At 39.9% G+C, this 51,684-nt stretch overlaps 1 pseudogene; it reads right to left on the reverse strand.

Annotated features, from left to right (window-relative positions):
• Positions 1–1,299: 1,299 nt before the first annotated feature.
• Positions 1,300–35,326, reverse strand: LOC138931193 (dedicator of cytokinesis protein 11-like; annotated as a pseudogene).
• Positions 35,327–51,684: the final 16,358 nt, after the last annotated feature.

Genomic DNA, 51,684 nt, shown 5'->3' on the forward strand with positions numbered 1-51,684 from the left:
TACATATACACTTTTCTGAGAGGAACCATTATGTGGCTAAGGACTAGAAAGAAAGCATTGTCACTGGAACAAGATGAACAAAGCACTCTTACTGGCCACTTCCCAGGACAGGGGAATAGGCCTGTGGTACAGACCCAGCCCCACCCCTAATCGTCTTTTACTCTACTCCTCTCCGTGTTTTGATAGCTGAAGTAGTGTACTGTTAGTAGAAGACTGAAGGTAGCCCACCATTTTGTGTAAGAGAAGCCTGAAATATGTATCTCATTATTAAGGTTTTCAAGAGTTAGGGAATTCCTAAGATTTCAACACATTGCTCAGGTTCTGCATTACAGATAAACTAGTATTTATAATCAAAGGATTAGGTTTTTATGATGCTGACCTATTTAGTTTGTTAATTAACCAGTGAGTCATCTCTAGTTCTACGATATCTTGGTCACGGTTCCAAGGCTGTTGCTACTACTGCTGCTTTTTGTTTCATTTTAAAAAGATGTTTCAGTATCATGCATCGAAACTGGACTGGCAATTCGTTTCATATATGATATTATACATGTGGTGGGTTCATGTTGATGTATGGCAAAACCAATATAATACTGTAAAGTAATTAACCTCCAATTAAAATAAATAAATTTATATTAAAATATTGTAAAGTAATTAAACTCCAATTAAAATAAATACATTTCTATTAAAAAAAAAGATGTTTCAGTTCAGTTCAGTCGCTCAGTTGTGTCCGACTCTTTGCGACCCCATAGACGGCAGCCCACCAGGCTCCCCCATCCCTGGAATTCTCCAGGCAAGAACACTGGAGTGGGTTGCCATTTCCTTCTCCAATGCATGAAAGTGAAAAGTGAAAGTGAAGTCGCTCAGTCGAGTCCGACTCTTAGCGACCCCATGGGCTGCAGCCCACCAGGCTCCTCCATCCACAGGATTTTCCAGGCAAGAGTACTGGAGTGGGGTGCCATCACCTTCTCCTAGAAATTTCCATAAAAAGATACTTACAGTATTTATATATGCAGTCAACTCATATAAATATGGTAACAATAACAATAACATCTATGGACATGATGCCATTGGTGCATTGGTTACTCATAAAATCTGCATGGAATTGCTTACTTTCTCTATGGGTTCTCATTGTCGTGATAAACTAATACTACTAATGGTGACTTTATTCACATTTTACATGCTGTTCAAAGACTATCAAAACAGTAGTTTCCAGGGAAACCTGGAGTCAAGCTTAATTGCAAAAATAATCAGTATAGCAGAAATGTATTCTTTGATATGAATTCCTCTGTAGAGGCCAAATCAATTCATGAAATCTTTATTTTTTTTTAATTTATTTATTTTAGTTGGAGGCTAACTACTTTACAATATTGTAGTGGTTTTTGCCATACATTGATATGAATCAGCCATGGGTTTACATGTGTTCCCCACCCTAAACCCTCCTCCCACCTCCCTCCCCATCCCATCCATCTGGGTCATCCCAGTGCACCAGCCATGAAATCTTTAAACTATATAAACAGTAATAGCTAACATACACAGTGTTTCAAGGCCAACTTAGCTGGCTTTCTCTAGTCTAACCCACCTTGTTCTATATACCTTTCTGCCCTCAGTTTGGAAGCTGGTGAAAAAATCCTAGGGAAATTGTGCCATGACCTGGAGGCCTGTGGCCACAGGACACAAAATTATCTTTACTTTTTCCTTTTCTCTCCTTGGCCATCAATGAATCATGTCCAATCTTTCCACATAGTATCTCTTACACTTGTCCTTTCTTCTCCATTCTTGTTCACATCTATGGGCTTATGGACTCATAATTAGATTAGTACAACTATCTAACTGGTTTTCATATATCCAGCTACTTGGACTCAAAAGCTTCTGGCAGCCATATAAAAGATTACATTCATAAAAGTAATGTTTAGTCAAGTCATATTTCCATTCACAAACCTTGACTGGTTTCCTTCTGTTTATTGAGTAAAGTCCAAACGCTATTATCCCGGTATTAAAGGCCTTCCAAAATCTAGGTGTGAATTTTCTTTCTAGATTCAGAATCCATTACTCTCTTGAACAAAACTGGCCTCTTCACCATCCCCTGAACTTTTACAAATTATTTCTGCACCTTTGCTTGTGACAGTCCTCCTGCCTAGAATAGCTTCTCATCTTTGTAAGCCTGTTCAAGGCTTTCTTTTCTCCATAAAGTCATCCCTGAACATTAACACTCACAGCAGCTTCTCATCCCTTGAATGTGATATGAGTTATGGACAGCATCATTCATTTGGCAGTCCTCAGAGCCAACTTATCTTGTCTTATATTGTTAATTCTTGTATTACTTATTTTTGTGTCTACCTTGCCTCCTCAACTAGACTGCAACTTCCTTGAGGGCAGGGGTCATTTGTTCTACTTTTTAAAATGACCCACAGGGCACAATGCCATGCCGGGGGACAAGATAGGGACTGGTCATTGACAAAAGAGCACTCACGTTTCCCTAAGATGCCTCATTTTCAGAAGGCAGCACTCTCTCTGGGTGATGATTTTTTACACGTATGTGTCAAATATAATAGTTTTAAAGGTGAAACTAACTTTTCATGTTACTCCAAGATATTAAGGAATTACAGACTGCTTCTGGAATTTCTGAATCCCTTATTAAAATACAAAATTAACCTTTCATAAGTAATTTAATGTTCCCCTGAAAGGTTAAAAATGACATGTAAAGAAAAATGGCCAAGTCAGGTGCATAAGGAGCTCTAAGATTTACTTAATCACAGAGTATTTAAAAAGCCAAAGCTCCATGCAATCCACTTATATTTCAGTATCTGTTTTTTCCTTTTTTGTCTATAAAATAGGTTAAACTACATATGAAAAATAAATCTAGGACTTAATGTTTACAAGAAAGGCAGCCAAAATTTTATGGATAGTTCAAGGTAAAAATGTCCTTCACATCTTGGTTTCTCCTGAATTATTTAGTTAATCTGAGGTTTCTTTATAGTTAGAGATGTAATCCTTAGCCAGCAGCTTGTAAATACGTGGTGGTTCTGTATACTGAGCCAAGAAATCCTGTGATCATCAAGTTCTATCAAAATCTTTATTAACCTTGTAAACTGAAGAAAATCATCATTACAAAATCCCTACCCTCAGATTCTGCTGCTAAAACTTTGAAGTAACTGCAAATCTCAGAGATGTTTGTTCAGCTTTATGGATAGCTTCAGCTGATGAAGCTTAGGCAACAAAGGCTGCTTGCTAGGCAAACAGAGGCCAGAAAGGAATCCCTTGCCTAGTATGTTAGAGAGACCACTGACTGGAATACCTAGCATAACTGGATCAAAACTTGAAGGACTGGTAAGCCTGGTATTTCTATATATACCCTTTCTTTGTGAAAATTTCCTTGTTTACATAATGCTTTTGTTTCCTTTAGCTCAGTCTAGACCATTGGTAGGCAAGGTTTCAAATGATCTGCTCAGTTGGAAGTATCCATGTTTCATGAAAAAATTATCATTTTTTTTTCTCCAAGGAGTAGTATAATAATGAATTTAGCTTCCTGTCAAGAAAAATGCTAAGTTCAAAGTATTATTTCCTTCACTTCTAATTACAAAGAAGTTTTACCTTTTACTAAGTGCCGTTATACCATTTTACACAGTACCATTAATATTTTAAGTAACAATTAAGCAAATCAAATGAAAGTTTTTGAGCTCTACTTCTCAGTATATAGATTTGCCTTAAAAAGTACAAACTAAGCACAGTGGTGCAATTTTCCAGGCACTTTCAAGTTGCTTACATATATATGAAAGCATGAAAGTTTTGGTGTCAGGAAGAAACACTCTGTGTATAACAAATCTTTAAATTCCTAACATTTGCACAGCTCCAAATATTTCTGAGAAGTTCAGTCTTATTGTCACTTGACATCTGCATGTCCTCATATTTCATCAGTGTATCTTGGGGAACCATAACTTCGGTCCCTTGACGTACCACTAATTGCACAAAATACATGTAATGTGTTGCTCATCCAGGGAGAATGCATTGGGTCTTCTTGTATTATCTAAAATGAAAGAGATGGCATGTTTATCACAAAGCAAAATAGCCATGGCCAAAAAAAGTATGTGTATACAAAATTACAGGCATATTCCAACTTATCACTGTCATTTAGCTATTTAAAATGATGTAAACCAGAAAGAGCAAAGAACAACATTACCAACTCAAGTCTTCAAAGCTGTATTACAAAGGCAGTGTATCAAAAGAGCAGAAAAGATCTGGTTACTCATTAAGAAAAATGAAAGGTTGTAAAATGCAAAATTCAACAGAAAGTGAGAGGTAATAAAATGTTTTAAAAAAAATTTTTAATAGATGGTCAGAAAAGAGCCTCAACAGTGAACTTTTTGATATGAGTTTATAGATCATCTTCTAAGAGTGGTTCTCAACTTCACTTGGGGGCTATTCAACATGCAGATACCCATGGCCTTTTCCTGGAGACTTGGGAAATGATTTTAAGTGAAGAGAAAATAAGTCAATATTTCCAAATATACACCATAATTATGTAAACTAATTGATGCAAAAAATTTTTAATGAAGAACTTCACAAATGTATTAATAATTTTATAACCTATAAGCATAGAAACATATATATATTCATAATCATATAGACATTTTAAATATTATCCATTTTGTGTGATCAAAGGTAACAGATATCTCACGCATGGATTAGATGAAAGAATAGCATACCAACCTCTTTACTGAACAATCCCAAAATCCCTTTAGCTTTTGAGCTTTCAAGACTAGGTTCTCAAGTTAGCTTTGAAACTTCAGTAGGAAGCCTGCAAATGGCTCCTGGTGACAGTAATGGGTCATATCATTTGTATTGCTACAAATCACGTCTTTATTATAAAGTCCACAATAGAAGATTTTCCTCTTATAAAAGCTTGATGTTTTAAAAGGACTTCATATTTTGATATAGTGTAACAGATTACACTGAAAAGGGCCAAGGAATATCCAAGGCCATATCTTTTTGTCGAGTCATCATTTATGGAGCTAAACAGATAATTGAGATTTCAATGCACAGCTATATTTTATCTTATTTTATATTATTATATTTACCTTTGGGATATAATAAATCTCAAATTTTGTGACTGAAAATAGTTATTTTATAAGGGACTGTATTTGGAAATATTGATTTATAAAACTTCACTAAAACTCAACATTTGCCTAAACTAAAGTACACCTAAATATGATACATCATGACTGTACAGCTTTCATAAATATAAACCAATAGGAAGCAAGATTTTCTTGGTTAGCTATAAATATATTATATATAATATATAAGATAGAAGAATGCATAACATATAATATATAATATCAAGGGTCTAAAATTTGGTCTCTAGAACGAAATATAATAGTCACGGTTTATAGCAATAAAATGAGAAGGACAGGTGCAGATTCATAAAACCTAAGTTTGGGGTGTTAAAAAAGAGACAAGGAACTTCCCTGGTGGTCCAGAGGATGGGACTCTATGCTCAGGGGAGTAGTGGGATCAGCCCCTGCTCGGGGAGCTGGATCCACATGCCACAGCTAAGACATGGTGCAGCCAAATACATTTTTAAAAAGAGAGAGAGAGAGAGAGAGACAAGAGGTCCAAAATGGAGTCACTTGTGCTAAACCCACATCACCTGAGTTATAAATATATTAATTGTAGTTTTGGCCTTTTCCAGGTAGGTAATCTTAACTAGTCAGAAAAGTACATATATCACTTTCAAGTCTGGAGTTTCCTGGTCAGCACTAGTGAGGTAATCCAACTGACAGACACTTGCTGTGCTCCAGAGGAAGGTGACCTTGCCTGAAACAATCAGGTCTCTTTTAGAATAACTTCCTTGACCTGATATATCACTTTCAAGTCTGGAGTTTCCTGGTCAGCACTAGTGAGGTAATCCAACTGACAGACACTTGCTGTGCTCCAGAGGAAGGTGACCTTGCCTGAAACAATCAGGTCTCTTTTAGAATAACTTCCTTGACCTGACTCCTACTTGTAAAAGGCTTCCATTTTCTATGGCTCTTCAGAGCTCCTTTCAGTCTGCTACATGGGATCCTGCTGGACTCGTGAATCACTGAATAAAGCCAAAAGCTTTAAAACTGACTCACCTGACTCTGAATAAAAAGCAGAGACATTACTTTGCTGACAAAGGTCCATATAGTCAAAGCTATGGTTTTTCCGGCGTTGGACCAAAAAGAAGGCTAAGTGCCCAAGAATCGACACTTTCAAACTGTGGTGTTCGAGAAGACTCTTGAGAATCTCTCGGACTGCAAGGAGATCCAACCAGTCCATCCTAAAGGAAATCAGTCCTGAATATTCACTGGAAGGACTGATTCTGAAGCTGACACTCCAATACTTTGGCTATCTGATGCAAAGAACTGACTCACTGGAAAAAGCCCTGATGCTGGGAACGATTGAAGGCAGGAGAAGGGGGTGACAGAGGATGAAATGGTTGGATAGCATCACTGAATATGTGGACATGTGTTTGAGCAAACTCCAGGAGGTGGTGAACGACAGGGAAGCCTGGTGTGTTGCAGTCCATGGGGTTGCAAAGAGTTGGACATGACTGAGCAACTGAACAACCACAGTTGAATTTTGTTTTTTAACAAGGAAAAAAGAACTGTATAGAAAGCTCTAAATAACTTGATCATCATAATAGCAGTAAATTGAGTAATTTGCTTTCAATATGAATAATTTAGAGTTCACGGCTAGGTCATACAGTTGCATGCAAATTCTATAACTGTAATATATATTGGTTTAAAATGCTATAATTGTTTCATATTTTTGTAAAGGAGGAGTTTTGCTGTTTTTTCCTATGGACAATGGAGAACAGAACCCTGTAAACTGGACAGTTTCTAGGAAGAAATTATGTAGCCTATTTGATTAAAGTATTCCCCAGATGGCTCAGATAGTAAGGAATTCACCTACAATGCAGGAGACCTGAGTTTGATCCCTGGGTTCAGAAGACCCCCTGTAGAAGGAAATGGCAACCCACTCCAGTATTCTTGCCTGGAGAATTCCACAGACAAAAGAGCCTGGTGAGCTACAGTCCATGGGGTCACGAAGGGTAGGACATGACTGAGTGAGTAACACTTCAACATACCGCAGAAGAGTGAGGGTGAAGAGAGGCATGTCCCCACTGTACTCAGGGGCTGAACCTGAGCTACAGACAATAAAGGAAGCAGAATGATTCCCTGCCTGCCTAGTCCTGATCCCTGGACTTCTTTGGCAAGGAGACAAAAAAGGACCTCGGAAAACTGAGCTGCAAAGGTATGCCTTGGACGGTTTACACTCACGCCTAAGTGGGCTAACAGAAGTCAAGATGACAAAAAGAGGAAACAGATCATGGATCCAGACTCCTGAGGCTGGCGAGAGTCCCTGTCACGAAACAGGAGAGGAGACTGGGATGACTCACTCACTGAAAGATGGGATGAGGAAAGGCTAGCTGCCTGGCTTCTCCATGCTGAGAAGATGACCATGGTCAGAGAATGGGACTCCTGGTCACGCAGTGCAACTTTGGACTAACTGTAATAGATTTCCCATAGTCCTTTCTAACAGAAAACATACAAGATACCACGAGAAAGAGAGCTTGGAGTCAACTAGCTCTTGTTTTCCTTGAAATCTCTTCTGCCCCACCCACCACTACACTGCAGTCCTTTGGCACTAACCATGGTCAGTCTATTTGTAAGGACACCCTCCATGTGATGGTCTCACCCAGGGGAGTGTCTTCAGGCAAGCAGTGAAATGCTCATACCAGGACAGAGGAGGTTCTCCTTTCTGGAACTAGCAATAAGAATGTGTAAGCAGTGAAATGCTCATACCAGGACAGAGGAGGTTCTCCTTTCTGGAACCAGCAATAAGAATGTGTTCTCTAAAGGGCTGTAGTGATCCTTGTTTCTTTTAAGGGGTCTGAATTTCATAAAAAATTGAGAGTCTGAACAGTTTCTGAAGCAAATATTGATCTTATTGGATGTTTTCCTTTTTAAGGAAAGCAAAGAGACATTAGGTAAGCTCCACAGGGCTCAGGCACTGAGGGAACAGACCATCAGGCCATGACTTTTACATCTGTGGTGAAGATGTTAAAATAGTCGAGTGACAATCCATGTACAGAGTGGTTGTAAACACAGATTTCAGGAGCCTAATATAGGAATGACATTTACCAGGATAATTTAGGAGTACTCTGGTTTTAAAGTAAGTATGATGATGATGAAGTTGCTCAGTCATGTCCGACTCTTTGCAACCCCATGGACTGTAGCCCACCAGGCTCCTTGGTCCATGGGATTTTCCAGGCATGAACACTGGAGTGGGTTGCCATTTCCTTCTCCAGGGGATCTTCCCAACCTAGGGATCGAACTCAGGTCTCCCACATTGTAGGCAGACGCTTTACCATCTGTGCTACCAGGGAACTTAAGGTAAGAAGATCTATAAAAGTCTTAACTATTAATTATGACATAATTTGTCTGTCAGTGGTGAGCAGATCTTTGCTTCTATATGTTTCGCATTGTGGACTATATAACTAAGTTAGTTATAACTGACATTAACAGTCAAACATTAGAATGCCAAGTATTATGAAACAAGAGTTTTGCAGGCTGGATGGGTATTAAGACAATTCCTGAGTTTTGGAATCTGCTCTGAATCTCTCCTAAATGATCATACAGTTGTCCCTCAGTATCCCCAGAGGATTAGTTCCAGGACCACTGTGCCCCTTCCCCCATGGATATTAAACTCTGAAGATGCTCAAGTTCCTTATATAAAATCACACAGTATTTGCATATAACTTTTGCATATCCTCCCCTGTACTTTAAAATCATCTCTAGCTAATGTATAATAGCTAATACAATGTAAATGTTATGTAAATAGCTGCCTACATGCAGGAAATACAAGTTTTGCTTTTTTGGAACTTTCTGGAAATTTTTTTCAAATATTTTCAATCTGCAGTTGGTTGAATCCCTGGATGTGGAAGCTGCAAATATGGAAGGGCAACTGTAACTAGTTTCTTACAGCTAAAACAGGGATATTCATTGAGGGATCTGGCTACTGAGCCAATCATTTCACTTCTCTAGGACTCTTCTTGAGAGACTCTCAGCCATGCTCACAGTAGATGAACTCAGACTTGCACAGCTACTGACTTCTAATGGCACGGTGGTGCAAAGATCAAAATAGTTTACTACCTGAACAACTGCTAAAGCAACTGTCAGTAATTGCTTCAAACCTGATTTGCGGTGTAGAACAAGTTGGCAGAGGAGTAGGTGGACGTGGAGTACATCTCTCTCCATGGATACATCAGGACTACCCATTCAGACACAGAAGTGCTTGCCGAACACCAGCTGAGAGCAGACGGGAGCACCCGACCACTGGAAAAGAGTATATAGAACCATGCAAACACTCGGTAGGACAAAGGAACTAGGGGGAAAAGCAGGAGTGTTACTAGGACTACACCTGCCCTCGGTGGGTGCTGGAACTGAAGCAGGGGTCCAATCCCCACACTGGGGCAATCGTCTGGGTCAGAGGAGAAACATTTGAGGCTGAGAGTGAAACAGCTGATCTGTGGCAGCCTAAATGGAGCGAGAATGTGTCAGCCCTTGCCACAGCCATACATACCCCGGACAGGAAAGCAGGTCCCCTGCAAGGTACAGCAGCTGGAAGCTGGAACACCGGATTGTGGAGCAATTCCAGGGTGAGGGCTGCTGTTGACTGTGGCAAGAACGACCTAGGAGATGTGAGGGAGGTAATTGTGTTGGAAAGTGCCTGTGGCAGAAAGCCAGGCAGCCATGGAAGCAAGATGATACTGCTGGAGCCATCACCATAGCCTCTCTCTCCCCACAGGCCAGCACTGGCAGCTGAACAGTAGAGAGGCTGACCCATCAAACCCCTGACTGCACTGAACTACAGAGCAGGACCCCATCCAGGGTGTTCCTCTAAGTGACTGATGCGCTGAACTACAGAGTAGGACCGCCAGCTAGTGGAGCCTCTCTATGTGCCTGACACGCTGAACAACAGTGAAGGATCCCAGGCAAGGGAGATCACTAAGTGCCTGAATGTGTGGAGCTACAGAGAAACACTAGCCAAAGAGATCTTCTGATCGCCAGCTACCAGAGGCTCAAAAAAGATTCTGATAGGGCAGTAACTCCTACAGTGGAGGCAGTCCGTATCCCTGAACACTTGGTGCCGCCATGGTTCCTGTGACCCAAGCAGCTGCACCACCTTCATGCTCAACCCTCACTGGGGCAGAGCTGCCACAGGCAAAAAAAAAAAAAAAATCTTGCATCTATTGACATGGCGTTGCTTCGGTTGTGTCCCACTCTGCGACCCTGTGGACTGGATTGCCAGGCATCTCTGTCAGGGGGGTTCTCCAGGCAAGAATATTGGAGTGTATTGGCCAATATTGGTTACCATACCCTTCTGAAGGTGAAGTCGCTCAGTCGTGTCCCACTCTTTGCAACTCTTCCCAACTCTTTGGACTGTATCCTTCCAGGCTCCTCCGCCCATGGGATTTTCCAGGCAAGATAACTGGAGTGAGTTGCCATTCCCTTCTCCAGGAGATCTTCCTTACCCAGGGATTGAACCCCGGTCTCCCGCACTGTAGGCAGACGATACAGGGTGTAGGCAGATGCTATACCCTTCTAGAGCACTGTATTTATTGCTGCCCTAGCTTCCAATTATTCTGAGCCCTCAGTGCTGCCAGAAACCCTGTGACCCAAGCAGCTGCACGACCTCCGCTGGGGCAGAACCAAGACCTCTAGGGCAGCCTCAGGAACAAATCCAAGTGGACGATCCATATACAAAGGTGGAAATAAACCACAATTGAAACCCAGGGGCAGTGTGGCTAAGAAAGAAGACCCAAAACCTTCCCACCAGCTGTACAAGCTGCAGATTAAATCCACACGATCAACTAGGCAGACTCTGTGTCTATGGGAGATATAAAAGGACACTGAGAGCGCCCACAAAAGAAAATGCACTATTTCCTATAGCTGTGTACATTGGAGGCAAGAACACACAGGAGTAGGACCAGATTAGAGTCTGAGTTGCCCCCACAGCAGGCCCAGAGACCAGCACAGTGTTGGAAGGCACCCCAGGAGGGCGAGGTGGACTGTGACTCCCAGCGATGGAAAGGACAGTGACAGCAGTGACTCAGGAAAAATATTTACGCTTCTTATATTTTGCCTTGTTCTGCGGTTTCTTTTGGAATTTTTCTTTTTCTTTTTTTTCCTCTATATTGTAGTTGTCGATTTTATTAGCACTATGAAATACAATTAAGCTTTTGATGGTTTTCTTCTCAGTCACACTTTTTATTGTTGCTATAAATCTCTGCCTCTACATTGGCCTTTTGCAGTTTTGTGGAGTTTTCCATTCTTTTTTTTTTAATCCCTTTTTAAAATTTTAATTAAAAAAGTTTAAACATTATTATATTTTTCCACATTTCTTAATTTGCTTGCGTTTCCTACTTTTCTTTTCCTCTTGCAGTTAATCTTTAATGAATATAAACTTTCCTTATCTACCTTTATTTAACTTTGCATATCTATTCTTTCTTTTCTTTATTTCCTTTCCTCTCAACATGTTTATTTGTTTTGTTTTCATTGCTTTACTCCCCACATGGCACATTGCTTTAGTTTTGTTTTTAGTTTGTGCTTTAGTTAGTTTGATCTTAACTGGCAGATATCATTTTCAGTTCCTTTTGTTCACTAGGTCAATCTATTGTACTTTATTTTTGTTGGACTGTTTTGATTTTGTTTATAGGTGTATATGTGTATGTGTCTGCGCTTCCTCTGCCCACAATGCGGGAAATCTGGGTTCAGTCCCTGGGTCGGGAAGATCCCCTGGAGGAGGAAATGGCAACCCAACCCAGTATTCTTGCCTGGAGAATCCCATGGATGGAAGAGCCTGGTGCGCTACAGTCCATGGGGTCGCAAACACTCGGAGAAGACTGAGCAACTTCACTTCTTCTTCTTCTATGTGTATGTGTATATTCCATTAGTTTAATTATTATTTGTCTGATTTTGTAACTGCCATTTGTCTGGGGTTCATCTTTGGTTTCTCCTGTTTGGGTATTTATTTTAATCTCACTTAATGCCATAACAAACCACTTGTGGAATCTTTGTTCCTGGCCAGAGATCAAGCCCTGAGCCTTTGGAATGGGAGCACTGACTCCAAGACCCTAGATTATCAGAGAATTCCTAACACTAGAGAGTATCAAATAGAGAGAACTCTCACAAAAGAAACCACTTGAATACAAGACCCAGCATCACCCAACCACCAGTAGTACCCGGTGCAAGATGCCTCATCCAAACAACAAAGACAAAAATACAAACCCAGTCATCAACAGACAAGATTACCACCTCACTAGCCCTGCCCAACAGAGGAAAAAAAAACTCAGCATAAGTCTCACCCTATAGGAAGCTTACACAATCCACTGGACCAACCTTAGGAGGGCAGAAACCAAAAGGAAGAAAGAGTTCAACCTTGAAGCCTGGGAAAAGGAGACCTCAAACACAATAACTTTTAAAAAATAATGAGAAGGCAGAGAAATACTACACAAATGAAGGAACAAACTAGAAACAACAGAAGTCCAAATAAATGAAGAAGAAATAGGCAAACTACCTGAAAAAGAATTCAGAATGATGATAGTAAAGATGATCAAAAACCTTGAAAACAGAATGGAGAAAACACAAGAATCAATTAACAAAGACCTAGAAGAATTAAAGAATAAATATACAGAGACAAACAATACAATTACTGAAATTAAAAATACTCTAGAAGGAATCAATAGCAGGATATCTGAAGCAGAAGAATGGATGAGTGAGCTGGAAGATAAAATGGTGTTAATAACTGCTGAAAGCACAATAAAGTAAAAAGAATAAAAAGAACTGAGGAAAGTCTCAGAGACCTCTGGGACAATATTAAACACACCAATATTCGAATTATAGGGGCCCTAGAAGAAGAAGAGAAAAAGAAAGGGTATGAGATCACACATTTCCTCACTACCTAAAATACCATTAGAAGGTAACTTAAACGTTATAAAGGGAACCAATAATTTTTTAGAGGGACATTATTTGGTGAATATTTTGGTTTCACTTAAGAAGACAATGGAGTTAAAAAAAAAATAGTGGTCTGAACTGAAAACTACAAAGCACTTACCTAAACATGTCTTTCAACTCATTTACTTTTTTCGGTGGATACTTGCTAGTTTGACTGTCATTTAACACAGCCCTGGCATATGCTAATGGACCTGCATTTACCTAAATTACAAAAGGAGAAAAATGAGAGTTGTCAGAATGTAATTAAAAAGCAATTTTTGCATTTCTCTTTTTAAAAAGAATACTATATTAAAGATCCATACCTGAGAAACATATTTTCTATCTTAATATAAATTTATTTGAAAAAGATTAACTAAAGCAAATCATCTGCAAAATTTATACTCTAACAAGGTAGTTAACACTTTCTGCTATCTAAATATAGGACTTGGCTCTAGTCGGAGGAATTTACGTTAAAGCTCTCTGACATAACACAAAATTTATAGAAACTGAACATAATGTCTTTATTAGATTAATAAAAAAATGTAGAGGTTTTTGCACCCAGTCAGAGTATAAGACAATTACAATTAGTGCTTGTTCTGTGCCCTTATGAAAGCAAGAGGAACAACAAGAAACATTTAATACACGGTTAGCAACCAACATACCTGCACTCAAACACAGCCCTGAAATTTAAGTAGGAGCTGAATCATGTCCACGTCAGCAGAAGAGCAAAGCTTTTGCAGCTCTGCAGCTTTATTTTATCCGTGGCAACATCAATTGGCTTTAAATGAATCTGCTGTTCATAGTTTATAGAAATCCTCTTCTTCACATATGGAAATGAGTTTGAAGCTATGAAAGATTAAGATTGACAGATGAGTTTGTAAGAGTAAATCAAACAGCCAAATTAAAAAAAAATCTATTGTGCTTAATTCTCCTCATATTTTCTCTGGAAAATCCCTTCGAGACCAAATAGGTCCCTTATTACTTCAGGACTGAAGGAGAAATTCTCTCTGAGACGACTCAGACTAAGCATGAATTACATAATTACATATGGCAAAGGAATGGTTTATAACTTAGCATGTTTGCATAAGTGAGTGACTGAACAGTGGGACAATAAACGATTAAAATTTCAATTACATTTTCCTGCTGACCAGCTGCTGCTTATATGTGTCAAAAAAGATCATGTCAAACAAAGAAGTTATGCCAAGTCCTACTTACTAGTCAAGATTGTACGGCCTTTGCACTGTTCCTCCATACAACTTTGCTTTTGGCCTGACAATGTATAAGGAGCCTCAAAAACAAATCTATTGATATTATGGTTTCTTTCAAACTCAGTTTTTCTTTCTGTGAGTTCTTTATCATCAAAGTAGGGCTTCACATAAGTGACTTGGATATGAGCATATTTGGGGTCAAACTCTTTGACATTTACCTAGAAAGTAAGAAAGTTTTGTTTTTTATTCAACAGAAGGGAAAATGGGGAACAGGTAAGCTACTAACACCTCTGAGATCAACTGAGGAACAGTCATTGAATACACTGTGAGATAAATACACACTTGGAAGAGGTCTTTGCTCTTTCTTCATGGATTATTTCCTTCTGATTATTAAGAAGTTACAGAAGCCTATTTGGAGATTATAGAAATGTAGACAGAAAAAACTGCAATGCTACCACTCAGCAATGACCATCATTTACATTCTCATATATTTCCTTGTAATCTTTTTTTCTATGCATACATATTTATTTACAAACCGGAGATCATGCTGAGCATTGCTTTATCACTTGCTTTTTTAAAAATTTTACTTTTATTTGCTTTTATGTTACATTCAATTTCTTTTTTAAATCTTTATGTATTTTTATTTTTAAAAATTTTTAAATATCAATTTATTTATTTTAATTGGAGGTTAATTTCTTTACAATACTGTACTGGTTTTGCCATGCACTGACTTGAATCCACCACGGTTGTACATGTGTTCCCCATATATTAAAATGGCTAACTGAACATTTGAATTCCACCTCAAAAAATACCTATTACAGAGAGGATTCTCAGAAGATGGCAGAGCATCAGACATCTATCTCCTTATATAGACAATAGTTACACCATCATTACCTATCTGATGGAACAATTTTGGGACTCTGGAGTCTGTTGAAGACTTGCAACTTCCAGGGGAAGATTTGGACAGAAAATTACCTTAATTTTCAGTTTGTTCAGTTTTAACTCTGGGCACAATGGCAGCAACCCGTACCTCATCCCTGAGGTACTACGGCAGATAGCTGTGTGCATATTCCTAGAACAGCTTGTAGGAGCCAGGATGAACAAAGACCCTGTCTTCCAAATATTGTGAATCTGTGCTATGACTGCTGACTGCTGCTTCTGATCACAGGGGGACAGTCAAGGAGGCTGTGGCCATTTTTATACCACCTCTTCCCTTTGTTGCAATGCCCTCCCCCTCTGCCTAAAGTGATTTTCAGGGGACTTAACAAACCAGCACTTTTCCTCTCCTCTCCTCTTCATCTTCCTCTCCATCACCTCTTAGGAGCTGGACATCCAATACTAGACTGTTCAAAGGTAACTGCATAAATGAGGGTGACTAGAAAGTCACTGTGCATGCTCAGGGGAAGGCACAGGCTCAGAAAAGACTAGAGAAGACCCCAAATTTACACCTCAGGCTGATTCTTGGGACAGACACAGCTTACAACAATTAAAAACAAAAACAAAACCCAGGAAAATCTGGGACAGGGACAGAATCTGATTTCCAGAAAGATCACAATATTAAATTCAATGTCCAGTTTTCAACAACAAAAAAATTGCAAGGCATACAAAGAAATAGGAAAGCATGGCCCATTCAAAACAGAAAAATAAACCAATAGACATTATCACAGAAAAAAGTGATAGCAGATCCCCTAGAAAAAGAGATTAAAACAACAGTATTCATGATCAAACAACTAAAAGTAGTTGTGGGAAAAGTCAAGGAAATTATGTATCAACAAAATGCTGATATCTATAAAAAGCTAGAAAATCTAAAAGGAAACCCAGACCTTTTTTTTCAGAGCTGAAAAATACAATAACTGAAATGAAACATCACCAGAGGGATTCAAAGACACATTTCAGTGGGTGTAGCCAATGTGAAGATAAGATAATGTCAATGATGGATCAGAGGAACACAAAGGAAAAAATTGAAGAGGACAGAGGCTATGGAACCTGAGGAATATCATCCAGCAGGTGAACATGCACACTATGGGAGTCTTTGAAGGAGAAAAGAGAGAGAAAGGGGCAGGGAGACTATCTGAAGAAATAATGGGTGAAAACTCAAATCTTATGAAAGACACAAAAGTCAACAAACTCCAAGCAGGGTAACTAAAACAGATCCATGCTGAGACTTATGAAAATCAAATGTCAAAAGTCAAAGCCAAAGAGAGAATTTTTTTCTTTTTTAAAAAATTAATGTTTTTTAATTGAAGGCTAATTACTTTACTATGGCAAAGAGAGAATTTTGCAAGAAGTGAGAGACAAAGACTTGTCACATACAAGGGATCCTGAGTAAAAGGGTTGGATTTCTCATCAAAACTTTGGAGGTCAGGAGGCAGTGGACTTTAAAGAAAAAAACAAATCTATTAACCAAGAATTCTATATCTGGCAAAGCTGTCCTTAATAGTGAGGGAGAAATTAAGACATTCCCAGATAAAGAAAAGCTGAAGGAGTTCATTAACACTCAGTTCACTTCAGTTACTCAGTCGTGTCCTAACCTTTGCGACCCCATGGAATGCACCATGCCAGGCCCCCTGTTCCTCACCAACTCCCGGAGCTTGCTCAAACTTATGTCCACTGAGTCGGTGATGCCATCCAACCATCTCATCCTTTGTCATCCCCTTCTCCTCCCGCCTTCAATCTTTCCCAGCATCAGGACCTTTGCCAATGAGTCAGTTCTTCGCATCAGGTGGCCAAAGTATTGCAGTTTCGGCTTCAGCATCCGTCCTTCCAATGAATATTCAGGGTTGATTTCCTTTAGGATGGACTGGTTGGATCTCCTTGCAGTCCAAGGGACTCTCAAGAGTCTTCTCCAGCACCACAGTTCAAAAGCATCAATTGTTCTATGCTCAGCTTTCTTTATAGTCCAACTCTCAAATCCATACACGACTACTGGAAAAACCATAGCTTTGACTAGATGGACCTTTGTCAGCAAAGTAATGTCTCTGCTTTTTAATATGCTGTCTAGGTTGGTCATAGATTTTCTTCCAGTGAGGAAGCATCTTTTAATTTCATGGCTGCAGTCACCATCTGCAGTGATTTTGGAGCCCAGGAAAATGAAGCCTGTCACTGTTTCCATTGTTTTCCCATCAATTTGCCATGAAGTAGTGAGACGGGATGCCATGATCTTCATTCTTTGAATGCTGAGTTTTAAGCCAGCTTTTACACCACTAGGCTTGCCCCATATGAAACACCAAAGGGAGTCCTGCTGATCACAATGAAAGAACATCAGACAGTAATTCAAACCTGTATGAAGGTCTTGCTAAAGGTAAATCCATGGGTAATTATAAAATCTAGTATTATCATAACAATAGCAACATATTTCTCTTTTTTGATTGCCACATGATTTAAGAGACTTTACATTAAAATATTGTTGGTCTACAGAACTTTCCTGGTGGTCCAGTTGTTAAGAATCCTCCATCCATTGCAGGGGACATGGGTTCAATCACTGGTAGGGGAACTAAGATCTTGCTGCAGGACGACTAAGCCAGGGCACCACAACTAAAAAAGCCCCTGTACCACAAGTACTGAACCCATGTACTCTAGAGCCCACACTCTACAACAAAAGCAGCAATACACTGCATTAACAGAATGAAGGAAAAAGAAACAAACCACGATCATCTCTATCAATGCAGAAAATGCATTTGACAAAATTAACACCTTTTCATAATGAAAACACTCAACAGACTGGGAATACAAGGAAATGACTACAATCTGACCAAGGGCCACTGTGGAAAACCCATAGCAAACACTGTTTTCAATCCTGTGACAAGGGATAGAAATTTTCTTAGCAGCTTTTAAAACTTCTCCAAAAAGCTTATATTCAAAAATTCTTTCTTTTCTTTCCCATTAAATATATAGATTTCTCCAGAGAAACCTAAGGAAATAGTTGAAGATAATTATCTGCCTAAGAGAAAACATAGAAAAGAAATGAAAAAGAGGTCAAGACTGATTTTAACCTTATAAAAATAAAGTATATGGTAAAACATTCAAGAAGTACATGAGGGTACACTTGAAAAATAAATGTTTTTCTTCTCCCTAAGACTCTAGTCTATCTCCTTAGGGATAACTATTAACACTTTTGTATCATTCCATCTATGGCTGATTCATACTGAGGTATAGAAAAAAAAAACCTCACAATATTGTAAAGTAATTATCCTCCTATTAAAATAAGTAAATTAAAAAACAACTTTGTATCATTCCAGAAATTTCCTAAGCAGACACAAGTGAGTGTATGTAAATATCAGTTTTCACAAATGTAATCATCCTGCCCATAATGTCTGCATCTCACCTTTTTCTCTCAAGAATGTATCTTGGTTGGTTCGTATCAATCCTTATAAAATTTTTAAGTAGTTTACCTATATCCATTGTGAGGGTAGTACCATTTCCTTAACAGTATGGACACAGATTTTTTCCAGGTTTTTGTTATATAAACCTTATAGCAATAAACATCTTAAATGTACATCTTTGTGTACATTTACAAGATAAAATCTTAAATGCAAAAGTATTGGGTCCAACAAAACATACGTTTAAAATACTGGAAAATATTGCCCACTGTTCTTTAACCTGTTTGTGCCCTTAAGCAGATTTTGTTCTTTGGCAAGTAAAAGAGTGTTTTAAATTTTAACTTCACATATTAACAAAGAAGAAGGATTTTAAAAGTAGCAACTGCTTCTTTTCTCTGTTGCCTATGAAGAGTGACTGAAATATTGTATTTACAAAGAGGGTCAGGAGTCCAGCTGCCTGATGGTGGTTTTCATTAGTGCCTGTTGGCCAGGTTTTCAGAGGCAGCATAATGTAGAAAACTGCATGTTTTTCTGCAAGCCTGGCTTTCTAATAACTTTCCATTTGTAGTATCAGTAGTATGGTAGCAAGCCTAAAACTTGCTGGCTACAAAAGAGAAATTTCTCTATGGTCTTAATTCAATAAAACAACACAGAAGGCGGAAACTGATAAGAAGCAGAGAGGTTTTGCCAAATATTCATGAATTCTGGGCCTGTCAGTATACCTACTTTTAAATGTCCAAGGCATATGTTCAAGGTAAAATCATCTCCATAAGTTGTAGCTAAATTTACAAAGTGAAGAGATCATTTTCATGGTAGAAAATGAAGTGTCTTTACCATCGCCAAGGGCTTTTCACTCTGGCAATGCTGCAAGTGTTTTGCAGAGCACCATGCACATCACAGTCACTCGGTACGTATTTCTGGGGCCGGCAGATCTTGCACTGTATTAAAGGTCTTTCCTACCTTAAAAATCAGCTCTCATCCTGAACATGCCCATGGTGACTAAGGACAATCAGTCATTCCCATTGTGCTCTTCCGCAATTCTATCTGGAACTATGCGTTTCTAAGAAACGGCCTCTTTTGCTGGAACCTTTCTCATCCTTGCCTTGGCAGGGTCTAGTGGGATGGATCATCTTTAGATCAAGGCATCTCTCCTAAACCTACATCACTGCAAATGTAACTACTGAACTAAGGCTATCTTAAGAGTGAATGGTGTGTCATAAGATGATTTTTCTTTTAAAATCACATTTATTTATTATTATTTTTGGCTGCATTTGATCTTCTTTGCTGCGGTGTGTGGGCTTTCTCTAGTTGTCGTGAGCTGGGAGTACTCTCTAGTTGTGGTGTCCAGGATCCAGAGTGCAGGCACAGTAGCTTGGTGCACAGGTTTAGGTTCCCCACAGCATGTGGAATCCTCCTGGACCAGGGATCAAACCTGTGTCTCCATAATTGGCAGGCAAACTCTTGCCCACTAGACCACCAGAGAAGTCCCACCTGAGATGTTTTTAATCATAAAGTATGAAATTGACACTCATGCGGCACAACATTAACAATAATGGCTAACTTCTATTGAGCATGCTAGTTTCTATGTTATTATCAAATGCCTTCCTATATATCAGGAACTCTAATCACTTTCCATACACTGAATAATTTAATCCCTACAACTATCAAGGATGTACATTGTCACCCTCCTTATTTAACTTATATGCAGAGTACATCATGCAAAATGTCAGACTGGATGAAGCACAAGCTGGAATGAAGATTGCCAGGAGAAATATCAGTAACCTCAGGTATGCAGAGGACACCACCCTTATGACAGACAGTGAAGAGGAACTAAAGAGCTCTTGATGAAAGCGAAAGAGGAAAGTGATAAAGTTGGCTTAAAACTCAATATTCAAAAAATGAAGATCATGGCATCCTGTCCCACTACTTCATGGCAAATTGATGGGAAACAATGGAAACAGTGACAGGCTTTATTTTCTTGGGGTCCAAAATCACTGCAGATGGTGACTGCAGCCATGAAATTAAAAGATGCTTGCTCCACTGGAAGAAAAGCTATGACCAACCTAGACAGCATATTAAAAAGCAGAGACATTACTTTGCTGACAAAGGTCCATTTGGTCAAAGCTATGGTTTTTCCAGTAGTCATGTATAGATATGAGAGTTGGACTATAAAGAAAGCTGAGCACAGAACAGTTGATGCTTTTGAACTGTGGTGCTGGAGAAGACTCTTGAGAGTCCCTTGGACTGCGAGGAGATCCAATAAGTCCATCCTAAAGGAAATCAACCCTGAATATTCATTGGAAGGACTGATGCTGAAGCTGAAACTCCAAATCTTTGGCCACCTGATGCGAAGAACTGACTCACTGGCAAAGGCCGTGATGCTGGGAAAGATTGAAGGCAGGAGGAGAAGGGGATAACAATGGATGAGAATCTTGAATGGCAGCACCAACTCAATGGACATGAGTTTGAGCAAGCTCCGGGAGTTGATGAGGAACAAGGAAGCCTGGCGTGGTGCACTCCATGGGGTCGCAAAGAGTAGGTTACGACTGAGCTGAACTGAATTCATGCAACAACTCTATGAGGAAGGCACTATTATTAAGTTAATTTTACTAACGAGAACAATGAGGCCCAGAGAGGTTAAGTATATTCCCCATGGTCACACAGCTAGTAAAGTGGCAGAGAATGGAGATCTGAATCCTTCTCTCCGATTCCAAAGCCCCTGTCCTTTCTTTTAGGATCTGGAAAGACTCTATTTCCCATGCCTCTCCTCCACCAGTTAAAAAAGGAAAAAATCAGAAGCAATGTGCCACATCTGAAACTAATAAATACTGATTTCAAAATGCAGGGCAAGTTACTTCGTCTGAATCCTGAATTATTTTGACATTCTCTGTACCAAATTTTTCACCATAAAGTTTAACAAGTCTCAGGGACACCTCTGAGAGGCCAGTAAGCTCTTTATAGATGTACTCCTTTCCATCCCCTTCTTCAAAAAAAGACTATTATAAAGTTAAACATACAGTACATTACAAGCATTATAAGCAAATGCAGCATTTAGAGAACATCTACTAAGTAATCAGAAATAATGTAGTTGAAATAGATTTTAAACAATAGTTCTAGAAGCCACATGCATATATTGTAGCTGAAATAAATGAGAACTTTCAAACTAACCGTCATATGAGCATATCATTGGCCTAAAGGTTTTCACACTTCAGTTTTCATCACTTGCATACTTACCTGATTTTTATTTGAAAACTTTCAGTACTGGATATTAAATAAACACATAAGAAGCCTGACTGAAAATGAAACTGAAGGAAACGTTCAAATCTTATATGCTGTGCTCTGCCCTCTTGGACTAAATATAGAAACCAAAGTGAACATTACATGAGAAAAGGGTCACACCTGCTGTTGGGACAGGTGCTTTACCCAGACAGAATCCTAGAACCAGTAGCTGCTGCTATGGTAACCTAATAATTCAAGGTGAATGTTTAAAAAGGAAAGCAACTTGATGAACTACAGTATACTTACTGGGCCATAAAAGGCAACTCTGAAGAAGGTGCCTGAAAGTCTTTTCTTTGCGTGCATAACCTCCAAAATTTTTGTGTAAGTTCCATGAAGAGTTCTATAAACTTAAGTTTCTGAAAATATGAGAATTAACAAATTAGCTTTATTTTTTGGTTAGTTATGAAATGTCTACAATAAATGCATAAGGGGAAAAAAGCAATACCGTTTCCTTTTCAAAATGGTCTTGGTGGGTCACTCACACTCCCTTTGCCCATGGTCACAGAAAAAATGCCTTAACAACTTTAGGTGAGAGGGTAGAGCTTAAAATGGTCAAATAACACTGTAATTCTAAATATCATGCTTCATGTCATTCATATATCAATGGCAGCATATACATTAAAACTACTGCGTTATTGACTACTTTTTTCTTATGTCTGAATTGTTGTAACTGAAAAGGAAGCAAAATGCTTTGCTTGAGCCCTAAGGTGGAAAGATGGGAATAAATGATCATGCAAACTTTAAGTGAGGAAAGTAAAATGCAGACACAAAAATAACGGCAAAAGCCTGAGTGGGGAATGCTTTTATAACAAGCTCACAGACACTTCCAAAAAATATATTCTTCTACACGCTCAGAAAAGGGAATGTACTATGCAAAGAACATTATCTCAAATGTGAAAAGACACCATACAGAACAGGATAAAATATTTGCAAATCACATATCTGATGTTTTCTTATCCAAAAAAATATAAGGAACTCTCATAGTTCAACAACAAAATGACAAACAACCCAATTTAAAAGTGAGCAAAGGACTTGAATAGACATCTCTCCAGAGACTATATGAAAACCGCCAACAAAGACATGAAAAGCTATTCAAAATCGTGATTCATTAAGGAAATAGAAAGCAAAACCACAATGTGACACCATTTCACATTCACTAGGATGCCACATTACTAGGTTCTAAGAAGAAGCCCCAAACACAAGTGCCAATCAGAGGTGCTGGTGGGAAGGTAAAGGGGACGACAATTTGGTGGTTTCTCAAAGTTAACAGAATTACTCTGTGACTCAGCAATTCCCCTCTTAGGTATTTATCCAAGGTAAACAAAACCATGCCCATACCGAAACTTACTCATAACTGTTTACAACAGCTCTGTTTATAATAGCCAAAATGTGGAAACAACCCAAACATACAAATTTTGGCATAGCCATACCATGGAATATCATTCAGCCATGAAAAAGGAATGAAGTTCTGATCTAAGTTACAACTTGAATGAACCTCTAAATATTATGCTAAGTAAAAGAAGCCAGACACAAAAGGTCACATCTTGCATTCATCTTTTTTATGACACATCCAGAAGAGGCAAATCCATAGACGGAAAGCAGATTAGTGGTCACCAGCGGGGTGAGGGATGGGGTGAAGAGTGATTCCTGGGAGGAGACGGAGATTTTTCTGGGAAGATAAAAATGTTTTGAAACTAGAGACAGGTGGTTGGAGCGTAATATTAAGACTGCACTAAATGCTACTGAACTGCAAACTACAAAATGGTTCATTGTACGCTGGTGAATTTCATTTCAATGCTAAAAGGGCAGACCAGAAGCAGATGTTCTTTCTTTCACATTCTTTCCATACTATCTTCTGCAGTTGAAGCCAATCTGAGGGAAGTGTTCCTCCCTTTATGGCTACTGTGGTTGACACTTTTCAGCTCATCCCATAAAGAACACTGAAGAATTACTTCATCCCATGCAGGATGCTTCAGAATCTATTCAGATGCTTGCCTCTCTACAAGGAAATAGGAGTAGTTCCCCAATAGAAACTATTGTTTCCTTTAATATGTAGGGAATATATATTTTTCTTTTTTCCCTATTAGTCAAGTGAGTAGCAGAATATTCTCTGGGTTTCTAATAACCTGGTCTTCAACTTGAGAGTAAGAGAGCAGGTACTTTGGCACTTTTACAAAGGTTCCTAGGAGGCAATGCTTTGACGGAAAGAGCAATGCCAATTCTTGTCTTGTCTCATAAGCTATTGTTTGTCATCAGCAGGACATAGATTTAATTACTTAACTCATTTTTAATATAATCACTTGAAATCCACTATGATTTTTCAGGCATGTCCCCATATACAGCAAAAGCAGGGCAAAGAGTAGGAAGACCCAGAATCCAGGAAGAAACAGTGAGTTTGATAAGAGCCAATTTTGAAAAGAGATTAGAACGCTACACAGATGACATTAAATGTATTTTTTTACTCTGGGACCCTTCAACAATGAAAGGCTACTTGCTACATATATTTAAGGATAAACTGATTTGTTTTTAAAAATGGCTTGAGTCTTAAATCACCGCTTTCCAGCATAGCAGGGGTAGAAAATTATGATATAGACTCAGATTCTTGAATATAATAAGTCCTGTTGAGTGCTGGTGGCAACAGCTATACTACTGTTCTTTAGTAATTCCCCTCGATCAAAGATTTATGTGGCAGACAAAACTGGAAAAGCTCCTCATAAAAGGGTAATTCCTAGGAACTTATTATCTCCACTACTGTCATCTGTTAGCACCTTAGTCTCACCATCAAATTGCACAGCATAGAATTACACCTATATCTCTTCCCAGACATCATGGAAATCCAGTAACTTTTTGTTTTTAGTGAGGACAACATGGATTATTCTTTGCCATGAGTGGAGAAGGGGAGATTGCTAGTAAAAATGCTGTAGGAACAACTGGCATAATGTTAATTCCAATATATATTTTAAACATTGCATCCTTAATTTCATTTGGTTTTTCCAGTGGTCATGTATGGATGTGAGAGTTGGACTGTGAAGAAAGCTGAGTGCTGAAGAATTGATGCTTTTGAACTGTGGTGTTGGAGAAGACTCTTGAGAGTCCCTTGGACTGAAAGGAGATCCAACCAGTCCATTCTGAAGGAGATCAGCCCTGGGATTTCTTTGGAAGGACTGATGCTAAGCTGAAACTCCAGTACTTTGGCCACCTCATACAAAGTGTTGACTCATTGGAAAAGACTCTGATGCTGGGAGGGATTGAGGGCAGGAGGAGAAGGGGACGACCGAGGATGAGATGGCTGGATGGCATCACTGACTCGATGGACGTGAGTCTGAGTGAACTCTGGGTGTTGGTGATGGACAGGGAGGCCTGGTGTGCTGCGATTCATGGGGTCACAAAGAGTCGGACACGACTGAGCGACTGAACTGAACTGAACTGAAGGAAGGACTGTAATTTTAGGACATTTCAGCGTTTTTTAAAGATAGCAACTTAAGACCAAAATAAAATATATAGGTGCATGGTGCAAACATATCAGGTACATACCTCAAACTCTCGACGATTCTCATAAATTGTAATGATCAACTTGGAAATTTCAGAAATTACTTTGTAACGCTCTGCTTTCCATAAGCCATCCACACAATGTTCCAGCAACTCCAGCAAAACTTCCTGCATTGAGAAAAAAATGTAATGAGGAATTAGAGATAATTTTAGAGCTCTGGGCAAATGTAGCTTGAACTATTTCAAATGAATAAAAAACAGAATGTACTACATTTAAGGAAATGTACAGAAGGAGTATTGTTGTGTGACTATATTTTCTAAATGACATACTTGAAATATTTGGTATTGAAACCACATTCTTAAAAGTATGAAATGAATATTGACAATAGTAAACTACTATTTACTTTGTTTTGCACATAATCAAGATGTAATCCATAGTTACAAATGGTTAACATGTTGAGAAGTATTTTCCAAACTGAGGATATTAAATTTCTAGCACAGTAAATACCACTAAGCCTATAAAGGTCCATGATTTTTGATTTCTACTAAAATTATATTTACACACAGTTAATAGAGTCTTAAGGGAATTTCACAATTTTCAAGCTGCTACATCAGTGACATCAGTGTTCATTAAATGATGTGATTTTGGTCTCATTCCTAACTGTTGGTTCTAAAACTAGTGAGAATGATAATATAATACCTCAAGATAGAGATCTTTTTGCCATAATAACAGCTTCTATAAAACAACCATCATCTCATGTTCTCAACAATGAAAGGATGATGCCAATTACTCATACTATCCATAAGTCTGAACAGTTTGTTTCTATCTTAAAGAGATGAATTTCAGACCTATAGAAGTGACTGCTACAATGGCTCTTAAAGTATGTCTGTAGTCAATTCTGAATTCATCTTTTTTCTAAACTAGCTCTTTCCCTTGCATTTCCTACCTAACCAGGGGTCATATCCTATAGACTCTGAACTAGAAAACTAAAAGCAATTTTGACTTTACTCTTTGTTGTAAGTTGAACTGTGTCCCTCACAAGGATACGCTGAAGCCCTAACTTCCACTGCCTCCAAATGTAACCTTATTTGGAAATAGGGTCACTGGTGATAACAATGAGTGAAGTTGATGTCATACTTGAGTGACTTATTTGCAGCAGTGATTTACTGGGTGAGCCTTACTCCAAAAGGACAGAGACAAACAGGGAGAGCACCATGTGACTACAGAGGCAGTGACTGGAGTAATGTCACTACGAGCCAAGGAAATCCAAGACCAACAGCCACCATCAGAGCTAGGAGGAGGCAAGGAAGGCTGCTACCCAGAGTCTCAGAGGGAACAGGGCCCTGCTGACACCTTGATTTCCAACCTCTGGACTCTAGAACTGTGAGACAATAAAGTTCTATTATTTTAAATCACCCAGTTTGTGTACGTTGTTATGGCAACTCTAGGAAACTAATACACTCTCAGTCTTGACTCATCCTCTAATCAGTTCATCGTCAAGTTCTGCCACTTTCACTTCCTAAATATTTCTCAAATCTGACCCTTCCTCTCCATTTCTATACTCGTTTCTAAGGTTCAAGATGTCATTATTGTTTTCTAACAGATCTTCCTGCCTCCAGCCTTGGCACTTTCAAATCTATCCTCCACAAATCTGCCAGAGGGTTTTGATTAAAATACAAACCAGACTACATCCCTCTTCCCTTGTAATCTCATGGCTCCCCATCATTTGCAGAACTAAGGACAAATTCCTTCATTTGGCACATAAGGTTTGCAGCGATCTGGCTGATAGTTTATAAAATCATCACTCCTCAAGCTAGCCTTGTACTTTATGTCCAGCACTGATGAACTACTATTAGTTTCTCGGAAGCACCATGGTGTTGTCTTAACTTTGTGCCTTTGTCCACTCTGTACCCTCGTGTCCTTTAATCCCTTTCACTTAGTTAACCCTGTAAGAAAAGTTAGATTTCACCTCTTCCAGGATCCTTCGCCTGAATAACACAGAGTAGCGACACAAGAGGCCTATTTTTCTTACTATGATACTACATTGGGTGGATGTTTATCACTATATTTGCCCGTTATATAAGTATCTGACTTTACAAGTAGGCTGTGACTCTTTAAGTGTAGGGACAACATATTTATTATACTGTATTTTTCAGTCACTAGCAGGGTGGTAGTAAATAGATGTTCATTAAATATTGCTACTTGAATAATCTATATATTAACATTTAATAGTTAAATTTTCTATCAACAGTAGAAAGTAGGAACACTGGGGAAAAAAAAATCTATTAAAAACTAGTAATGTTTGTCCCAGGAATGTAAAGTTGGTTTACAATTAGCAAAAATCCAATGTAAACAGAAAGAGCCATGTAAACAGAAAAAGAATTTGCAAAAATTCAGTATCCCTTCACAGTGTTAAAAAAGAATCCACCCAGAATAGGGAATCGAAGAGATTGTTCTCAATCCGATAAAGAGCATTTATTAAAAACCTGCAGCCTGAACACTCTTCTCCTCAATTTGGGAACAAGTCAAACTGTCTTCTCTTATCATTTCTATTCACATTGTGCTGAAGGTGCTAGCCAGTGTAAGAAGGCAAGAGAGAAAGAAAGAGAGAAGGGAAAGAGATCAGGAAATGTGAAACTATCTTTCTGTGCAGACGACATGATGGTGTATGTAGAAAATCCTAAGGAATATACAAACTACTAAAACAAGTAGGAGGATTTAGCAAGGTTGCAGATCATAAGATCACCATACAGAAACACTGTATTTATGTACACTGCTGCTGCTGCTGCTGCTGCTAAGTCGCTTCAGTCATGTCTGACTCTGTGTGACCCCACAGTCAGCAGCCCAACAGGCTCCTCTGTCCCTGGGATTCTCCAGGCAAAAATACTGGAGTGGGTGGCCATTTCCTTCTCCAATGCATGAAAGTGAAAAGTAAAAGTGAAGTCGCTCAGTCGTGTCCAACTCTCAGTGACCCCATGGACCACAGCCTACCAGGCTTCTCCATCCATGGGATTCTCCAGGCAAGAATACTGGAGTGGGCTGCCATTGCCTGTTCCAATTTATGTATACTAGCAACAACAAATTGAAAAATAAGATTAAAAAACCAAACAATACTATTTCCAGTAGCATCAGAACATCCATTATCTAACAAAATATCCAGGAAAGGACTTCTACTCTGAAAAAGCACAAAATATTGCTGGGTGAAATTAAAAACCTAAACAAGACTTGATTGAAAGACTCAGTATTGTTCAAGCTATCCATTCTCCACGTAGTGATATATAAATGTAGCAAAAGCTCGACAAAGCTTCCAGCAGGCTATTTTGAGGAAAGAGAAAAGATGATCTGAAATTCTATATGGAAATCAAAGGATACAGAATAGCCAAAGTGACTTTGAAAAAGAACACTTGAAGGACTAACACTATATTATTCCATAACTGACAAACTTGCAGCAATCAAGAGTGTGATATTGGTATCAACATGGTCAAATAGATCAGTGGCACAAAACAGAGTCTAGAAATAGATCACAAACATATAAAGAACTGAAATTTAACTAAGGTGCCAAAGAAATTCAGCAGGGGTAAAAGAAGATTTATTTCTCCCCAAATGGTGTGGACAATGTAAAATACCTGTCTACAAAGAATGAATCTTGACTTCTATCTCATTATATGCTCAAAAATGAATTCTAAAGAGACTATAGACCCAAACATAAAACTCAGGAACAAAGTTCATAGCAGAACATGTCAGGCAATATCTTCACAGTCTCGAGGTAAGGAAGGATTTTTTAGACCAAATATACACCCCCACCCACACACACACAAATAAACCATAAAAGAGTAAATTGGACTTTATCAAAATCAAAACTTTCTGCTCAATAAAAGACTTACTGAAGAAAACACATAAACGAATCCAACACTGGTAAATAATCTGCAGCACATATATCTGACGATGGGCTTATATCCAGAATATACAAATAACTCCCATAAATCAACAACAACAAAAAGAATAATGCAATTTCTAAAACGGGCAAAAGAATTGAACAAACATTCCACAAAAGATAAATGAAACACAAAGACGCGTGATACCACTTCCTGTCTACTAGGATGGCAAAAATATGAAAAGATTAGCAACAGCTAATGGTGGTGAGGAAGTGAAGCAGCTGGAACTCTCATCCATTGTTGCTGGGATATAAAATGGTCAAACTACTTTTAAAAACTGACAATTTCATATAAAGTTACATAGAAAACTTCCCGAGGAACCAGCAGGGTATTTACTCAAGAACAATTAAAGCATATGTCCATAAAAGGTCACAGATAAGAATGTTTAAAGCAGCCTTATTCATAACAGTCCCAAATTGGAAGCAATCCAAAATCCTTCCACTGGAGAATGGGTTTTAAAATGTTATATCGAGAGAACAGAATATTTAGCCAGGAAGAAGAACTTATGATTTACTCCACAACATGGATGTATCTCAAAAAATTTCTGCCAACCAAAAGAGGCAGATACAAAAGGTAGATACTGAATGATTTCATTTTTATGACACCAAATACTGTTAAAAACTAATCTACATCAGATATTGGGGCCGGGCAGACTGACGGGAAATGGGCGCAATGGAACTTTCTGGGCTAATGCACATGTTCTACTTTTTGGTTTCTCGTGACAATGTGTTACCATGGTGTTATATGGGTGTAGACAACTGTCAAAATCCATCAAGTTGTGTGCATTTTACGGTATGTTAATTTATCTTTAAAACTATTTCAACTCAAAAGTCAGAAATGCAGTCGTAAAAACAAATTAAGTCATTAATGGGTTAATTCACCTACTTAAAGAAGCCACTAAATGAACAATAGTTTGTATCTTTCATTTCAATAAAACTTGTAAATCAGTGAGAGTTATTTTCCATTGGCTAGGGCACGAGGAGGGAGAAGGCAATGGCACCCCACTCCAGTACTCTTACCTGGAAAATCCCATGGGCAGAGGAGCCTGGTGGGCTGCAGTCCATGGGGTCGCTAGGAGTCGGACACGACTGAGCGACTTCACTTTCACTTTTCACTTTCATGCATTGGAGAAGGAAATGGCAACCCACTCCAGTGTTCCTGCCTGGAGAATCCCAGGGATGGGGGAGCCTGGTGGGCTGCCATCTCTGGGGTCGCACAGAGTCGGACACGACTGAAGCGACTTCGCAGCAGCAGCAGCAGCAGCGCACGAGGAAGAAGCCCTATTATATAAACCGAAACATAAAATGGCACTATGGAGAATATCATTCTATCTGTATACCTGAAATGAAAAGCACATATAAATTATTACTGTAGAACACAAAAGAGTTCCAACAAATGTGTTTACATAGGAAACTGATTATACTTCTTGAGTAATAAGAAATATTACTACTTTCCATTAGAGCACAAAAAAGGGTCAGGCTTAAGGCCACTTCTATGACTAAGCTGAAGCTGCTGTTTGGAAAAAAGGACATAACTGCAGTTGTGCTAATCCATTTATCTCCCATGAACTCCCTGGAATCTTCCTGCTCTGAGCCCACACAAACTGGACATCTTACATGAAAATCATCTAAGTCTAACTAAAACCCCCAAAATGAATTAATTTACCCCAGGCTTCACAGTCAAGCAATGAACTGGGATTAAAATTCAAGGATCTGATTCTCTGTTATGATTAATTGATCCAGCAAACACATTTTAAACATCAAGTTTTCTAAGTTCTGGGAGTAAAAGCCAAGTTTACTATCTAGTTGGTCAGTGATAAAGCCTGACATTTATGTAGCACCTAATCACTTATAAAGAACCTTCATGCTTATTGTGAAGTGATAAGGATAGTATTATTATCTTTATTTTATTATTTTTCACTTAAGAAATATCTATTGATTTCATACTATGTGCTAATCATTTGGGACTTCCCTGGTGGTGCAGATGCTGAAGAATCTGCCTGTAATGCAGGAGACCCAGGTTTGATCCCTGGGTCGGGAAGAGACCCTGGAGAAGGAAATGACAACCCACTCCAGCATTTTTGAGGCTAGACAGGCTCCTACTGTTATGAATCTTTTTTTTTTTATTTAATTGGAGGATAATCACTTTACAATGTAGTGTTCATTTCTGTCACACAACATGAGTCAGTCATTAAGAGTGTGTGTGTGTGTGTGTGTGTGTGTGTGTGTGTATACCCTCTCTCTTGAGCCTGCCTCCCACCCCCAGCTCCTAGCCCTCTAGGTCATCACGGAGCACCGGGTTGAGCTCCCTGTGTATACAGCAACTTCAAACTAGCTGTCTGTTTTACATATGCTCAAGTATACGTTTTAATGGTACTCTCTCAATTCATCCCACCCTCTCTTTTCCCCGACTGTGTCCACAAGTCCGCTCTCTACATCCGTGCCTCTAGTTATACTGCTGAGGAGACAGTCATAGAGAAGTAGTAGGCAAAAAACAAGAGGTAGGCGGTAAAGCTTCTAGGCACAGATCATTTTAGTGAAATGAACCAAAGCTAGCTTGAAATTGCTTATATTTAAAAAATACAGTTCATAGAGTGCAAAGTGTGTCTCTATCACTTTAAGCTGCTGCTTTTTATGTTTCTTAATACTACCTTAAAAAATTCATTTCTGTGGGCCTGCAAGCACTTCAGTCGCCTCCTTTTGTTGTTTCTTTGCTTGGTCTTCACATTCCTTAAATGTGAACGTCACTGTGATTCAGTTCTTGGTTCTCTGGTCTTCACTTGCTATATTATCTCCCATTATCAGTGTGCTTTGCTTCTCACACAGCTATGACTTCCAGATGTAGCTCCGCAACCCTGATCTCTCTCTTTAGATTCAGTTCTTAATGTCTAATGACCTGATGTTGTTTCCATTTCAATAACCTTCTACTGATACTTCAGATTGAACACTCATCAAAACATGGAATTCAACACCTTCCCTGTAAAATCATCCATCCATCTTTTCTCTATAAATATCCAAACCTGAAATCTCAGTGCTACTTTTGACTCTTCTCCTATATAGCCAGCAAGTCTTCCTCTTTTCCTCAGTGGTCCCTGAACCTGTCACAAGCTGGGTTTAGGCCTGGCTGCTTCACAACTGGACACTTAGGGCAGGCCACATTCCAGCCTCTGCCCCCAGCCACCATCCATCAACCTCCAATACATTTCCTTTGCTTTTCGCGTCTCTTCTTTTCACAGCTATTTGTAAGGCCTCCCCAGACAGCCATTTTGCTTTTTTGCATTTCTTTTCCATGGGGATGGTCTTGATCCCTGTCTCCTGTACAATGTCACGAACCTCATTCCATAGTTCATCAGGCACTCTATCTATCAGATCTAGACCCTTAAATCTATTTCTCACTTCCACTATATAATCATAAGGGATTTGATTTAGGTCATACCTGAATGGTCTAGCGGTTTTCCCTACTTTCTTCAATTTCAGTCTGAATTTGTCAATAAGGAGTTCATGATCTGAGCCACAGTCAGCTCCCGGTCTTGTTTTTGTTGACTGTATAGAGCTTCTCCATCTTTGGCTGTAAAGAATATAATCAATCTGATGTCGGTGTTGACCATCTGGTGATGTCCATGTGTAGGGTCTTCTCTTGTGTTGTTGGAAGAGGGTGTTTGCTATGACCAGTGCATTTTCTTGGCAAAACTCTATTAGACTTTGCCCTGCTTCATTCCACATTCCAAGGCCAAATTTGCCTGTTACTCCAGGTGTTTCTTGACTTCCTACTTTTGCATTCCAGTCCCCTATAATGAAAAGGACATCTTTTTTGGGTGTTAGTTCTAAAAGATCTTGTAGGTCTTCATAAAACTGTTCAACTTCAGTTTCTTCAGCGTTACTGGTTGGGGCATAGACTTGGATAACTGTCATATTGAATGGTTTGCCTTGGAGACGAACAGAGATCATTCTGTCATTTTTGAGATTGCATCCAAGTACTGCATTTTGGACTCTTCTGTTGACCATGATGGCTACTCCATTTCTTCTGAGGGATTCCTGCCCACAGTAGTAGATATAATGGTCATCTGAGTTAAATTCACCCATTCCAGTCCATTTTAGTTTGCAGATTCCTAGAATGTCAATGTTCACCCTTGCCATCTCTTGTTTGACCACTTCCAATTTGCCTTGATTCATGGACCTGACATTCCAGGTTCCTATGCAATATTGCTCTTTACAGCATCGGACCTTGCTTCTATCACCAGTCACATCCACAACTGGGTATTGTTTTTGCTTTGGCTCTATCCATTCATTCTTTCTGGAGTTATTTCTCCACTGATCTCCAGGAGCATATTGGGTACCTAATGACCTGGGGAGTTCCTCTTTTGGTATCCTATCATTTTGCCTTTTCATACTGTTAATGGGGTTCTCAAGGCAAGAATACTGTAGTGGCTTGCCATTCCCTTCTCCAGTGGACCACATTTTGTCAGGCCTCTCCACTATGACCCGCCTGTCTTGGGTTGCCCCGCAGGCATGGCTTGGTTTCATTGAGTTAGACAAGGCTGTGGTCCTAGTGTGATAAGATTGACTAGTTTTCTGTGAGTATGGTTTCAGTGTGTCTGCCCTCTGATGCCCTCTTGCAACACTTACCATCTTACTTGGGTTTCTCTTACCTTGGCCTGGGGTATTTCTTCACGGCTGCTCCAGCAAAGCACAGCTGCTGTTCCTTACCTTGGATGAGGGGTATCTCCTTACAGCCACCATTCCTGACCTTCAACGTGGGATAGCTCCTCTAGACCCTCCTGTGCGTGGGCAGCCACCACTCCTGGGTTGCTCCTCCCGGCCGCTGGCCCTGTCCTCGGGCGTGGGTGGCTCCTCCCAGCTGCCTCCCCTGGCCTCCGGCTCGGGGTGGCTCCTTAAGGTCACCGCCCCTGGCCTCGGGCGTGAGGTGGCTTCTCCTGGCCGCCCCTGATCTCGGATGCGGGGTGTCTCCTCCCGGCTGCCACTGGCCTCGGACATGGGGTAGCTCCTCCTGGCCGCCGCCCTTACCTCGGACACGGGATGTCTCCTCCCGGCCGCCACTGACCTCGGACGAGGGGTAGCTACTCCCGGCCGCCGCCCCTGACCTCAGATGCGGGGTAGTTCCTCCCAGCTGCTGCCCCTGACCTCGGATGCAGGGTAGCTCCTCTCGGCCGCTGCCCCTGACCTCGGATGCAGGGTAGCTCCTCTCGGCTGCTGCCCCTGACCTCGGATGCAGGGCAGCTCCTCTCGGCCGTCCCTGCGCCGTCACAGCCCGGCACTCTAGGCCGCTGCCCCCGACCTCGGACGTGGGGTAGCTCCTCTCGGCTGTGCTTAGTGAGCCAGCTCGCAGCCGCCTGCGCTTAGTGTTCCCCCAAAGTTATCGCTTACCTTTGATTCTGCAGGGAACACACTGTCTGTATCTTTCAAATGGCACTGTCTGTCTTCTCTCTATTTTGTGTAGGTGGGTAGTCTCTTTAGGTAGACATTGGACGCCAGGGAATCAGCATATCTAATTACTTTATAGCTCTTCTATCACCAAGTCCAAAGCGTTGCTCATAAGTCAGTGCTCAACAAATATTTATTGACTGAGTGACAACTGCAGCAGTTTACTATCCATCTGAAACTCAGAGCAGAAATTCTTCATCTTTAAAAGAGGAGAAGATGCCTCCTCTCCTTAGCTGTTACATTGTTAACTCTATTTTTTATGGAGATGTCTCACTGCGGTCTGGTTCTAGGAAGGTGATTGGACGATGATATATGGTATATTTTTAAAACTAGACAGTAAGAACTGTTGCAGAGATAGGGCTCCACATTCCAAAAAGGGACATCTGTTCCCCCAGTAGTTTTAATCCTTATAGTTCATCAACCCTTAGTTACCTTTCAAATTAAGTTAGCTGTAATAATTTCTTAATTTTAAATATATTTAAAGCAGTTACATTCATCTAACTGGCAATGTAGACCCTGGAGTCTTACTTCACTATAATGGACATCCAACATTCCAGCATCCTCTTTCATTGCTCCTTCTTCATCAGTGTTGGGAGTAATATTCTTGAAGGCTGAACATCCATTAGGGAATAATTCTGTGTGAATAAAACGCAGTGAAATAAATTTACTTTTTAAAATCTTTTGAAAATGAAAGACTTGTATTCATTAGTTATCCTTTAAAATATATACATATTTTTGGTAAGGAACATAGCCGTAAGTGTAATTTTCAGTTACAAACCACCCCCCACCCCGCAATTTTAACAATTCTCTCTCTCTGCTCTACCTCCTACCAGTCTTTTCCCCAAACATTGAGCTCAAGGTACTTACAAATAAGTGTCATTCTCTGACTATGCCTCATCTGCAATGCCTACTATAGTAAATGTTTTCCTAATGTGATCTAAAAATTGTTAGTAACACTTTGATCCTGTGTATGTTTATCATCTATTGCCTAAACAAAAAGGGCATGTACTTTTCAGGTAAACAGTGATGAGCTTTTGTAATCATCTCTAGTTCCTTGTTTTACTGAATAATTGGAAAAATGGCCTAGGACTTGTAAAGAGAGGCAGGAAATAGAATTGATGCCAGGGATGAAGCATCCTTGGATGGGGTACTGGAAGAACTAGAGTTTTTGGCATTAGATAGACCCAGTTCTATCATTAACTGTGTGATTTTAAATATGTTTATCTCTCTAGGACTGTATCTGTAAAACAGATGGCAACTTCTTATAAGAATTCAATGAAATGTAAAGAATTCAATGAAATGAACAGTACCTAACATACAACAAGTATTCAATGAATTAGTTTTACCAAAGCTTCCAACAAGGAAACTAGGTGTCTTAAGATAAAATTAAATAATTGCTAGCAGTTGGTATAGTAAGTGACTGCAGTTGGACTGCTGGGAGGGAAGAAGTGAGCTCAAACTGAGAACAGCTGCTGTGGACCAAACTGTTACCATCAAACAAGAGTCTGGGGATAGAAGGCCACATGGTTGCCCTACAGATTTTGCACTTAGGAACATGTCCCAACACTCTTGCTGTGGTTGCATTTACCCCTATATAAGTGGGTTGTCACTTTCAAGGAAAATTCAGTCTCCTTATAACAGAAGCTGCTAGTCAGTAGAAAATCACTGGTCGCAAAGGGGACAAACAGCTTTTGCCATCTACTGTTCTACAATCCAATAGTGATGCTTAGAAATGATGACATACTCACAACTAAATATTTGGTAAGCTTCCTGGTGTTAGAGGCTGGAGAAGGAAGAAGGAAGCTTTAAGAAAGCCAAACCTCATACGGAGATTTCTCAGCATTGTGATCATGCATCATGTCTTGGTCTATGGGACACTCATTGAGTAGTAGTGCACTGAGAGAACTTTTTGAAATTTAGAAGAAAATATCCCACTTGATTACCTTTATAAAGTGAAGAGGTAGGCAGTTAAGGATAAGGGCCCAAAACTTGAGTGAACACATAAAGAATATAGTCCTTAACAAAGAAAGGAGTCAACCTACTGGGGCCTCAGGCAGCTACATCCATGACTGGGGGAAAAATTCTGTCTACTCTGAGGATAGTTTATTCTAAAAGATTCCCACATCCAAGGGTTCTTGAAAAGCCTGGGATTTAGGAGAGGACAAAATGGGGCCAAAGCATCTTGGGAAAGAGTCTTTTGGTGTGTATCTCAAGCAGAGGGAGGGTAAATTATGGTTCCTCTCAGAAACAAACAGGTTAAGAGTTACTGCAATCCATTCTTCTTGCTAAGGGCATTATCTTGATTCCTATGCCTGATGATGTATCTCCAATTAGAGATCATCTCCTGTGTGTACATATATACATATATATATATATATACACACACACACATATATACACATACTTCCCTTGTGGCTCAGCTGGTAAAGAATCTGCCTGTTATGCAGGAGACCTGGGTTCGATCCCAACACACATGCACGCACGCGCGCACACACACACACACACACACACACACACACATATATATGAATATATATATATATATGAATAGATATATTACACTCACCAAACTATCCAATGATAAGAGGACTCTTTTTTGTGGGTCTTCAAAATGCTTGGGGAAAACTTTGATTCCCTTTAGTCTTGTTTCAGATGAAACAAGTTACTAAATCTAGGCCAGTGTAAATGTGTGTGAGGGCTCTTCTGTAGCCCTATGTAGCATTATGTCACATGGTCTTGAAGAGTCTGCTTTAAATCTTTCTGGAATGTGACCTGGATTCCTGTTTCTGCCCTTCAGAGCTGTGGCTTCTGTTTTCCTGATGTTATCCTAGGGCAAGCAAGATGCAAACTGTCCTACTAGACCACTACCTTGAGCATGAATGGTCTCGTGAACAAAGTGGAGGAGAGTTTGAAGGGTGGGAAAGCTACCCTTGCTAAAATAAGACTGCTAGTTAGAAGAGGATTAGCACATAAGAGCCTCAAGTGGAGGGCTAAAGGGGAAAGGCTGTGACTGGGAAGGAACTGAGGAAAGGAAACGCTACGCAGAACGGAAGCTGTCAGATCCTGGGTATAGAGACTTGGGAAAGGGACCAACATTACCCTATAAGGCATGACAAGAAACAGACTCTATGGGAAAGGAGATTCCTTTTCCTGGGGTGATGGAGGAGCTCTACAGGCCTGAAGCTTTGCTGAATCTCGGAGGCTCTGTGGTGGTGGAAGAATGCATACTTGATTCTTATCTACCATGGGGGAAACAGCTGTGCACTGTCTCAGGAAGACAAGAGGAAGAGGTACAGGAGTCTAGTCTCCAGAGAATGACACCTTGAACATGTTGAGGTTTGCAGACAAAGTAGAAGTAAGGAAATTTAGATCCGTTTTTTGATCATGTATTTTGGGGACTGTGAGTAACTAACACCTCGTATCACCGATAAGAGGTAACTTAGAAAAAGGGAAGAAAATGCGATCCCTGAGATCTCTGGTACAAAGAGCCAGAGCTCTGGCAGAAGGAAGTCTGCGGGTGGGGGTGAGGCAGGGCGCACTGCGACTCTCTCCCCACCTTGCCTTTCAGTTCACCGCCTGAAGCCTGAGAAGCAGGATCCAGAAGTGGCCACGCTCTGCTGTTCTGGGGTCCCCTCGGGATGCCCGGGGAACCAGGTCTTGGCTCACTCAGCCCACCACCCAATGGCACAAACTAGTTTTCTTTCTTAAAAACTCTAAACAGTAGAATATCTGTCTCCAATGCGTCAGCCGTAGCGTTTCATTCCATCTTGATGAAAATAAAGCTTTATGATGACTTCAACAGAAATGGCAGAGAACTTTGAGAAAAATGATAAATTTTGGCAATTGATTTGTCAGATTTTGACATATTTTGTCTTAATCAGATTTTGTCTTAATCAAAAAAGAATATTTGATAGAAAGCAAAGGGTTCTACAATTGCTCTATTATTTTTGATAAATAAGCTTAAGTGTAAATGGAAATTTTTCTTTCAGTCCTGCACTCAAATGTACTTTTATTTACTCTGTGAATATCCAGGTCTTACCAAATTCAGACTCAAATTGAAGAAAGTAGGGAAAACCGCTAGACCATTCAGGTATGAACTAAATCAAATCCCTGATGATTATACAGTGGAAGTGAGAAATAGATTTAAGGGCCTAGATCTGATAGATATAGTGCCTGTTGAACTATGGAATGAGGTTCGTGACATTGTACAGGAGACAGGGATCAAGACCATCCCCATGGAAAAGAAACGCAAAAAAGCAAAATGGCTATCTGGGTAGGCCTTACAAATACCTGTGAAAAGAAGAGAGGCGAAAAGCAAAGGAAAAACGAAAGATATAAGGATCTGAATGCAGAGTTCCAGAGAATAGCAGTAAGAGATAAGAAAGCCTTCTTCAGCGATCAATGCAAAGAAATAGAGGAAAACAACAGAATAGGAAAGACTAGAGATCTCTTCAAGAAAATTAGAGACACCAAGGGAATATTTCACGCAAAGATGGGCTCGATAAAGGACAGAAAGGGTCTGGACCTAACAGGAGCAGAAGGTATTAAGAAGAGGCGGCAAGAATACATGGAAGAACTGTACAAAAAAGATCTTCACAACCCAGATAATCATGATGGTGTGATGACTAATCTAGAGCCAGACATCTTGGAATGTGAAGTCAAGTGGGCCTTGGAAAGCATCACTACGAACAAAGCTAGTGGAGGTGATGGATTTCCAGTTGAGCTGTTTCAAATCCTGAAAGATGATGCTGTGAAAGTGCTACACTCAATATGCCAGCAAATTTGGAAAACTCAGAAGTGGCCACAGGACTGGAAAAGGTCAGTTTTCATTGCAGTTCCAAAGAAAGGCAATGCCAAAGAATGCTCAAACTACCAAACAATTGCACTCATCTCACATGCTAGTAAAATAATGCTCAAAATTCTCCAAGCCAGGCTTCAGCAATACATGAACCGTGAACTCCCTGATGTTCAAGCTGGTTTCAGAAAAGGCAGAGGACCAGAGATCAAATTGGCAACATCTGCTAGATCATGCAAAAAGCAAGAGAGTTCCAGAAAAACATTGACTTCTGCTTTATTGACTATGCCAAAGCCTTTGACTATGTGGATCACAATCAACTGTGGAAAACTCTGAAAGAGATGGGAATACCAGACCACCTGACGTGTCTCTTGAGAAATCTGTATGCAGGTCAGGAAGCAACAGTTAGAACTGGACATGGAACAACAGACTGGTTCCAAATAGGAAAAGGAGTACATCAAGGCTGTATATTCTCACCCTACTTATTTAACTTCTATGCAGAGTACATCATGAGAAATGCTGGACTGGAAGAAACACAAGCTGGAATCAATTTTGCCGGGAGAAATGTCAATAACCTCAGATATGCAGATGACACCACCCTTATGGCAGAAAGTGAAGAGGAGCTAAAAAGCCTCTTGATGAAAGTGAAAGTGTAGAGTGAAAATGTTGGCCTAAAGCTCAACATTCAGAAAACGAAGATCATGGCATCTGGTCCCATCACTTCATGGGATATAGAGGGGGAAACAGTGGAAACAGTGTCAGACTTTATTTTTTTGGGCTCCAAAATCCCTGCAGATGGTGACTGCAGCCATGAAATTAAAAGATGCTTACTCCTTAGGGGAATAGTTATGACCAACCTAGATAGCATATTCAAGAGCAGGGACATTACTTTGCCGACTAAGGTCCGTCTAGTCAAGGCTATGGTTTTTCCTGTGGTCACGTATGGATGTGAGAGTTGCACTGTGAAGAAGGCTGAGTGCCAAAGAATTGATGCTTTTGAACTGTGGTGTTGGAGAAGACTCTTGAGAGTCCCTAGGACTGCAGGAGATCCAACCAGTCCATTCTGAAGGAGATCAGCCCTGGGATTTCTTTGGAAGGAATGATTTAAAGCTGAAACTCCAGTACTTTGGCCACCTCATGCGAAGAGTGGACTCATTGGAAAAGACTCTGATGTTGGGAGGGATTGGGGGCAGAAGAAGGGGGCGAACCAGGATGAGACGGCTGGATGGCATCAGTGACTCAATGGACGTGAGTCTAAGTGACTCCGGGAGATGGTGATGGACAGGGAGGCCTGGCGTGTTGCGATTCATGGGGTCGCAAAGAGTCGGACATGACTGAGCAACTGAACTGAACTCAACCTAGGTTATGGATTTCTCAGACTGGAAGACAGGGAACAGATTAAGAGTTTAACTTGTGTTTTAACATTAGTGGTTTTAGTTCAGTTCAGTTCAGTTGCTCAGTCATGTCCGACTCTTTGTGACCCCAGGGACTGCTGCACACCTGGCCTCACTGTCCATCACCAACTCCTGGAGCTTACTTAGACTCAGTCCATCGAGTCGGTGATGCCATTCAACCATCTCATTCTCTGTCGTCCCCTTCTCTTCCCACCCTCAATCCCTCCCAGCATCAGGGTCTTTTTCAATGAGTCAGTTCTTTGCATCAGGGGTCCAAAGTATTGGAGTTTCAGCTTCAGCATCAGTCCTTCCAATGAATATCATGACCCATTTCCTTTAGGATGGACTGGTAGGATCTCCTTGCAGTCCAAGGGACTCTCAAGAGTCTTCTCCATCACCACAGTTCAAAAGCATCTATTTGTTGGCGCTCAGCTTTCTTTATAGTCCAACTCTAACATCCATACATGACTATTGGAAAAACCAAGGGTTTGACTAGATGGAACTTTGTTGGCAAAGTTACGTCTCTGCTTTTTAATATCGTGTCTAGGTTGGTCATAGCATTTCTTCCAAGGAGCCAGTGAGTGTCTTTTAATTTCATGGCTGCAGTCACCATCTGCAGTGGTTTTGGAGCCCCAAAATTAAAGTCTGTCACTGTTTCCACGGTTTTCCCATCTATTTGCCGTTAAGTGGTGGGACTAGATGCCATGATCTTAGTTTTCTGAATGTTGAGATTTAAGCCAACTTTTTCACTCTCCTCTTTCACTTTCATCAAGAGGCTTTTTAGCTCCTCTTCACTTTCTGCCATAAGGGTGGTGTCATCTGCATATCTGAGGTTATTGATATTTCTCCCAGCAATCTTGATTCCAGCTTGTGCTTCTTCCAGCCCAGCGTTTCTCATGATGTACTCTGCATAGAAGTTAAATAAGCAGGGTGACAATATACAGCCTTGATGTACTCCTTTTCCTATTTGGAACCTATCTCTTGCTCCATGTCCAGTTCTAATTGTTGCTTCTTGATCTGCATACAGATTTCTCGGGAGGCAGGTCAGGTGGTCTGGTATTCCCATCTCTTTCACAATTTTCCACTGTTTATTGTGATCCACACAGTCAAAGGCTTTGGCATAGTCAATAAAGCAGAAACAGATGTTTTTCTGGAATGCTCTTGCTTTTTTAATGATCCAACAGATGTTGGCAATTTCATCTCTGGTTCCTCTACCTTTTCTAAAACCAGCTTGAACATCTGGAAGTTCACGGTTCACATATTTCTGACGCCTGGCTTGGAGAATTTTGAGCATTACTTTACTAGCATGTGAGATGAGTGCATTTGTGTGGTAGTTTGAGCATTCTTGGCATTGCCCTTCTTTGGAATTGGAATGAAATCCGACCTTTTCCAGGCCTGTGGCCACTGCCAAGTTTTCCAAATTTGCTGGCATATTGAGTGCAGCACTTTCACAGCATCATCTTTTAGGTTTTGTAATAGCTCAACTGGAATTCCATCACCTCTACTACCTTTGTTCTTAGTGATGCTTCCGAAGGCCCACTTGACTTTGCATTTCACAATGTCTGGCTCTAGGTAAGTGACCACACCATCGTGGTTATCTGGGTCATGAAGATCTTTTTTGTATAGTTTTTCTGTGTATTCTTGCCATCTCTTCTTAATATTTTTTGCTTCTGTTTCAGCCATACCATTTCTGCCCTTTATTGAGCCCCTCTTTGCAGGAAATGTTCCCTTGGTGTCTCTAATTTTCTTGAAGACATCTCTACTCTTTCCCAGTCTATTGGTTTCCTCTATTTCTTTGCACTGGTCACTGACAAAGGCTTTCTTATCTCTCCTTGCTGTTCTTTGGAACTCTGCATTCAAATGGGTATATTATTCCTTTTTTCCTTTGCTTTTCACTTCTCTTCTCTTCATAACTATTTGTAAGGCCTCCTCAAACAACCATTAGTGGTTTACCTTGTCATAACTACCACACTTTAATCACCAAATTAGCAAAATCAGGTGTTTTGGATCATTGGAATGATTGAGGCTAAGGGAAGGAAACTCTAAGGATTTTACTAATGCCACCATTTCAGAGTAGAGTTTCTAGTTTCAGTGAGTAGAATTTTCCAGGCTTAAAAACAGATAGCACCTATAAATACATATGTAATCTTGTCCTAAATTTAACTTTACTTTTTGTTAAAATGCAAAATATCATTTTTTCCTACTCAGAGAAGGGCTCTTTGATTTCTATGAAGGATAAATTCTTTAAAAAAATAAAAGAGAAAAAGAAGAACAAAAAAAAACCAAAAAAACCTTGAAAGTACTGTGAAATAAATATTTAAATGATTAGTTTAAAAGCACTGTTTCACTTATTGAAATATGTCACATTGTTTGGTGTTCAGGCTGTCTGCCTCAAGCCAATGTCCAAAACAATCTCATAGCAATATTTATATATATTTGCTCTTTTCTTCAATACTATAGTTATAATTCTAAAAGCTTAAGTACTGATAATGGAGATAAATAATTCTTCATTTTTGCTTTGTTTTAAGGTCTTTACACTTGTGAAAAAATTCTGAGGAAATACCTTATTATATTTAACTATTTTCAGTATCTAACAGGTATAGGTTTATTCTTAGTAGACATAAAACTCATTTCAAATTTCTAATAACTGAAAAGATGACATAATATTAACCTGATATATCTGAAAGACACACCTAAATCTTTATTAGGTACTGTGTTTAGGGGTCTCATATTTGTTAGTTTATTTGTAACTGCAGGTGTGCAATTTCAATATTTGTTTTTATGGCAATTTCACAGGCATACTAGTGATGTTGGAAAAAAAAACTCAAATGAGGCCTGCTTTTGATAATTAATCTACTTCTCCATTTTAAAACCACATATGAACTAAAAAGAAAATACTAGAGGATACCAATTTGAAACATATCATTGTTGAAAAGAAATTTAGTCCCAAAGTGTGAAATTTAAATACAAGTAAAATGCATCATTTTAGTCATGCTATTTTCTTCGGGAAAAAAATATATAGCTAACTGTAGAAATTCCAGAATTAAAAAGTAAAACAAGGTAGTTTTCTCGTAGTCAAAACCACACTAATGTGACTCCCACAAGATGGTTTCATTTTGCAGTAATGTCACTCATTTGACTGCCTTCAAGGAAATACTGGATTGGCCAAAAAGTTCTTTCAGGGTTTTCCATATGATATTACAAAAAACCCAAATGAAGCTTTTGGCCAACCCAATAATTTGGCAATTATGATAGACAGTGGGAGGTTTCTTTGCAGTGCCCAATGGCAATCAACTTTTTAAAAAACTTTTAATTTTGTATTGGAATAGAGCTGAATAACAATGCGGTAACAGTTTCAGGTAGACAGCAAAGGGCTCAGCCATACATATATGTGTATCTATTCTCCTAAGTCAACTGTTTCACTATTTAAGTAGTTGTTACAGTAGTCAACAATACTAGTTTCGGAAAGAGAAGCTTTCAGGCAGATTCCTGAATTAGACTGGCCAAATCCCAAGCCCTTTAAGACCATGATTCCATTTGTGGCCCCCTCCCACCCCTGCAACCAGCCCCAGCTCTATTGAGACACAATTGATATTGAAAACTATGTTAAGTTTAAGGTGTATGTGTTGATTGGATACATGCAGATATTGCAAAATGATTACCACATTAAAGTTCATCACCACACATAATTACCTTTTCAGACAGAGTGAAAATATTTAAGATTTACTTTCTTAGCAACTTTCACGTATATAACACAATCTTGCTCACTATAATCACTATACACATTAGATATCCAGGACACATTCATCTTGTAAGTACAAATTTGTACCCTTTGACCAAAATCACCCTATTTTTGCCATCCCTCTGGCTACCGCCATTCTACTTTCTGCAGCTACAAGTTTGGCTTTTTAAGAGTCCACATATCAGTGAGATCACACAGTATTTGTCTTTCTCGAACTTATTTCACTTAGCATGATATCCTCAAGGTCCAGCTGTGTTGTCACAAATGGTAGGATTCCCTTCTTTCCATTGACGACATGTGCCTTGTCTTCTTCATCCATTCATATGGATCCATTTCATGCTTCCATAATACTAATTAGCATCCTTTCATTTCAAGTTGAAGAACTTTTCTCAGCATTTCTTGGAAGACAGGTCTAGTGGTGATGGACTCCCTCAACTTTTGTTTGCCTGGAAAAGTGCTCATCTGTCCATTTCTCGGACAACTTTGCTGGATGGAGTATTCTTGGTTGGCAGTTATTTTTTTCTTTCAGGACTTGAAAAATATCATTCTACCCTCTATTAGCCATTTCTGCTGATAGCATCCCATAGATCATATAGGCTTTCTTCACTCTTTTTCATTTTTCTTCTTTCTCCTCTGACTCGGTAATTTCAAAATATTTAAGATCTACTTTCTTAGCAACTTTCAAGTATATAACCCAATCTTGTCCACTATAATCACTATATACATTAGATATCCAGAACATATTCACCTTGTAGGTAGAAATGTATACACTTTGACCAAAATTTAATTCAGACTATTTCTTCTGCTTGATCCATTCTGTGTTTAATACTCTCTATTTCAGTTTTCACTTCATTCATTGTATTCATAAGCACCAGAAAATGCTTGGTTCTTGTTTTGAGATTTCCATCTCTGTTTACTCATTCTGTCTGTGTATTATTTTCCTGATTTTACTAAATTTTTTGTTTTATTGTAGCTCATTGAGCTTCCTTAGAAAAGCTATTTTGAATTCTTTATTGGATAAGCTGCAGATCTCCATGTTTTTCTTACTACAAGATTATTGTGATCCTTTGGTAGTGTCATAGTTCCTTCAATTTTCATGTTCCTTGAAATTTTCCATTGCTATCTTCACATTTGAAATAGCTGCCACCTTCATCCAATTTTACTGACTGATTTTGGGTGAGAAACACTTTCCATCTGTCCTGCTAGGGATTCTGAGGCTTTCACAGACGTTGGATGGATACACCTGCTCTGCAATTCTGGCTCCCACATATGACAGAATTCATGAGCACATATGTCTTTTCTCCATCATGTAAGATACCAGGGCAGGTGCTAAAAGCCTCCCATCTGATTTCCCAAGGGTGATGCTACTTGTGTTCTCTCCCTGGCCCACAAACTCTGGCTGGCTTTCTGCACATGCTCAGTATCCATCTGCCAGAGCTGGCTCTCACTGCCTTCAGCAGCAAGCACATAGATCCAGCTACAGGATGGAGGAGAGTGTGGTTGAGGCACATGGAGCACAGGGGGTGCCTGTGGGCCAGTGGAGGATCCACAGGCTAAATATCTCTAGGGATGTGTTGGCAGGCTTTTTCAGGGAGTCCGTGATGTGGTTAGTAGGGTCTGTTTGCGTGTAATGACCTCTAAGAATCCTATCTGCTGCTCCCTCAGCCTCTTCCTGCCTCCGTCATTCAGCTCACAACTCAGTACTCTGGATAGAGCAAGAGAGAAAGGGGCCTCTTTGGGAGCATCCTGTGCTGCTGGGAAACACAGCACCCCTTCATATGCTCTCACTTTTCCCTACGTTAGAAATCAAGGGTGAGAAAGTCTCTCTTGGCACTGAGCTGTGCCACCTTGTGGAAAAGGTGACATGAATAAATCAAACTATTCCTCTGACCCTCTTCAATGCATTCAAACTTGTATAATTTTTGCTCCAATAGCATGCTGGAACTTCTCCACTGGACTTCTGGACTTCCCCCAAGGCTTTCTTGTCTGTGGGTGATTATCGAAAACAAGTGTTCCCCAGGGGATCCTAAACTGCAGCTGACAGGGGCTGGAGCCAGCTCATAGGCCACTGCAAGGTCCACAGACAGCACACAGGTCTGTCTGCCCATTACCTGATACACGGGTGGGTAAAATTCCTCCAGGTCCCTTGGTATGTGAGGCTGGATCCCACAGCTCCCACAAAGGCACTTCATCCAGGTATGGATGCCAAATTGTTCTTGAGATGGGTATACAAACAAACGACATATTACAGGGCCATCTAGCTGATGTGTGAACTCCCTTTTTTTTTGTCTTTTTAGCATTTTTTTAAATATATTTCTTTATTTGCCTGCACTGGGTCTTAGTTGTAGCAGGTGGGACCTTTAGTTGCGGCATGCAGGATCTGATTCCCTGACCAGGGACAGAACATGAGCCCTGCACTGGGAGTGCAGGGAAGTCCTCTCAACTACCTTTTAATACCAAGATTCTGTTATACTAAAATGGCTGTACAGATAGAATTCATGGACAGTTGTTGGTAACGTTGGGGCAGACAGGGGAAAATAAGTTATGTATGTTATCCAGAGCTTCCCATAAGCCCTGAGAAGAATTTAATCTGTGGCAGTCTTCCAGGGAGACAGTCTTGGGAAACAAACATTGAGCATCAGGCCTGGCCCTGTACTATTTAACTTATTCGTGTACTCTTAATGAAAGCAGAAGGCAAATGAACAATCCAGTTTTCTTTTAGAACAACTTCTGTTCAACACTGAGTGAGATGAAAGGGGAGCATATTTTTCAGAGCTCAATCATATCCCATTCATAGCTGCAAGCTACAAAGATAACACTCCTTGGGCTAACTGAAGTTCTCCCCATCCCTAAGAATAGAAATGTCTCACTTTTTCGATGAAGAAACTCTGCAACCAAAACTGCTATGTGGACATAACACATTGCTGCCTGAAAAAGGAGACAAAGAAGGAACCGTGAGATTGTGCTCCAGGGCTTTGGGACGGCTTGTGTTTCGAACAAAGTTGTAAGTAGTCACCTCTGAAAAATCTCCATGAATCTTGGCCATGCTATCAAGCCAGGTTTTCCTGAGCTCTGAGATACTTGTGTAGGACTTGGCTAAGCTATACTGGAGATCAATTAGCATTTCAGGGTGCTTCTCATGCTCCTTCACTTGAGCTGTGGCCATAAGAATAGCACGGATTCTCTTGGTCAAGTCTTTGACTTCTGAGGGAAAAGCAGTTGTGCAGTATCAGAACAAGCAAAAAAGGCATATTTATCAATATTATTGGTGTGCTCTAAGCCTAAGCAGCCCATCTTGGGAATAACATAGAACTTTTACCCCTTGTCAGAGATCTCAGTATTTGGTTCTTGGTTCTTGGCATGTGGGCATGCCTAAAGAGTTTTACAATAATTCTTTAAAACAAATAGTCTACTATCTCAGGCTTCAACGCCAGTGAGTTTGATGGCAGTATATTCCTAACACATAAAAGCATGAACTCTGGAGCCAGACTACCTGGTTTTGTACCCCACCTCCTCTGCTGTCAATTTGATTGCCATGAAGGTAATCCATATTCGCCTTTATTGTTTAATTTTAGTTACAATAGTGACTAAAAGTTGATATCATACTATGCGCCAAGGAGTGGCCTAAGCACTTTACATGTTTTAAAATTTATAACAACATTATGAATTAAGTACTATTATAATTCATTTCACCAATGGGAAAACCAATGTACACAGCAGTTATGCAGTTTGGCCAAAGCTGTGAAGTTGGTAGGTGGTAGAGACAGGACTGACACTCAGGCAGTTGGGCTACAGAGCTCATGACCTTAGTCACTCTTCCATCTGCCAACGGCCATATGCTTTGATGTGAAAACCATACTGTAGACATTTTCAATTATGTAAAGAAGAGTTTATGGATCACAGAATACTCTAAAGAGTTTAAAGAGATCATTACTTTCTCTTAAAGCATTGCTTTTGTCCTCAAAAGCACAAAGTTAGAGTTTCCTCTTTGTCAGTCCTATGGATTCCTATTCACTCCAGCAGAGTAATCACAATTATATGTAGGGATCTGAGAAGAGGAGTAGGGACAGGTACAGGCCTTAGGCAGCTTTTCAATGGGAATACCACCAAAGGTGGAGAAAATTATATTCAAAAGTGTCTTCTTTAAAGATCACTTTTTAAACTGATTATCCATATGTGTGTGTGCACGCGTGTGTGTGTGTGTGTATAGATATATACACAGTAGTAGAGATTCTTCTTCTCTTCTTCTACATTAGTAGAGATTTCATTTACTGGGAGAAAACTATACCTTTGTTGTAATAGAGTTTATTGGTAATGATTGCCCTACCAGAATAAAACTGTCATCTCACAAATGAGTCATGAAAAAGATTTCCTATCAAGGAGGTCTAAAACAGATCCCATTTACTTTGAAAAAGTTGGTAGTCTAACTTTTATATAACATGGAATTAAGGATGATAAAAAAAAAACTAGGAAAATAAACTCTTAGGGTATGAGTAAAAGATGCTAAATGACATAAGCTATTTCTGTGCTGTTGGGATTAGATGGAGCGTATACTGATTTCTTAGGGAACCAGTAGAACTGGCTGAAAAGGAAACTTTCTCAGCCTGAGAATGGCTGGTACTATTCAGTGTTGTTTGTGTGTTTTTGTTTTTGTTGTTGTTTTTTCAGTCTAAGCAACATTCCTATGGGAATATGTTTTGGTACAAAGATTCAACACGTCCCAAACATCAAGTATGCTGTGACTGTAAACTTTTTTTTTTTCCAGATTTTACACAAATTGTCAAATTATGCTGGAAGATGACCTTTCCCAAGAATGGGGATGATTCCTCTGGGAGGAAACATTCTCTACTGGCAAGGGAATCTTCTTCCCTTGTACACATATATCCCTGAAGAACAGAACCTACTGTCCATGCAACAAAACAACACATGAATGCCGGAAGCCACCACGGGAGTTCCCACCCATGACAAGGTCATGTGGAAGAGAACTGTTAAGCAAGGCTTCAGAACTCAAGGGGCTCCCTAGGCTTTCTCGAGCATCTACCCCAAAACCAGAATCTGTCTGTTTTACTGTTTCATGACTTTCACCAACTCCTCTGACATTAACAGGGGGCTAATCCTGACCACTTTTCTCTGGAGAAAATCAACTTAGGGCTATAGCTAATAAGTCTCCTGGACATGAGAGGAATATTTCAAATCAAACTCCCTCTGTTAACATAGTAGCTTGCTCGGCAGGTATATCCAGACTCTTACAGCTATGCATGTGATTATTTACAGCCTCCCAACTGTGAGAGGCATGGAAAGCCTAAAACATAGAGCCTTTGAAAGAGTTAAGAGTTATTAGAGTAGTGCTAGTGCTGATGTAGGATTTCATTATTGGGCCAATGCTTGTTGCTAAGTTCCCATATCTATCCACTGTGCACCTGGGAGTGCATTAGTTAACATAGTGAGAATGCAAGAAAAACAAGTGTAGCCTTGAATTTAACCATACCAGACTTTTGAGCTAATTGGTTCTTTCTTGTAACTCACTGCACCTTTGCTCTGTGAAAAACATAACTCTATTTGGCATTTTCTGAGGCTGACATAGATTAGAAATATAAAGAAAAGACACTGAGGGAAAATAAGTTTTCTGGTTGAGCAGCCTTTATCAAAAGAGGGTCATAAAATGTTCACAGGCCTCCAAGGCCAGAAGATACTGTACACAACATCATTTGTGGCAAAGGTATGCAGAAAAATCCTGGTTTCGATAAGGGCAAAACTGTTGGAATGTTTGGGCTGACTCTGTATGACCTTGCATCTTTCATTTCCCTCTATGTATAAGGCAAGGTATAAAAGTACCTTTTGAAAAATAAAGTTTTTGGGCCTCGCTCTCCGAAGCAGCTTGGTCACCCCGTGTTTTTTCTTCTTCTTTTCTTTCCTCTCTCCCTCTCCCTCTCCCTCTTTTTCAGACTGATACCTTGGAGCATAGGGGCTCCCTGCGTTCACTTATCTGCCCAGGTTTCTAACACCTGAACGGGAAGATGTCCTGCGTCTTCACTCCCTCGGGACACCGGGAGGGCACCTGTGGCCTCCGTGAACAGGGCAAACTTCTTGTCTCGGAGTTTTATTGGCTTTCTATGTAAACCAAGGAATATCAGCCTCTTTCTCTCCTCTATTTTCTTATCTTCAACTTTCTTTCCTTCTCTCTCTAAATCAATCCCTGACGCCATTTCTCTTTCAGGTTTCCCTGGATCCTGCGGGGGCTGGACCCCGGCGCATGAACTTTTACAACGTTTTAGGTTTGAAGTATATAGGTAGGAAAGACTAACGGTGTTCAGGGTCGTGGGTTTGGCCTCAGCCAACTGTTGCCCTAGAACAACAGCCTTGGACATGGGTTTGCCAATAAGTATCTCTGGAAGGCCCCAGTTAACAGATGATTCTTTAAGCTCAGAAAATCATCAAGTAATGAATCCCTTCTGTGCCATTCCTCATCTGCTGGCAAAGGATCAGGCAGCTGTTAGCTACTCTAGTAAGTGAAGTTTTGTGAAATTTCCAACTCAGTGCTTAATTAGCCAATCTTATAAATGGGAACCAGAGAAGGCAGTGGCACCCCACTCCAGTACTCTTGCCTGGAAAATCCCATGGATGGAGGGGCCTGGTGGGCTGCAGTCCATGGGGTCGCTAGGGGTCGGACACAACTGAGTGACTTCACTTTCACTTTTCACTTTCATGCATTGGAGAAGGAAATGGCAACCCACTCCAGTGTTCTTGCTTGGAGAATCCCAAGGACGGGGGAACCTGGTGGGCTGCCGTCTATGGGGTCACACACAGTCGGACATGACTGAAGTGACTTAGCAGCAGCAGCAGCAGAAATGGGAACGACGGTTGAGGGGGAAAAAAAAATACATTTCTTTTCTAAGTAAGTTTAAATATCAAGCCCAGAGAAAATTAAAATTATATCATAATTATGTATACATAGTATAGTTGTTCATTCACTCATTCAACTAAAACTGAATGTTTACTGTGTACCTGGCAGTATTCTAGGCACTAGAGGTACAGGGATGTACGAAACAAAGCCTTGACCTG

This window comes from Ovis canadensis, chromosome X, assembly GCF_042477335.2.
Source record: "Ovis canadensis isolate MfBH-ARS-UI-01 breed Bighorn chromosome X, ARS-UI_OviCan_v2, whole genome shotgun sequence".
NCBI classification, from domain to species: domain Eukaryota; kingdom Metazoa; phylum Chordata; class Mammalia; order Artiodactyla; family Bovidae; genus Ovis; species Ovis canadensis.